The sequence below is a fragment of the Triturus cristatus genome, chromosome 9 (genome assembly GCF_964204655.1).
Source record: "Triturus cristatus chromosome 9, aTriCri1.1, whole genome shotgun sequence".
NCBI lineage: Eukaryota > Metazoa > Chordata > Amphibia > Caudata > Salamandridae > Triturus > Triturus cristatus.
The window spans coordinates 681,723,554-681,795,642 of NC_140592.1; positions in this window are offsets into that span (position 1 = coordinate 681,723,554).

Genomic DNA, 72,089 nt, shown 5'->3' on the forward strand with positions numbered 1-72,089 from the left:
AATGGTCAAGCCATTATACAGTGTTAACTCAAGAAGTGGGCATCAAAGCGCTCCGCACACAGAAGGAACCATATGTTATAAAACAAAGCGAAAGTGCTGTAGATAACATGTGTATAAGAAAACGCTATAAGTCGAACTCGAAACCTATGGTAAAGCATGGGACCTGTGGTAAAGCACGGCCTATACTTAAAAAATGTGCAAAAGAGTTGTTAGCCCCGAACAGGACAAAGGTCCATAGCTGTGTTGAAACTAAATAGCCAACAAACAGAAGGCATCAAGACAAAGGAGTAGCATCCATATATAGTTAGATACACAAATATGTACTATAGTGACACCCAGGGAATATCATCATTCAAACCGGACTGGTCAGTATCCAATTTGTAAACCCAATCAATCAATCAATCATTGACATTTATAAAGCGCGCTACATACCCGTAGGGTCTCAAGGCGCTGGGGGGGGGGGGGGGGGTGCCGCTACTGCTCGAACAGCCAGGTCTTCAGCTTCTTCCTGAAGGAGAGGTGGTCTTGGGTCAGGCGCAGGTCGGTCGGGAGGGAGTTCCAGGTCTTGGCGGCCAGGTAGGAGAAGGACCTTCCTCCTGTAGTCGCTCTTCGGATGCGGGGGACGGCGGCGAGGGCGTGGTTGGCTGATCGGAGGTGGCGTTTGGGAGCGTAGAAGTTGACTCGGCTGTTGAGGTAGCTCGGGCCTTGGTCGTGTAGGGCTTTGTGTGCGTGGGTGAGGAGGCGGAAGGTGATTCTTTTGTTGACGGGGAGCCAGTGAAGGTCTTTCAGATGTCCGGAGATGTGACTGGTTCGTGGGATGTCGAGGATGAGTCTGGCTGAGGCGTTCTGGATCCGCTGGAGTCTCTTCTGGAGCTTGGCGGTGGTACCGGCGTAGAGGGCGTTGCCGTAGTCCAGTCGGCTGGTGACGAGGGCCTGGGTGACGGTCTTCCTGGTCTCGGTGGGGATCCACCAGAAGATCTTCCGTAGCATGCGAAGGATGTTGAAGCACGCCGAGGAGACGTTGTTGACTTGCCTGGTCATGGAGAGGGAGGAGTCCAGGATGACACCCAGGTTTCGTGCATGGTCTGTCGGTTTGGGTGCGGTGCCCAGGGCGGGAGGCCACCAGGAGTCGTCCCAGGCGGAGGGTGAGGAGCCCAGGATGAGGACCTCCGTCTTGTCCGAGTTCAGTTTCAGGCGGCTGGTCGTCATCCACTCGGCTACCTCTTTCATCCCTTCGTGCAGGTTGGCTCTGGCGGCGGCGGGGTCGTTGGTCAGGGAGAGGATCAGCTGGGTGTCGTCGGCGTAGGAGATTATGCTGAGGTTGTGTTTGCGTACGATGGCCGCGAGGGGGCTCATGTAGACGTTGAAGAGGGTGGGGCTCAGAGATGATCCTTGGGGGACGCCGCAGATGACTTCGGAGGCCTCTGACTTGTACGGTGGTAGGCGGACTCTCTGTGTTCTTCCGTCGAGGAAGGAGATGATCCATTCCAGCGCCTTGTCCTGGATGCCGATGTTGCTGAGGCGCCGTACTAGGGTGCGGTGGCAGACCGTGTCGAATGCCGCGGAGAGGTCTAGGAGGATGAGGGCCGCTGTTTCTCCATTGTCCATCAGGGCTCGGATGTCATCGGTGGCGGCGATGAGGGCGGTCTCGGTGCTGTGGTTGGCTCGGAAGCCGGACTGTGAGGGGTCGAGGGATCCGTTCGTCTCGAGGAAGGCGGCCATCTGCTTGTTGACGGTCTTCTCGATGACTTTGGCTGGAAACGGGAGGAGCGAGATGGGGCGGTAATTCTTGAGTTCGGTGGGGTCCGCTGTGGGTTTCTTGAGAAGAGCGCTGAGTTCGGCGTGCTTCCAGCTCTCGGGGAAGGTGGCGGTGTCGAAGGATGTGTTGATGATGTCTCGCAGGTGGGGTGCGATGACAGCGTCGGCCTTGTTGAAGACGTGGTGAGGGCAGGGGTCGGTCGGTGATCCGGAGTGGATGGAGTTCATCGTGCGGATGGTGTCTTCGGTGCTGATCGGGGTCCAGGCGTGGAGGGTGGTGGTGGGGGGTGGTTGTTCGGTCATGGTGTGCGTTGGTTGGTTGTTGAAGCTGTTGTGTATGTCGGCGATCTTGTTGTGGAAGTATGAAGCGAGGGAGTTGCAGAGGTCTTGCGATGGGGTGATGTCGTTGTTTCCTGCGCTGGGGTTGGAAAGCTCTTTCACGATGTTGAAGAGTTCCTTGCAGTTGTGTGCGTTGTTGTCCAACCGGTCCTTGAAAGCTGTTTTCTTGGCGGCGCGGATCAGCTGGTGGTGTTTCCGGGTGGCAAGTTTGAAGGAGGTCCTGTTGTCCGGTGTCGGTTCCCTTCTCCAGACTTTCTCGAGGGCTCGGCAGTTCTTCTTGGAGCTCTTGAGTTCGTCGGTGAACCATGGGGCCTTCTTGCTGCCGGGTCTGCTGGGCGGGGTCCTCAGTGGGGCGAGTTCGTCCGCGCAGTTGTTGATCCACTTCGTGAGGTTGTCTGCGGCCTGGCTGGGGTTCGCTGAGCTGGCAGGAGGGTGCTGGCTCAGGGAGGTGGCGAGCTGGTCTGCTGTGATCTTGTTCCAGCTTCTGCGGGCGGCCTGTTTCTGGTGGTGGTGGGACGTCGTTCTCTTGAAGGTGAAGTGGACGCAGCTGTGGTCCGTCCATTGAAGCTCTGTGGCGTGGCTGAAGTTGATGTCTGTGCTGGAAGAGAAGACTGCGTCGAGTGTGTGTCCGGCGAGGTGGGTGGGGGTGGACACCAGTTGCTTGAGTCCCAGGTTGGCGAGGTTGTCGAGCAGGGTGCTGGTGTTGCGGTCGTTGTTGTTCTCCAGATGGAAGTTGAGGTCTCCCAGGAGGATGTAGTCGGCGGAGGGGAGGGCATGCGGGCTGACGAAGTCGGCGATGTCCTCGCTGAATTGCGTGCGTGGTCCAGGGGGTCGGTAGATCAGGGTGCCTCTGAGGGTGGTGTTCGGGTTGGTGTGGATCTGGAAATGCAGGTGTTCGGCGCTGGTCAGGGTGTTGTCGGTGCTGGTCGTGAGACGGATGGTGCTCCTGTGGACGATGGCGATGCCTCCTCCCATCTGGTTGGCGTTTCGGTCCCTCCGGACGATCTTGTAGCCCTCTGGGATAGCGATGGCGATGTCGGGAGCTGAAGAGGCGTTCATCCAGGTCTCCGTGAGGAAGGCAACGTCAGGGGCTGTGGCGTCTAGGAGGTTCCAGAGTTCGATGGCGTGTCTGTGGACGGAGCGGGTGTTGAGCAGGATGCACTTGAGGTGGGTGCTGCTGGTGTTCGTCTTGGCGGGTGCTGGTGTGAGGCTGGTCCGGATGCAGGAGAACTTGCAGGCGTGGCAGCTGAAAGGTCCGTGGGTACCTCGTGGAGCGGCTAGGTGGCATTCTGGGAGTCGGCCGGTGTTGAGTGCGGTGAGGGTGGCGGCGGAGTACGTCAGGCGGGTCGGTCGGGCTCTTCGGGGGCCAGGGGTCCTGGCACTGGGCGCGGTCCAGGCGCGGACGGGCGTAGACGGGCTTACCTTTGGCGCACCTTCGGCGCTCAGGCGGCGCGCCCGCTGCGCGACACCGCTGCGCGTTCGCACGGTCGCCATTTAAGGCGAAGTGCGCGGGTGGGCGGAGCAGCTGGGAGGCGGGAGCGGGGAGGGTACAGAAGAAAAAGGGGCGGGGCTAATGGCGGTGGCGGGAAGCGGGAGCGGGGAGGGAGAGCGGAGGGCGGCGAGGTAGGCGGGCAAGCAGGAAGGAGACAGGCACAATGGAGGTCAAAAACACGAAGAGGAAACGGCACAGAAAAAACAGGCAATAATACAGGTCAAAACGCGAAGAGAAAACGGCACATAAAAAACAGGCAACAATTCAGGTCAAAACGGGGGAAAAACAGTAGGAAAACGATCTTGGGCACAGAAAGAGAACAAGCACAAATTTCAGACAAAAACGGGCTAAAACCAAAAGGGGAGCGCTCAAGGCGGCAGCGAGGTCGGCGCTGAGGCAGAGGCAGGCACTGGGGGCACACGCAGCAGCTGGTGGCCGTGCGGCGCGGGGGTGTCCCACAAGTGGGTCACCTTTGTTCCTTCTTGAACAGGAAAGAAGAAATATCTGTCAAGTGTGTGGGAATGATAGGACGTTCTAACACAGTCCATTTCAAATCTTGGGGACTGTGACCAGCCGTCACAAAGTGTTGGGTCAGTTTTGTAGAAACTTTCTTACAGCGGATAGTGCTCTTGTGTTCCAGTATGCGTGTCTTCACTTTACGTGTCGTCATCCCAACATACCGGAGTGAGCAGGGACACGTAATGAGATAGATCAAATTGTTGCTGTTGCAGTTTGTGTGACCAGTCAAAATCCATGGTCTCAAGGTGCCAATGTCAATTTCGGTAGTATGTGCGGTATGTGCACACGCAGCACAACTTCTACAGGGGAAGTGACCACGTACTTTCGGTAAGTCCCACAATGTGTCTTGATGGTGTTTACTGCTCTCAAGTGGGCAAGTGTGTATGAGTCTGTCCTTGATGTTGGTGCTACATTTAAAGGCAAACAGGAGACGTGGTAGAGGTGTCGTCCCAATATTTAGTATCTTCCAGTTTGCTAAAATGCTTTTCTTGATCTGATTAGAAAAACTGCAAAACGTATTGACACAGGTAAGTCTGTTCGTAGCTTCCTTAGGACGATTCAGTTCGAGTAATGCAGCCCTATTATTATTCGCTGCGCGTTTCAGAGACTGTTTCACCAATTTTTTGGGATAATGTCTGGTCACAAGCTGATTTGACAGTACTGCAGCGTGTTCATAATATTTGTCCATCGTTGAGCAGTTCCTCCTGATTCGCAGAAACTGCCCAAAGGGCAAATTTTGGCGCAAAGCTTTAGGATGGAAACTGTCATACAGCAGCAGTGAGTTCCTTGCCATTGGTTTTTTGTACAGTTCGGTGCGAAGTCCGCCGTCAGCCGGAAAGATCAAGACATCAAGGAGAGGCAAACCCACTTTGTTGAACTCACAGGTGAACCTAAGGTAGGCATTACGGGTGTTCAACCAAGCCTTGATATCATTGATGGAAGACAATGACCCTGTCCATACGACAAAGACGTCATCAATATACCGTCTCCAACACCGTATATGATGTCTATATGGATTGGTAGGGCACAAAATGTGTTCCTGTTCAAAACTGTGGACATAGAGGTTCGCTAAACTTGGAGCGAACACACTGCCCATGGAAGTCCCGGACACTTGTAAAAACAGCTGTTCCTCAAACCTGAAGAAATTCTCCTTCATGGCAATACGGGCACAATTCATAATGAAGGACACCGGAGTAATGGAATCAGGGGCATCCTCCATTAGCAAAGCCTCAATTTTGGCTAGAGTCTCATCTTGACACATCTTGTGGGACTTACCGAAAGTACGTGGTCACTTCCCCTGTGGAAGTTGTGCTGCGTGTGCACATACCGCACATACTACCGAAATTGACATTGGCACCTTGAGACCATGGATTTTGACTGGTCACACAAACTGCAACAGCAACAATTTGATCTATCTCATTACGTGTCCCTGCTCACTCCGGTATGTTGGGATGACGACACGTAAAGTGAAGACGCGCATACTGGAACACAAGAGCACTATCCGCTGTAAGAAAGTTTCAACAAAACAGACCCAACACTTTGTGACGGCTGGTCACAGTCCCCAAGATTTGAAATGGACTGTGTTAGAACGTCCTTTCATTCCCACACACTTGACAGATATTTCTTCTTTCCTGTTCAAGAAGGAACAACGGTGGGTTTACAAATTGGATACTGACCAGTCCGGTTTGAATGATGATATTCCCTGGGTGTCACTATAGTACATATTTGTGTATCTAACTATATATGGATGCTACTCCTTTGTCGTGATGCCTTCTGTTTGTTGGCTATTTAGTTTCAACACAGCTATGGACCTTTGTCCTGTTCGGGGCTAACAACTCTTTTGCACATTTTTTAAGTATAGGCCGTGCTTTACCACAGGTCCCATGCTTTACCATAGGTTTCGAGTTTGACTTATAGCGTTTTCTTATACACATGTTATCTACAGCACTTTCGCTTTGTTTTATAACATATGGTTCCTTCTGTGTGCGGAGCGCTTTGATGCCCACTTCTTGAGTTAACACTGTATAATGGCTTGACCATTGAGTACATATATACATTCTTGGTGCTCATATTTCTGTTGCGTGTACGATTAATTTTATGTATAGCGCTTTTACTTCTACATGAGTGGACGAGTACGACACAATGGCTTCAACTAGTTGGGTCCGTATTCTCTTGTGCGCACACTAGGTGTTTGAACAGCGTCTTTTGACAGCGTCTTTTGACAATGTTCTCTACCCTGTAGACACCCGCAGGGTCGAGTCTGTATTACAGGCTTTATTTTTGATTTATTATTTTTGATTCACGGTTGACATCAATGAATGGCGGCTGTTATATATATATTTTTTAAATATATTTTTTAAACGTATTAGGTATATGCAAGTGCACACTAGTTATAGGGCGCCTAACGGGACGTATGCGCGATGCTAATACGTAGTGTTTGCGTTCCGCGCATGCGCATCATCTTCATTTTTTACTGGGCATGCGCTACTGAGTATCGTTACCGCCACCTGAGCTCGATTAAGGAATCATGGCAAGGGTTATTTAAGAGCGCGGTCCTGGACCAGCGCTCACCTCCGGCAGCAGGCTCTCCAGGTTTAGCAGTACCGACGGATAGGTGAGCGTTTGTGAGCATTCCCTGATGTCCCTCTGCTTCAGTTTTTAGAAACAACGCTGATTTTGGGATTTTTGCGCTATGTTATAGTCTGTGGAGGACTTTTGCTCCCTTTGTCTGTCATGCTTGACAGTGGGTTGAGTGATTAGTTATTTGGAGTCCCTACAGTAGACTTACAACAATTATAATGTGACCTTTATGGGTTAACCCCGCTTCTGTTCTTCTACAGCTCCTTATACTAGTGGTTATTTTCATATGATCGATATGACTAGCTTTTTGACTGATATACGATCGCTTTGAGATTTTGTTTACTCTTTCTGCACCCCAGAAATAATATAAAAAAAACTTCTTTGTAGAGCGGTGCTGCCTTCCTGAGCTGTTGCCAGGCAGAGGTGAGATCCTGTACCCAGCCTTTGCGGGTAAGGTATCTTTTTTCCTTTTGGGACTATTGTGCATGCAGATCCTTTTTAGTACACATTTTTTACTGCTAAAACATATATTAAACTTACCTGACATGTGTTACTTTCTTTTCATTTCAGGTACTTGCAGGTTCGGATAGAGGTCTATGACATTGAACTGGCCCTATATCCTTTTTTGATTTAGTTTTTCACTTGCTTCACTTGCAGTAGCGTTTCTTTGCAAGGTCCTGATGAAAGCCCGATCCACCTTGGGTCTTCCTGGGCTGAAACATGTTGACCACCTAAAACCCACACCATAGCGGTTTTAAATCCATACCGTAGGTGTACTGCTTTTTAATCCTGACAGTAGGCATCTTTTGATTAAAGTTGACTGCGGTGCCTCCTAGCCAGTTTTAACGATCACTTCTTTTCACATATTCACAATTTTCATTATTTGCGCTGCACCCTTGCTTATACATCTTTGCTCATCATATGTTGACTTAGTCAGTCCTAAATACTAGAAATAAAACATCCCTGAGCTCCTCCCTCTCAGAGAGGGGGTTGTAGCCCCCAAAGGAACTAGGTTTTTCCTTCGGGAGGAGAGTCCCTATGAAGAAGCATGTCACCATTGGTGAGTGAGGGATTACGTCCTTAAAGGGATCTGCCCTTAGGAACATTCTGCTCAATAGTGTTTTCCAGTTAGGTTCATCACTATCGCATAGGTTTAAGTAGTAAACTTAGAGGTATTTTTTAGACCCTAGGATTCTTGTGCCTGTATGAATCCACCTGTGTAGCCGGCTTTCCCGGTTTAGGTATAGAGATGATAAGGGCCTCGCGCATTGATCGGGGTAGAATACCCATTTCGCGTGCTTCCTCGAAGACGTGCTGCAAGACTGGGATAAGGAGGTGCCGGTATGTCTTGTAAAACTCGGCCGGTAGGCCGTCCGGCCCTGGGGCTTTACCGGACTGTAATTGCATAACGGCCGACACGATCTCTTCGTCCTCATGATGCGCTAATAGGTATTCCCTCTGGCCATCACCCAGCCATGCAATCGCAGTGTCCTCGAAGAAGGTTTCAAAATCAGTCGGGGACTGACGTTGCGTGGAGTATAATGCTTTGTAAAACCTCTTAAATACTCCAAGTATGTCTGAGGAATTTCAATGTGTGAGGCCGTCCTCATCGATAATTTCTGAGACGGAATTAGCGAAGCGCGGGGGGCGAATGGAGGACGCCAGTGCCCGGCCTGGGTGTTCCCCCTCTCCGTAACATCGGGCTTTGTGGTATTTAACTCTGAATTTGCATTCCCGCTCAGCTGTGTCATGATAGTCTGTGAGCAGTGTGCGCAATTGCACTTGAAGCGACGACGAATGCCCATTCTGAAGAGCCAGTTCTACATTTCGAATATCCGTTTCTAACCTTTGAAGTCTATTTCTAATGTCTTTTAAGATCCCCCCACTCTTTGCAATACATATACCGCGAACAGTCACCTTGAAGGCCTCCCAAAGTGTAGAGTATTGGGAGACCGAGCCGGTGTTACGGGTGAAGTAATCCGATATTTCCTGTTCAAGCTCAGTCCTGAACACGGGGTCCAGAAGCGACCTCGGATTCAGGCGCCACAAAAGAAACGGAGACTCCCGCGGCGGTGGGATCAGAGTTAGCAGCGCAGGAGCATGGTCGGAGTGCGTGCGGGGCAAGTACGAAACGCATGAGGCCCAAGTGTCCAGTCCTCGATCTACCAGCCAATAGTCGATGCGCGACCAAGAGGCATGGGCCGAGGAATAACAGGAGCCCTGACAAGATAACGGATTCTGGGTTCGCCATGGTTTGATAAGGGCATGCTCCTCAACTATATGTTTTAGGGCTAGCTGTGCGGTGGTGTAGTGGTGTGGTTGCGGGTGCGATCTATCTAAGGACGGATCAATGGTGACATTAAAGTCCCCCCCCCCCAGATCAGGTGTGTAGTGCTTACGTCCTGGATGTTTCCCCATAGCACCCGAAAAAACTCCGGGCTGTCCACGTTCGGGCCATAACATGAGACCATAGTGACAGACTGTCCGAATAATCGTCCCCACAACATGTGTATCGACCTTGCGAGTCAGCGTGAGACCCAATGGGGGTATATGGCAGAGTGCTTCTAACCAGGATAGTGGTGCCCCTAGCATATGACGAGTAGCATGAAAATCCACGATGGCGCGCCCAGCTCGCAGCAAACGAGGGAGTTGGGCTAGGGGGCAGATGTGTTTCTTGCAGCATAGCACAGTGTATGTTATGACGAGCCAAATATGCGAGAATGTGACGACACTTCCAGGGATTGTTTAACCCTCGCACGTTCCAGGTTAAAAAATTATACTTGAGTGGACCGGAGCTAGACTCCATTGCTAAGATATTGTCATGAACTGGGACAACAGCAGATATACAAGGCGGCGGGTGACCCTTACCCAATGTACTTCTGGCATGGCGTAGCGGCAACGAGCAACAAACCAAACACCTGTTGGACCCTCCCACAGCAGCCACCCCAACCAGCTGTGCCCCGTCCCTCCCACGTCCCACCCCATCCCACATCCCTTAATTCCAACAGGGGACAAATATTCATCCCTCTAACCAGTTCACACAAAGTACAGTAATAGGGTTCACCTGGTGGGCGGCAGCCAGAGGGCGACCAGGTGCTCCTCGCGGCAGCGAGGGTGTTCGGGTGCGATAGCATGAGTCCATCCTGTCACATCAAGTTGTGTGTCGTAGCGTCCAATCCCTGATGTAGGTACGAGGAAGTGGCAAGTCGCACCGGGCAGCGCCCAGGCAGAGCAGTGGCCCCAGAACGGCCCGACACCCCTCCAGCTGATGAGGTCCATTGCCTTCTCCATCCCCCGTCTGCGCCTACAGTTAGTGCCACCAAAAGACCCCGGCCAGGCGCAGCTGTCAACTGTTCAGGAGTGTAAATTGTGCGTTCTGACAGGCAGTGTGAGGATACGCAACCGTAGGCCCATACTGTAGAGATACACTGTGATCTACCTGCGGTGGCCATAGGTTCAGTGGCGTTACAGGGGGTTATAGCCGGCTAGAGTGCACATTCCAACAAGGAATCCATCCGTTGTAGGGGCTTTCTGATGGATACATCTGCCAGTGGATTCCTCACCTTGTGAATATCCCCTGCGCCAGCATTCCACGGAACTTTTCTTTCCCAGCACTCCACGTCGACGTGGGCGACATCACAATGCATCGGCTCCGCACGCGACTCCGTACGACGTCATCGGAGCCATAAGAAGCCCACGTCGGCGTGATGACGTCAGTTCCCTTTTTTCCGCGCCGTCGACGCGAAACGTTTTTTTTCCAGTGCTCTCTAGCTACTTTGTAGTTTAGCGGTGTTGCTGTGTTAAATTCAGTATGTCTTCGACGAGGAAGTCGGGCTTTAAGCCCTGTAGGGAATGCGGAGGCCTGATGTCCATGACGGATCCGCATCAGGACTGCTTATGGTGTCTTTCTTCTTATCATGACATGGAAGAATGCGGTTGCTGTAGGAGCATGAATCCTAAGGCGCTGAAGGAGAGGAAGACCAAGCTCGTCATGAAGAAAATCGGTGAGGAGAAGAGGGGGAGAAAAAAGGAGAAGTCCAGGCGGGAGTCATCGACTTCGAGGTCGTCGAAGTCGAAGAAACACCACAAGAAGAGGAAGCATTCTTCTCGGCGTCGGTCCTCGAAGTCTAGGAGGTCGAGGTCGGCTTCGCCCCGTCGACGTCGGAGCAAGGACTTGTCACCTTCTCCTTCTCCTGCTAAGTCTCCGAAATCTCCCTCGCCGAAGCGGGCTCCAGCTCGTTCCCCGACGCCGTCACCGGCTCCGTCCAAGGCTTCGACTCCGGGTCAAGTGGAGTCTGATGTGCCTTTGGATGAGCAAGAACAGGAAGAGGCTGTTCCAGTGACGGATGACTCTGCGGCTCCGATTGATGATTCTGCAGAGCCGATGCCGGTGACTCCACAAGGGGATACAGGGACGGTCCCTTATCCCCAATTCCCGGCTCCAGGTACGGATCCCTCAGGATTTCTGAATGCCATGTATGGTATTTTTGATAGGGCATCCTTCCCATCCGGAGCACCAACTGGTCCCGTGGGTCCGATGGCGTTTACGCTGGGGGTGCCGCAGCATTACACTCAGGCCCCTTTTCTGCCCTTTATGCCGATGGCGCCTTCTTGGCAGTTTCCGGCACCGGCTGGGGATCCGACTCGACCTCGGATGGACCGTCAGTCTTCGGAGCCTTCTTCGACGCCGAGGCCGACTCCATCGGCGCCGCGTCCGGTGCCGCCGACTCCACCTATGGCGCCTCCGACTCCGGTGCCTTTGGCTCCACCGACGCTGCGTACGACGTCGACGACGCCGGCTCCCCGGATCCGGTCGAGGCGGGAGGCCCAAAGGGTGTTGGAGGAAGGAAGATATCGGGCAGAGATGGAAGAAGGTGAGGTCGACTCTTCTTCGGATGAGTTTGAAGGAATAGAGGAAGCAAGTGGTTTGGATACCACCCCTGAGTGGGAGCATGCTTCTGCAAGGTCTTCTCCTCCACAGGAATTGGCACCCTACCATGTGGTGATTAAGAAGGCCGCAGAGTTGTTAGATCTGCAGCTGCCCTCTTTGGAGTACAAGTCAAACCTGCTTACGGAGGTTTTACACTCTCCGACGTCAGCTTCGGAGCCTTTGTTGCCTTTCAATGAGGTTATCTTGGACCACGAAGTCGAAGACTGTGCATGCTGTAGGAGGATGAATCCTAAAGCATTAAAGGAAAGAAAGGCCAAGCTGTTTATGGCGAAGATCGGTAAAGAGAAGAGAGGGAGAAAGAAAGAGAAATCGAGGGCGGCGTCGTCGACTTCGAGGTCGTCGAAGTCAAGGAGACATCATAAAAAAAGAAAACACTCTTCACGACGCCGGTCATCGAAGTGCAGGAAGTCGAGGTCGACTTCACCTCGGCGTCATCGGAGTAAGGACATTTCACCTTCTCCTTCTCCCTCTAAGACTCCGGGAGGTTCTCCATCTCCGAAGCAGGCTCCAGAGCGTTCACCGGCGCAGTCTCCGGCGCCGTCTCCAGCGTCGTCTCCGGATCGGGTGGAGTCGCATGTTTCGGATCAGGAACGGGAGGAAGAACCGACTCCGGCGCTTGAAGAATCTATGGCTCCAGTGGAGGACACTACGGCGCCGCAGCCAAATACTCGCAGAGGGATGCAGGTTCAGTGCCTTATCCTCAGTTTCCTGCTCCAGGTACTGATTCTGCTCAGTTCTTAAATGCCATATATGGTATTTTTAATAGGGCGGCCTTCCCATCCGGAGCACCAACTGGTCCCGTGGGTCCCATGGCTTATACGTTGGGGGTGCCGCAGCATTATGCTCAGGCCCCCTTCATGCCCTTTCTGCCGATGGCGCCTTCGTGGCAGTTTCTGGCGCCGTCTGGGGATCCGTCACGTCTTCGGATGGATCGACCTGCTTCAGAGCCTTCCTCGACGCCGCTGCCGACTCCATCGGCGCCGCGTCCGGCGCCGCCGACTCCGTCTATGGTGCCGCCGACTCCAACACCTCTGGCTCCACCGACACCGCGTACGACATCGTCGACGCCGGCTCCCCGGATTCGATCGAGAAGGGAGGCCCAAAGGGTATTGGAAGAAGGAAGGTACAGAGAAGAGGTAGAGGAAGGTGAGGTGGACACATCCTCTGATGATTTTGAGGGCATACAAGAGGCTAGTGGCCTAGACACCAACCCAGAATGGGAGCACACATCGGCAAGATCCTCTCCACCACGAGAACTGGCTCCCTACCATACTGTTATCAAAAAGGCTGCAGAGCTGTTAGATTTACAGTTGCCCTCAGCAGAGTATAAATCGAACTTGTTGACAGAGGTTCTGCACTCTCCTACTTCCACTTCAGAGCCTTTACTGCCCTTTAATGAGGCCATCTTGGAGCCTGTTTAGGAGGTATGGCGGAAACCACTTTCTTCTCTGGCGGTTTCCAGACAGGTGGCGAGAAGGTATAGGGTGGCGCCTGGGGATCCGGATTTTCTATCTATACACCCGTCTCCAGAGAGCCTAGTTGTGCAGGCATCCTGCTCGAAGCATGCTTCGGGGGCTTTCCCTCAGTCTCCCGCAGATAGGGAGTCTAAGAAGGTGGACCAGGCTGTTAAAAAGACTTACTCTTCGGGGAGTATGGCATTAAAGTCTTCCAATTCCACGTGCTTGCTGGGGCGTTACGTGCACGCATTGATGGACTCAATGAAGACTTTGGCCCCTAAGCTACCGGAGGGCGATAAGGCGTCCTTCTTGGAGGTGGTTACAGACACTCAGGCCGCTGCCAGACAGGTGATCCAGTCGGGATTGGATACGGCGGATTCGGTGGCAAGGATTATGGGCTCGTCCATAGCTGCAAGAAGGCAGGCATGGCTCCGTTCGTCGGGATTCTCCGCGGATGTTCAAGCCACATTAGTGGATTTGCCATTTGATGGGCAGAAGTTGTTCGGTGAAAAGGCAGTTTCTGATGGATACATCTGCCAGTGGATTCCTCACCTTGTGAATATCCCCTGCGCCAGCATTCCACGGAACTTTTCTTCCCCAGCATTCCACGTCGACGTGGGCGACGTCACAATACATTGGCTCCGCACGCGACTCCGTGCGACGTCATCGGAGCCATAAGAAGCCCACGTCGGCGTGATGACGTCAGTTCCCTTTTTTCCGCGCCGTCGACGCGCAACGGTTTTTTCCCAGTGCTCTCTAGATACTTTGTAGTCTAGTGGTGTATTCTTGTTAAAATCGGTATGTCTTCGACGAGGAAGTCGGGCTTTAAGCCCTGTAGGGAGTGCGGAGGCCTGATGTCCATGACGGATCCGCATCAGAATTGTTTATGGTGTCTCTCCTCTGATCATGATGTGGATGAGTGCGGGTGCTGTAGGAGCATGAATCCTAAAGCACTGAAGGAGAGGAAGACCAAACTCTTCATGAAGAAGATCGGTGAGGAGAAGAGAGGGAGGAAAAAGGAGAAGTCCAGGCGGGAGTCTTCGACTTCGAGGTCGTCGAAGTCGAAGAAGCACCATAAGAAGAGGAAGCATTCTTCTCGGCGTCGGTCCTCGAAGTCTAAGAGGTCGAGGTCGGCTTCGCCTCGTCGACGTCAGAGCAAGGTCTTGTCTCCTTCGCCTTCTCCGGATAAGTCTTCGAAGTCTCCCTCTCCGAAGCGGACTCTGGCTCGTTCCCCGACGCCGTCGCCGGCGCCGTCCAAGGCTTCGACTCCGGGTCGGGTGGAATCTGATGTGGAGCAGGAGCAGGAAGAGTCTGTCCCGGTGCCTGATGACTCCGCTGTTCCGGTGGAGGATTCGGAGGAGCCGACGCCGGTGGCTCCGCAGGAGGATACAGGGGCAGTTCCTTATCCCCAATTCCCGGCTCCAGGTACGGATCCTTCGGGATTTCTGAATGCCATGTATGGCATTTTTCAGAGAGCATCCTTCCCATCCGGAGCACCAGCAGGTCCCGTGGGTCCGATGGCATTTTCTCTGGGAGTGCCGCAGCAATACGCTCAGGCTCCTTTTCAGCCTTTTATGCCGATGGCGCCTTCTTGGCAGTTTCCGGCGCCGGTTGGGATTCCGGCTCGACCTCGGATGGATGGTCAATCTTCGGAGCCTTCTTTGACGCCGAGGCCGGCTCCATCGACGCCGCATCCGGCGCCGTCGACTCCACCTGTAGCGCCTCCGACGCCGATGCCTTTGGCTCCACCGACGCCGCGTACGACGTCGACGACGCCGGCTCCCCGGAATCGATCGAGGCGTGAGGCCCAAAGGGTTTTGGAGGAGGAAAGATTTCGTGCTGAGGTGGAAGAAGGTGAGGTCGACTCTTCTTCGGATGAGTTTGGAGGTATAGAGGTAGCAAGTGGTTTGGATACCACCCCGGAGTGGGAGCATGCTTCTTCAAGGTCTTCTCCACCACAGGAATTGGCGCCCTACCATGTTGTGATCAAGAAGGCCGCGGAGTTGTTAGATCTGCAGCTGCCCTCTGTGGAGTACAAGTCCAATCTGCTCACAGAGGTGTTGCACTCCCCGACGTCGGCTTCGGAGCCTTTGCTACCTTTCAATGAGGCTCTCTTGGAACCAGTGTTGGAGGTGTGGAAGAAGCCTCTATCAGCTCCAGCAGTTTGCAGGCAGGTGGCAAGGAGATACAGGGTTGCGCCAGGAGACCCGGATTTTTTATCCGCGCATCCTTCTCCGGAGAGCCTAGTGGTGCAGGCTTCATGTTCTAAACATGCTTCGGGTGCTTTCCCCCAATCTCCTGCTGATAGGGAGTCAAAGAAGGTTGATCAGGCGGCCAAAAAGTCTTTCTCCTCAGGAAGTATGGCGTTGAAGTCATCAAATGCTACGTGCTTGCTGGGGCGTTATGTTCATGCCCTGATGGACTCTATAAAAACTCTGGCCCCTAAGTTACCTGAGGGGGATAAGTCGTCCTTCATGGAGGTTGTGGCGGACACTCAGGCAGCTGCCAGGCAGGTGATCCAGTCTGGGCTGGATACGGCGGACTCTGTGGCGAGGATTATGGGGTCGTCCATTGCCGCAAGGAGACAAGCTTGGCTCCGTTCCTCAGGGTTTTCTGCAGATGTCCAGGCCACGCTGGTGGATCTGCCCTTTGATGGACAAAAGTTGTTTGGGGAGAAGGCAGATTCTGCTCTTCAACGTTTTAAGGACAGTAGGTTAACGGCGAAGTCCTTGGGTCTGCAGGTTCCTGTGAGAGGTTCAACTTTCCGTAAGGCTAGGGGATTCGGAAGGTCATCCTTTCGCTCCTTCCGACATCCACAACAACAGCAGCAACAACAGCAGCAAAATCCCCTCTATCGTTCCTATAGAGGGAAGCAAAGGGGTCGGAGAGGTTCTGGCCGTAACCCCTCTTCTTCCTCCTCCTCCTCTGCTCCAAATGAGGCTTCAGGGAAGCAGCCCTAGATCCCCCATCCCGGATCATGTAAGACCTGTGGGGGGTCGGGTGTCCTACTTTCTACGGGGTTGGAAATCTGTTACAACCGACATTTGGGTTTTGAACCTCGTAGAGACTGGGTACGCCCTTCCCTTTCGGGAGTTTCCTCCCCCTTACCCTCCTTGCCAAGGTTATTGCTCGGAGGACCACCTGCTTCTCCTGCAGAAAGAAGTTCAAGCTTTGTTTCAGAAGGGCGCAATAGAGGTGGTTCCGGAGCAGGAAAGGGGTCAGGGATGCTACTCCCGGTATTTCCTGATCCCCAAGAAGGACGGCAGATTGCGTCCGATTCTGGACCTCAGAATCTTGAATTTTTACCTGAAACAGGAGAAGTTCAAGATGCTGACCCTTGCGCAGGTTCTTCAAGCGTTGCAGCAAGGAGACTGGATGGTGTCGCTCGACTTGCAGGACGCGTACTTCCATGTCCCAATCCTGAAGTCGCACAGGAAGTATCTCCGTTTTACGGTTGGGTCGCAGCATTATCAGTTTGCGGTCCTCCCGTTTGGTCTTACTACTGCACCTCGAGTCTTCACAAAGGTGATGGCAGTGGTGGCTGCTCATCTCAGGAGGTCGGGGATTCCGGTTTTCCCCTACCTGGACGACTGGCTTCTGAAGGCAGAGTCCCCAGAGATGGTGCAGCGTCATCTGCAGGTGACAACTCAGCTGTTATTCGACTTGGGTTTTTCGATCAATGTGCCCAAGTCTCACCTGGTGCCCTCTCAACGCAACCTGTTTATAGGGGCAGTACTGGACACTACTGTGTGTCGAGCATTCCCTCCTCCTCAAAGGATTCTCGACATTCAGGAGATGGTCCCTTTATTCCACAGTGGAGCGGTTGTTCCAGTTCTGAAGGTCCTTCGCCTGCTCGGTCTATTCGCTTCCTGCATTCTGTTGGTCAACCATGCACGCTGGCACATGAGGGCGCTCCAGTGGTGCCTCCGCAAGCAGTGGTATCAGCACAACGGGGATCTCGGGGAGTCGATCAAGATCTCCGGAGAAGCTGCAGCGGATCTGTCTTGGTGGAGCGTGGAGGGCAATCTGTCCCAGGGAAAGCCTTTCCATCTACCTCCATCGGTGGCCACAGTGATAACGGATGCCTCCACCCTAGGGTGGGGGGCTCATCTGGGGGATCTGGAGATCAAGGGTCTTTGGTCTCCAGAGGAGAGGTTGTTTCATATCAACCTTCTGGAATTGCGGGCGATTCGTTTGGCACTCAAGGCCTTTCTCCCTTCCCTTCGCGGTCAGTCAGTTCAAGTCCTGACGGACAACACGACCGCGATGTGGTATATAAACAAACAGGGAGGGGTAGGGTCTCTTTGTCTCTGCAGAGAGGCCCTGCGGCTGTGGTCCTGGGCTCAGGACCATCGGATTTGTCTGATGGCAAATCATCTGGCCGGGGTGCTGAACGTGCGTGCGGACAGTCTCAGTCGGCAGTTCTCCGCCGACCACGAGTGGAGGCTCCATCCGGAGGTGGTTCGTCACGTCTTTCGGACGTGGGGGACTCCTTGGGTGGACCTGTTTGCCACCCGAGAAAACGCGCACTGCCCGTCATTCTGCAGTCTCCAGTATCCGATGCAGGGGGCGTTGGGGGACGCGTTTCAGTTGAGTTGGAGCTCACGACTCCTTTACGCGTTTCCTCCCATACCCTTGATTCCTCGGGTTCTGAGGAAGATTCGCCAAGACCGGGCCCAAGTCATATTGGTCGCCCCGGACTGGCCAAGAAGGGTGTGGTACACAGTTCTTCTCCACCTCTCCTCGTGCCTTCCGCTTCGTCTCCCTCTGAGGGCAGACCTCCTCTCGCAGTCGGAGGGGCAGGTTCTACACCCCCACCTCCAGAGCTTACACCTTCATGTCTGGAGATTGAACGGGGCAACCTGAGTTCCTTCTCTCTCCCACCTGATGTGGTGGACGTTATTTTATCGGCCAGGCGACACTCCACCAAGTCCATATACTCCTACAGGTGGTCTAAGTTTGTAAAGTGGTGTGGAGAGAGGTCCATTGACCCTTTAAAGGCTCATCTTTCTGATGTGCTTCAGTTTGCTCTTTCCTTGGCTCAGCAGGGCTGTGCGGTGGCCACGGTTAAGGGCTACCTTTCGGCCTTGTCGGCATTTCTGTGCCTTCCAGATCAACCTTCGTTATTTAAATCTCCGGTTGTTCTGAGGTTCATCAAGGGCCTTACAAACATGTTTCCTCCCACTCCATTTGTAATGCCTCAGTGGGACCTTAATCTTGTCTTAACCTTTTTAATGGGGTCCCCATTTGAGCCTCTTCATAATTGTCCTTTGAGGCTGTTGTCCTTTAAGGTGGTCTTTCTTGTAGCCATAACCTCGGCAAGGAGGGTAAGTGAGCTTCAAGCTCTTAGTTCCAAACCTCCTTTTCTTACCTTGCATGCTGAAAGGATGGTTCTCAGGACCAGGGCTGCTTTCCTGCCAAAGGTTGTTACTCCTTTCCATTTGGGGCAGTCTATTACCCTCTCTGTTTTTTATCCACCCCCTCATCCTTCCAAAGAAGAAGAAAGACTCCATCGCCTTGACCCGAAGAGGGCTATGAGTTTTTATTTGGACAGGACCAAGGACTTTCGTGTTGATGACCAGCTTTTTATTGGCTACGTTGGTCGTTCTAAAGGTAGAGCGGTGCACAAGCGCACGCTGTCAAGGTGGATTATACTGACCATCAAGATTTGCTACGCCTTGGCTGGTAAGACTCCTCCTGAGGGTATTCGTGCTCACTCTACTAGAGCTAAGTCTTCAACATCTGCTCTGGCCCGGGGTGTTCCTGTGGCAGATATTTGTAAGGCCGCGACTTGGGCCTCCCTCCATACTTTCGCAAAGCATTATTGCTTGGACTCTGAGATGAGGAGGGAGGGCCACTTCGCGCGCTCTGTCTTGCAAGACTTTCTGGTATAGGAAGGTGGACACCCTCCTCCGGGAGTGGGGACTGCTGTGGGAATCTATTCACAAGGTGAGGAATCCACTGGCAGATGTATCCATCAGAAGAACAAGTTACTTACCTTCGGTAACGCTTTTTCTGGTGGATACAGTATCTGCCTGTGGATTCCTCACCAACCCACCCGCCTCCCCGTTGTCCACCTTTTGTATACCATGAAATTGGTCTTGTTTGAAATGCTTATATTTTCTCTTGTACATTTGTAGGTAATGCTTGTTTGATTAGCATTCCTTTGTTTTGTATGCTATGTATATGTATTGGTTTTTCTATATACTGTGTATACTTGGGATTGTCGTTGGTTCACCTGTTCGCCTCGAAGGCACGGAAAAAATGGGTGGAACTGACGTCATCACGCCGACGTGGGCTTCTTATGGCTCCGATGACGTCGCACGGAGTCGCGTGCGGAGCCAATGTATTGTGACGTCGCCCACGTCGACGTGGAATGCTGGGGAAGAAAAGTTCCGTGGAATGCTGGCGCAGGGGATATTCACAAGGTGAGGAATCCACAGGCAGATACTGTATCCACCAGAAAAAGCGTTACCGAAGGTAAGTAACTTGTTCTTCTGCTCTACAAAGATTTAAAGACAGCAGATTAACAGCAAAGTCTTTGGGTCTGTAAGCTCCTGCAAAGGGTTCTGTTTTTAGGAAATTTAGGGGCTTTGGAAGGTCATCTTTTCGCTCCTACCGACAGCCTCAGCAGCAACAGCAGCAGTAGCAACAGCAGAATCCCCTCTATAAATCCTATAGAGGGAGACAAAGGGGTCGGAGAGGTTCTGGACGCAACCCCTCTTCTTCTTCCTCCTCCTCTGCTCCCAATGAGGCATCAGGGAAGCAGCCCTAGATCCCCCATCCCGGATCATGTAAGACCTGTGGGGGATCGGGTGTCCTACTTTCTACGGGGTTGGAAATCTTTTACGACAGACCTTTGGGTTTTGAACCTCGTAGAGACTGGGTACGCCCTTCCCTTTCGGGAGTTTCCTCCCCCTTACCCTCCTTGCCAAGGTTACTGCTCAGAGGACCATCTGCTTCTCCTTCAGAAAGAGGTTCTAGCCTTGCTTCAAAAGGGTGCAATAGAGGTGGTTCCGGAGCAGGAAAGGGGTCAGGGATGCTACTCCCGGTATTTCCTGATTCCCAAAAAGGACGGCAGATTGCGTCCAATCCTGGACCTTAGAATCTTGAACTTTTACCTGAAACAGGAGAAATTCAAGATGCTGACCCTTGCGCAGGTTCTTTAAGCGTTGCAGCAAGGAGACTGGATGGTGTCGCTCGACTTGCAGGACGCGTACTTCCATGTCCCAATCCTGAAGTCGCACAGGAAGTATCTCCGTTGTACGATTGGGTCGCAACATTACCAGTTTGCGGTCCTCCCGTTTGGTCTTACTACCGCACCTCGAGTCTTCACAAAGGTGATGGCAGTGGTGGCTGCTCATCTCAGGAGGTCGAGGATTCCAGTTTTCCCCTACCTGAACGACTGGCTTCTGATGGCAGAGTCCCCAGAGATGGTGCAGCATCATCTGCAGGTAACATCTCAGCTGTTATTCGACTTGGGTTTTTCGATCAATGTGCCCAAATCTCACCTGGTGCCCTCTCAACGTAACCTGTTTATAGGGGCGGTACTGGACACTACTGTGTGTTGAGCATTTCCTCCTCCACAAAGAATTCTCAACATTCAGGAGATGGTCCCTTTCTTCCACAATGGAGCGGTTGTTCCAGTTCTGAAGGTCCTTCGCCTGCTCGGTCTGTTCGCTTTCTGCATTCTGTTGGTCAACCATGCACGCTGTCACATGAGGGCGCTCCAGTGGTGCCTCCGCAAGCAGTGGTATCAGCACAACGGGGATCTCAGGGAGTCGATCAAGATCTCCAGAGAAGCTGCAGCGGATCTATCTTGGTGGAGCGTGGAGGGCAATCTGTCGCAAGTAAAGCCCTTCCATCTGCCTCCATCGGTGGCCACAGTGATAACGGATGCCTCCACTTTAGGGTGGGGTGATCATCTGGGGGATCTGGAGATCAAGGGTCTTTGGTCTCCAGAGGAAAGGTTGCTTCACATCAACCTTCTGGAGTTGCGGGCGATTCATTTGGCGCTCAAGGACTTCCTCCCTTCCCTTCGCGGCCAGTCGGTTCAAGTCCTGACAGACAACACTACCACGATGTGGTATGTCAACAAGCAGGGAGGAGTGGGGTCTCTTGGTCTATGCAGAGAGGCCTTACGTCAATGGTCCTGGGCACAGGACCATCAGATTTGTCTGATGGCAAATCCTCTGGCCGGGGTGTTGAACGTACGTGCGGACAGTCTCAGTTGGCAGTTCTCCGCCGACCACGAGTGGAGGCTCCATCCGGAGGTGGTTCGTCACGTCATTCGGACGTGGGGGACACCTCGGGTGGACCTGTTTGCCACCCGCGAGAACGCGCACTGCCCGTCATTTTGCAGTCTCCAGTATCCGATGCAGGGGGCGTTGGGGGACGCGTTTCAGTTGAGTTGGGGCTCACAACTCCTTTACGCGTTTCCTCCCATACCCTTGATTCCTCGGGTTCTGAGGAAGATTCGCCAAGACCGGGCCCAAGTCATATTGGTCGCCACGGATTGGCCAAGAAGGGTGTGGTATACAGATCTCCTCCACCTCTCCTCGTGCCCTCCGCTCCGTCTCCCTCTGAGGGCAGACCTCCTCTCGCATTCGGAGGGGCAGGTTCTACACCCCCACCTCCAGAGCTTACACCTTCATGCCTGGAGATTGAACGGGGCAATCTGAGTTCTTTCTCTCTCCCATCTGATGTGGTGAACGTTATTTTATCGGCCAGGCGACACTCCACCAAGTCCATTTACTCCTACAGGTGGTCTAAATTTGTAAAGTGGTGTGGAGAGAGGTCCATTGACCCTTTAAAAGCCCATCTTTCTAATGTGCTCCAGTTTGCTCTTTCCTTGGCTCAGCAGGGCTGTGCTGTGGCCACTGTCAAGGGCTATCTTTCGGCCTTATCGGCTTTTCTATGCCTTCCGGATCAGCCGTCACTGTTTAAATCTCCGGTTGTACTGAGGTTTATCAAGAGCCTTACAAACATGTTTCCTCCCTCTCCTTTTGTAATGCCCTAGTAGGACCTTAATCTTGTTTTAACCTTTCTGATGGGGTCCCCATTTGAGCCTCTAAATAGCTGTCCTTTGAGGCTGTTGTCTTTTAAGGTGGTTTTTCTTGTAGCCATAACCTCGGCAAGGAGGGTGAGTGAGCTCCAAGCTCTTAGTTCTAGACCCCCTTTTCTTACATTACATGCTGAAAGGATGGTTCTTAGGACCAGGGCTGCCTTCCTGCCAAAAGTTGTTACTCCGTTCCATTTGGGGCAGTCTATTACTCTCCCTGTTTATTATCCACCTCCTCATCCTTCCAAAGAAGAGGAAAGACTCCATCGCCTGGACCCGAAGAGGGCAGTGAGTTTTTATCTGGACAGGACTAAAGGCTTTCGTCTAGATGATCAACTCTTCATTGGCTACGTTCGTCATTCGAAGGGTAGAGGGGTGCACAAGCGCACACTATCGAGATGGATCATCCTTGCCATCAAGATCTGATACGCCCTGGCTGGTAAGACTCCTCCTGAGGGCATTAGAGCTCATTTGACTAGAGCAAATCTGCTTCGGCCCGGGGTGTTCCTGTGGCAGATATTTGTAAAGCTGCGACTTGGGCCTCCCTCCATACTTTCGCAAAGCATTATTGCTTGGACTCCGAGATGAGGAGGGAGGGCCACTTTGCGCGCTCTGTGTTGCAAGACTTTCTGGTATAGGAAGGTGGACACCCTCCTCCGGGAGTGGGGACTGCTGTGGGAATCTATTCACAAGGTGAGGAATCCAATGACAGATGTATCCATCAGAAGAACAAGTTACTTGACTTCGGTAACGCTTTTTCTGGTGGATAGAGTATCTGCCTGTGGATTCCTCACTGGCCCACCCGCCTCCCCGTTGTCCACCTTTGTATACCATGAAATAGGTCTTGTTTGAAATGCTTGTACATTTGTTGGAAATGCTTGTTTATTTAGCATCCTTTTCCTTTGTATACTGTGTATATGTGTTGGTATACTGTATACTGTGTATACTTTGAGTTTGTCGTTGGTTCACCTGTTCGCCTCGAAGGCACGGAAAAAATGGGTGGAACTGACGTCATCACGCCGACGTGGGCCTCTTATGGCTCCGGTGACGTCATACGGAGTCGCGAGCGGAGCCGATGTATTATGACGTCGCCCACGTCGACGTGGCGTGCTGGGGAAGAAAAATTCTGTGGAATGCTGGCGCAGGGGATATTCACAAGGCGAGGAATCCACAGGCAGATACTGTATCCACCAGAAAAAGCGTTACCGAAGGTAAGTAACCTGTTCGTTATGTTAGTAAAACTTATATAGCGCACGGTTACCCTAAGGTGTCCTGGCGCTTGCTACAGTCCTCCTAACAAACGGTTCCGGCAGGAGATTTTAAAACAGCCATGTTTGCTTGTATGCTTGTGAGGTCAGCATATTAGACCTACTCGATGAGTTGACCTCATTACTAGTCAAGCTTGCATGTTTTCCTGGTTGCCCTCTTGGATGACTGCTATCTTTTTCTGAACCTCTTGATTTGGCGATACAATCGCAGGCAAAGTTATCTGCTTTCCCACAATATATACCCAGATTTAATTTTCTGCATTGTTCCTTTTCATTACTAGATAATGACCCCTTGTTCTTCCAATTATCATGGGTTCTACTGAGTCCCTAACCTTATCATCAGTCTCCTTTCACTCAGATCGAACCAACAACAGTCTTTACTAATTTTTAGATTAATCGCTCTTATGCTCAGCAATTGATGATGAAGTCTAACTACTAGATCAATAAATTTCACCCACTCCTTAGGGAGGGTGAACTATGTGAGACAAAGAATCTTTCAATTCATGTTTCAGCCACTATAAAACAGGGATATGCTTTTTTCTTCAGGCCATTGCGTTTCAGTAACTAATTTGCAAAAGGTTGTATTATAAGTAAGTCCTTCCCCTGTCGTAGGTTTAAAAGCTCCTTTTCACCTACCTTAATAAAGGTATGCTTTGTAAATAAGTGTTGCAAAGGTTCTTAAAACCTAGCATATTCGTGCAACAGTCGATCGTTATTCTCAATGAGAGGTATTGCCCAGTTTGCAGCATTACCATCTAGGTGGGAGATGATAAATGCAATGTGGGCTGTGTCAGAGGGAAATGGCCTCAGTTTACGCAATAATTGCAGCTGACATTGGCTGCAGAATGCGTTAAAGTTAGTGCTATCTGTAGGAGAGTAGGGTCTGCTTTCTATGTTCACCCCCACTTTTTGCTTTTGCTTTACTGGTTTTCGACTTAGATGTGGCTGTGGGCCTGCTAATCAGCCCCACAGTCCTGCTGTTCTCTCTCTAAATTGATACTATGTACTTTAGGTGCATAACCCATTTGGATAGGATCACCTTATTGGCCCCTGTACAGTGTACCTTAGGTACCCAGGGCATTGGTGTACCCTAGGCCTACCAGGGGCTGCAGCATGTATTATGCCACCCCTGGCCTGGCCTTCCATTATGACACAACTGGCTGATCACTCAGCTGGGGCAAGGTTGTGTAATCACCCCTTGCTTAGGTGTAGTATTTCTATACCTATCTTACATATAGACACATGTGTACCTATCAGTCACTCCTATGGCAGGCCTTAACAATCCTGGAGGCAGAGTGCTTGGTAACATGTGAGATGGTGCTCTAGCATGAGCTGAGCCTGTCTGCAGCTTTCGGAACCATGTCCTTATAGCTGTTCTATGATATAGCCTACCATATACTCTTAAAGTGCCTTATAATCTTAAACGGTTATGGTAACTATGGTTTGGCTTTATCAAAACATGTCGTGTAAGGTGTCTAACACTTTGGAATAATACCCCCATTCCATTTCTGGGGATGAGGATATTATCCCTCCCTTCTAGAGGGAGAAGACATGTTGTAACCTACTTACCCGATTAAAGTTAACCAGAGCCCCAGCATCACAAAATGGATGCTGCTGCCACGACACAAGTCTGACCTCCTGCTGCTGGGAGTGATCCCGGCAAGGGAGGCTTGGACAATAGGTTTCCTGCCTTGGGAGGTGCGAGCACCACCCCAGACAGGCCTTAGTGTATTGGGGCAGGGAGGGATGAATGAAACGAGACACTGCCTGGGGCACACAAGGTGCTCCATGCATAGTCCAGTTCAAACCGGTGCTGGGCCACTCCAGCCCCAGTCCTGGTGCGAAACTGGACAAAGGGAAGGGGGTGTAACCACCCCCCTCCCAGGTCCCACCCATAAGGCGTGACCCAGCTGGCAACCCAGCCCCCCAGATTAGTATAAGAGTGGTAGCTGGGCCCCAGGAGATTAGATTATCCTGAACCTGCAACTTGAACAGAAACTCTGGACCTTCGACATTCGACGAAAGAAGAAGACTGAAGAATCTCCCTTGTGGCCAAGGAGTGGCTACCCTGTGCAAACAGGCACCATCAAGAGACTACCCTTTGCTTTGCTGAAGTTCTACGAGGGACCGACTGCAGAGCCCGACCAGAGCCTTGACTTCCAGACTTCTCCGACCCTGATCCACATCCACAGCCGAGCTGAGATCCGTGGAGGCGACGAGAGACGTGGGACCGGCTACCTGGGAAAAGTGGCGAGTATCTTCCATCGCAGCTTCTGAGGTACCCTCGAAGTTGTGCACCGGGGATTGAGAAGCCCCAACCCCAAGCACCATCTGCACCGAAGATCAGCCCCCCACACTCCACGAGTCCTGCGTGGGGCCCTTCTGCATTTTCCTGCTTGCCGCGTCTGTCCGGTTGCTTGCCCGTTGGCTAGCGGCCTCTGTGACGACACACCTTGAAATCTTCACTGCTGGTTTGGCTCCTCCAGACTGGCTCCCGCTTCTTTGCAAAAGAGAAGCACCCCAGACCTTCCTGGTTTGCACCAGAAGCAAGTCCTCCGTTCTTCGTGGGTTCCGCTTGCCAAGGCTTGGTGAGTCCTAGTTCGACTTCGACGCCGCCGACAGCAAGAGCCTTCGTGGGACAGCTCGCCTCCTGGTCCTGGTCATCCTCGACGTCTCCTGGTACCCGTGGCTGCAGCGACAAGCTTCACCCTTCACCTGCAATCTTCACGACATCGCCTGGTTCCTTCCTGGTTCCACGTGGTCACTGGCTAGTGACCTTGACTCTGTCCCTTCTGCTTGCAGGTACCCTTCCTTCTTGATCCCGGCCTTGGGATCCTCCGGACACTCTGCACTGACTGCCTGTCAGCAACTTTCCTTCAGGCATCCATAGAAGTCCACGACGAAACCCGACGCAAGTTCACACCTATGCACCCGCAGCCCGTGGGCTAGGTAACTTGGGTACTTCGGTGCTCACAAGGGTAGTGACTATCCTAGGGTCTAGTTTCCGAGTCTCAACTCTCTAGCTGCTTCAGAAGTGTCCTTAAACTGCTTATTTCAAAACTGTACTATTTCTATTGACTATACGCATTACGTGTGAGTGTTTCCACTCTGCACCTGAATCCCGTGGGCCTCCCACTTCCTAACTGTTGGTAGGGTAGTGTAGCCCCAGCGATTCCCTAGGCCTAGGCTTATCCTATTTCCGTGAAAGTGGTCCTTATACCACTTCTTTAGTATATGGTTTGCGTGGCCCCTAGGGCCTAACTGTATTACTTACCTGTGTGACTTAATGTATGCTTGAATAAGACTGTGTTGTACTTGCCTCTAATCTCATAAAGAGTGCTGAGGGTTTGACTAGAATAAATACACTTTATTTTATCTATATATCTGTTGTGGTGTCCTTTCATTTGGTATTCAAGGGATTATATATGGTATCACAGCTGGCTTCACATGCCATTCAGAGTTTAGCCTAAGACTGCTCTTGTCCATGCTACCACTAGGATAGCTGGTCTATAAGGTTGACTTTACAACCAATCACCATAAGGGTTGTTTGGACTGATATAAGGTGTACACTAGAACTAGTGACATCATACATCAGGCCAACTTCTCACACTATCCACAAAAAAGCACTCTAGTGGAGCCAGCGAAGCGGGAGTAAATATATGCACAGTGCCATTAGCACAGGTTATTCCCTCGTTTCATGACAGCTGTGTTGCCCTTGATTTAATTGTAAACGGCGTGGATTGAGTGACAAATTGTTTATCCTTGGAAATGAATCCTGAATCTAACTAGAACGAATTATGTGGGGGATATTGCACCAGTTCAACCCTGAGGGCTTGAGTTCCTTGGCGCAAGGCTTGAACCACACTCTACTTCTCTCCAAGGGCCCTAGTTAATTCTACCATAATGGGAATTTCCTCACTGGAAATCTTTGGTAATGTCTGAGCTAGGCATTCATCATATTCCCTGGGTCCATATCGCCTGGGCAAAAAGGATTTAAGTGGCTTGGCTTTCTGTTGGACAGCTGACCTGGAAAACTTGTCTGTAAAGACGATGCTGGACCAATCTCACTCCCAACACAGCACTCGACCAAAGAATGTATTACCTCAATCTAGACGCTGTCCCAGGAGTGAACGGGGTCTGGATAAAACAACAAAAGAGGCAATGACTGAATTGCTGAATGTTTTTCTGGCTCACTGCTGTGCACGGGACACCCAACAATCTCCCTTTTTGGGAATGCGCATTCTATGGTGCTAGAAAGAACAACTAGGTAGAAGTAACATAAATCACATTAGTCATTGTCCAAATCAAGATAATCAATTTCTTGTAAACATGCCAAGTAATGAAAACCACCTCCAAAATAATGAAAACAGTAAACACATTTCTGATGGATACATCTGCCAGTGGATTCCTCACCTTGTGAATATCCCCTGCGCCAGCAACATTTGGAAACTTTTGTTGCACTCCACGCCGATGAGGTCGAAGACGACGCCAAAGAGACACGGCTCCGCACGCGGCTCCGCAGACGTCACCGGATCCATAAGAAGACCTCGTCGGCGTGATGACGTCAGTTCCCTTTTTTCCGCGCCGTCGACGCTAACGGTTTTCGGGACTCTCTCTGTAGCTTTAGCTGGATACTTTGTTTTTCTGCTGGTATCTCTCTCTTTCTTCTTGTCTGCAGCTGAAGATGTCGACTAAGAAGTCCGGGTTTTAGCCTTGCAGGGAGTGCGGTAAGCACATGTTGATTACGGATGCGCATAAGGACTGTGTATGGTGCCTTTCAACGGATCACGATGTCGAAGGATGTTCTTGCTGCCGCAAGATGAGCACAAAGGCTCTGAAGGAGAGGGAGGCCAAGTTATTCATTGCCAGGATGAAAAAGGAGAAAAGAGGTCGGAGAAGATCGAGGTCGAGGTCGGCGTCGAAGTCGACTTCGGGGCATGCTTCCAAGTCCAAGAAACATAAGAAAAAGAAGAGCACGGATCTCGACATCGCTCGGACTGGGATGCGGCTCCGAGATCGACCTCACCTTCTTGACGTCGTAAGGACTTTGTATCTCCTGTCTCTGTTCCTGATTCTCCTGTTGGCCTGACATCGCCTGCTGCTTCACCGGAGCATTCTCCGGCTCCGGCTCCATCTCCGACGCCAGCTCCATCCCTGGCGCCGGCTCCATCTCCGGTTCCAGTTGAAGATCTTCCAGCTCCGGACGAGTTTTCGACTCTGCTGGTTCCACCGTCGGCGCCGATCTGTCCTTCGTTTCCTGGCCCAGGTCAAGATCCGACGCATTATTTGAATGCGATGTATGGGGTATTTTCCAGAGCCTTGTGCCCCTCTGGTGCGCCTTCGGGTCCCATGGGTCCTAGGGCTTTCGGCTTGGGAGTTCCTCAAGCTTACCCTCAAGCTCCCTTCATGCCATTTTTCCCGGCGACTCAGTCTTGGCATTTACCGGCGCCAAGGACATCGACGCCGCTTCCATCTTCACCGGCACCGGCTCGGCCTCGTTCGACACCGGCTGCTTTTGGATCCGGATTCTACCCCGGCTCCGTCGGATTCGGTTACGGTGCCGCCGACTCCTGCTGTGAGAATCAGATCCAGGAGGGAGGCTCAAAGGGTACTGGAGGAACAGAGGTACCAGATGGAAGAAGCGGAAGAAGGTGAGCTCATGGAATCAGACGATCTCTTTGAGGAGTTGAAAGAGGCTAGTGGCCTTGACTTGTCACCTGAATGGGAGATTACTCCTCCTGCTGATGGCTCCCTACCACTCAGTTATTAAAAAGGCGGCTGAGCTTCTGGATCTGCAGTTACCATCTGCAGAGTTTAAACCAAACATCCTCACAGTGGTTCTACATTCTCCTTCCTCTGTAACGGAGCCCTTGCTTCCATTTAATGATGCCATTATTGAACCGGTCATGGAAATATGGCGTAAGCCCTTCTCTGCTCCTGCAGTCTCTAAGGTTGTTGCAAGGAGATATAGGGCGGCTCCAGGGAACCCAGACTTTCTGACCTCCCATCCTTCTCCGGAGAGTCTGGTGGTTCAGGCTGCCTGTTCCTAAAGATATTCAGGTGCTTTTCCCCAAGTCCCTAGTGACAGGGATGCAAAGAAATTAGACCAGTCAGCCAAGAAGGTCTTCTCTTCTGCCAGTATGGCTTCACAATCGACAAATGCCACCTGTCTTTTGGGCCGATATATCCATGCTCTTATGGATTCAACGAAACAACCCGCCCCAAAACTATCAGAGGAAGATAGACTGAACTTTAATGGGGTACTGTCGGACACCCAGGCGGCTGCACGTCAAGTAATCCAGAGCGGCCTGGATACCGCTGATTCTGTCGCTAGGATTATGGGCACTTCTGTTGCCAAGGAGGAGTGCGTGGCTCAAGTCATCCGAGTTCTCCCCTGATGTGCAGGCAACGCTCCTGGACTTGCCTTTTGACGGCTCTGGTCTTTTTTCCAAGAAAGCTGATGCTGCACTGGAAAGATTTAAAGAGAGCAAAGCCACGGCTAAATCTCTGGGTCTGCAAACTCAGCCTAGGGGTTCGTTCAGGAGGTACAGGGGCTTTAGAAGATCATCCTTTCGTACTTACAGGCAGCCCCAGCAGCAGCAACAGTAGCAGAACACTCTGTATAAGAGCTACTGGGGCAGAATCAGAGGTCGTGCTCGAGGTTGGCAGCTCTCCTCCTCCTCCTCTTCCTCTTCCTCTTCCTCAGTCCCTCCCACCACCGCAAAGCAGCCCTAGATCCACCATTCTGGATCATGCTGGTCCTGTGGGGGGCCGGCTTACCCATTTTCTGCAAGATTGGGAATCGGTTGCTACGGACCTTTGGGTTCTAAATCTCGTAGAAAATGGGTACGCCCTTCCCTTTTGGGCAATTTCCTCCAAATTACCCTCCTTGCCAAGGTGCTTGCTCAAAGGACCATCTTCTTCTTCTCCAGGAGGAGGACCTAACGTTGCTAAAAAAAGGTGCGATAGAGGTGGTTCCGGAGCAGGAAAGGGGTCAGGGATGCTACTCCCGGTATTTCCTGATTCCAAAGAAGGATGGCAGGCTTCGTCCAATCCTGGACCTCAGGATCTTGAATCTTTTTCTAAAGCAAGAGAAGTTCAAGATGCTCACTCTTGCGCAGGTTCTTCAAGCGCTGCAACAGGAGGACTGGATGGTGTCGATCGACTTGCAGGATGCGTATTCCCACATCCCCATCCTAAAGTCGCACAGGGAGTATCTCCGGTTTACGGTAGGGTTGCAACATTATCAGTTTGCGGTCCTTCCGTTTAGTCTTACTACTGCACCTCGGGTCTTCACCAAAGTGATGGTAGTGCTGGCAGCCCATCTCAGAAGGTCGGGGAATCCAGTTTTTCCCTATCTGGACGACTGGCTGATCAAAGCAGAGTCGCCAGAGAAGGTGCTTGATCATCTGCAGGATACAACTCAGCTGTTGTACAAATTGGGTTTCTCGATAAACGTACCCAAATCTCACCTGGTGCCCTCTCAGCGCAACCAGTTCATAGGGGCGGTACTGGACGCTACTGTGTGTCAAGCATTCCCACCTCCACAAAGGATTCTCGACATACAGGAAATGATTCCCTTGTTTTACAATGGAGCGGTCGTTCCAGTCCTGAAGGTCCTTCGTCTGCTCGGTCTGTTTGCTTCCTGCATTCTGTTGGTCAACCATGCATGCTGGCACATGAGGGCCCTCCTGTGGTGCCTCCGCAGGCAGTGATATCAGCACAAGGGATGCCTACTGTCAGGATTAAAAAGCAGTACACCTACGGTATGGATTTAAAACCGCTATGGTGTGGGTTTTAGGTGGTCAACATGTTTCAGCCCAGGAAGACCCAAGGTGGATCGGGCTTTTATCAGGACCTTACAAAGAAACGCTACTGCAAGTGAAGCAAGTGAAAAACTAAATCAAAAAAGGATATAGGGCCAGTGCAATGTCATAGGCCTCTATCCGAACCTGCAAGTACCTGAAATGAAAAGAAAGTAACACATGTCAGGTAAGTTTAATATATGTTTTAGCAGTAAAAAATGTGTACTAAAAAGGATCTGCATGTACAATAGTCCCAAAAGGAAAAAAGATACCTTACCCGCAAAGGCTGGCTACAGGATCTCACCTCTGCCTGGCAACCGCTCAGGAAGGCAGCACCGCTCTACAAAGAAGTTTTTTTATATTATTTGTGGGGTGCAGAAAGAGTAAACAAAATCTCAAAGCGATCGCCTATCAGTCAAAAAGCTAGTCATATCGATCATATGAAAATAACCACTAGTATAAGGAGCTGTAGAAGAACAGAAGCGGGGTTAACCCATAAAGGTCACAAAGTCTACTGTAGGGACTCCAAATAACTAATCACTCAACTCACTGTCAAGCATGACAGACAAAGGGAGCAAAAGTCCTCCACAGACTATAACATAGCGCAAAAATCCCAAAATCAGCGTGGTTTCTAAAAACTGAAGCAGAGGGACATCAGGGAATGCTCACAAACGCTCACCTATCCGTCGGTACCGCTAAACCTGGAGAGCCTGCTGCCGGAGGTGAGCGCTGGTCCAGGACCGCGCTCTTAAATAGCCCTTGCCATGATTCCTTAATCGAGCTCAGGTGGCGGTAACGATACTCAGTAGCGCATGCCCAGTGAAAAATGAAGATGATGCGCATGCGCGGAACGCAAACACTACGTATTAGCATCGCGCATGCGTCCCGTTAGGCGCACTATAACTAGTGTGCACTTGCATATACCTAATACGTTTAAAAAATATATTTAAAAAATATATATATAACAGCCGCCATTCATTGATGTCAACCCTGAATCAAAAATAATAAATCAAAAATAAAGCCTGTAATACAGACTCGACCCTGCGGGTGTCTACGGGGTAGAGAACATTGTCAAAAGACGCTGTCAAAAGACGCTGTTCAAACACCTAGTGTGCGCACAAGAGAATACGGACCCAACTAGTTGAAGCCATTGTGTCGTACTCGTCCACTCATGCAGAAGTAAAAGCGCTATACATAAAATTAATCGTACATGCAACAGAAATATGAGCACCAAGAATGTATATATGTACTCAATGGTCAAGCCATTATACAGTGTTAACTCAAGAAGTGGGCATCAAAGCGCTCCGCACACAGAAGGAACCATATGTTATAAAACAAAGCGAAAGTGCTGTAGATAACATGTGTATAAGAAAACGCTATAAGTCGAACTCGAAACCTATGGTAAAGCATGGGACCTGTGGTAAAGCACGGCCTATACTTAAAAAATGTGCAAAAGAGTTGTTAGCCCCGAACAGGACAAAGGTCCATAGCTGTGTTGAAACTAAATAGCCAACAAACAGAAGGCATCAAGACAAAGGAGTAGCATCCATATATAGTTAGATACACAAATATGTACTATAGTGACACCCAGGGAATATCATCATTCAAACCGGACTGGTCAGTATCCAATTTGTAAACCCACCGTTGTTCCTTCTTGAACAGGAAAGAAGAAATATCTGTCAAGTGTGTGGGAATGATAGGACGTTCTAACACAGTCCATTTCAAATCTTGGGGACTGTGACCAGCCGTCACAAAGTGTTGGGTCAGTTTTGTAGAAACTTTCTTACAGCGGATAGTGCTCTTGTGTTCCAGTATGCGTGTCTTCACTTTACGTGTCGTCATCCCAACATACCGGAGTGAGCGGGACACGTAATGAGATAGATCAAATTGTTGCTGTTGCAGTTTGTGTGACCAGTCAAAATCCATGGTCTCAAGGTGCCAATGTCAATTTCGGTAGTATGTGCGGTATGTGCACACGCAGCACAACTTCTACAGGGGAAGTGACCACGTACTTTCGGTAAGTCCCACAATGTGTCTTGATGGTGTTTACTGCTCTCAAGTGGGCAAGTGTGTATGAGTCTGTCCTTGATGTTGGTGCTACATTTAAAGGCAAACAGGGGACGTGGTAGAGGTGTCGTCCCAATATTTAGTATCTTCCAGTTTGCCAAAATGCTTTTCTTGATCTGATTAGAAAAACTGCAAAACGTATTGACACAGGTAAGTCTGTTCGTAGCTTCCTTAGGACGATTCAGTTCGAGTAATGCAGCCCTATTATTATTCGCTGCGCGTTTCAGAGACTGTTTCATCAATTTTTTGGGATAATGTCTGGTCACAAGCTGATTTGACAGTACTGCAGCGTGTTCATAATATTTGTCCATCGTTGAGCAGTTCCTCCTGATTCGCAGAAACTGCCCAAAGGGCAAATTTTGGCGCAAAGCTTTAGGATGGAAACTGTCATACAGCAGCAGTGAGTTCCTTGCCATTGGTTTTTTGTACAGTTCGGTGCGAAGTCCGCCGTCAGCCGGAAAGATCAAGACATCAAGGAGAGGCAAACCCACTTTGTTGAACTCACAGGTGAACCTAAGGTAGGCATTACGGGTGTTCAACCAAGCCTTGATATCATTGATGGAAGACAATGACCCTGTCCATACGACAAAGACGTCATCAATATACCGTCTCCAACACCGTATATGATGTCTATATGGATTGGTAGGGCACAAAATGTGTTCCTGTTCAAAACTGTGGACATAGAGGTTCGCTAAACTTGGAGCGAACACACTGTCCATGGAAGTCCCGGACACTTGTAAAAACAGCTGTTCCTCAAACCTGAATAAATTCTCCTTCATGGCAATACGGGCACAATTCATAATGAAGGACACCGGAGTAATGGAATCAGGGGCATCCTCCATTAGCAAAGCCTCAATTTTGGCTAGAGTCTCATCTTGACACATCTTGTGGGACTTACCGAAAGTACGTGGTCACTTCCCCTGTGGAAGTTGTGCTGCGTGTGCACATACCGCACATACTACCGAAATTGACATTGGCACCTTGAGACCATGGATTTTGACTGGTCACACAAACTGCAACAGCAACAATTTGATCTATCTCATTACGTGTCCCTGCTCACTCCGGTATGTTGGGATGACGACACGTAAAGTGAAGACGCGCATACTGGAACACAAGAGCACTATCCGCTGTAAAAAAGTTTCAACAAAACAGACCCAACACTTTGTGACGGCTGGTCACCGTCCACAAGATTTGAAATGGACTGTGTTAGAACGTCCTTTCATTCCCACACACTTGACAGATATTTCTTCTTTCCTGTTCAAGAAGGAACAACGGTGGGTTTACAAATTGGATACTGACCAGTCCGGTTTGAATGATGATATTCCCTGGGTGTCACTATAGTACATATTTGTGTATCTAACTATATATGGATGCTACTCCTTTGTCGTGATGCCTTCTGTTTGTTGGCTATTTAGTTTCAACACAGCTATGGACCTTTGTCCTGTTCGGGGCTAACAACTCTTTTGCACATTTTTTAAGTATATGCCGTGCTTTACCACAGGTCCCACGCTTTACCATAGCTTTCGAGTTTGACTTATAGCGTTTTCTTATACACATGTTATCTACAGCACTTTCGCTTTGTTTTATAACATATGGTTCCTTCTGTGTGCGGAGCGCTTTGATGCCCACTTCTTGAGTTAACACTGTATAATGGCTTGACCATTGAGTACATATATACATTCTTGGTGCTCATATTTCTGTTGCGTGTACGATTAATTTTATGTATAGCGCTTTTACTTCTACATGAGTGGACGAGTACGACACAATGGCTTCAACTAGTTGGGTCCGTATTCTCTTGTGCGCACACTAGGTGTTTGAACAGCGTCTTTTGACAGCGTCTTTTGACAATGTTCTCTACCCTGTAGACACCCGCAGGGTCGAGTCTGTATTACAGGCTTTATTTTTGATTTATTATTTTTGATTCACGGTTGACATCAATGAATGGCGGCTGTTATATATATATTTTTTAAATATATTTTTTAAACGTATTAGGTATATGCAAGTGCACACTAGTTATAGGGCGCCTAACGGGACGTATGCGCGATGCTAATACGTAGTGTTTGCGTTCCGCGCATGCGCATCATCTTCATTTTTTACTGGGCATGCGCTACTGAGTATCGTTACCGCCACCTGAGCTCGATTAAGGAATCATGGCAAGGGTTATTTAAGAGCGCGGTCCTGGACCAGCGCTCACCTCCGGCAGCAGGCTCTCCAGGTTTAGCAGTACCGACGGATAGGTGAGCGTTTGTGAGCATTCCCTGATGTCCCTCTGCTTCAGTTTTTAGAAACAACGCTGATTTTGGGATTTTTGCGCTATGTTATAGTCTGTGGAGGACTTTTGCTCCCTTTGTCTGTCATGCTTGACAGTGGGTTGAGTGATTAGTTATTTGGAGTCCCTACAGTAGACTTACAACAATTATAATGTGACCTTTATGGGTTAACCCCGCTTCTGTTCTTCTACAGCTCCTTATACTAGTGGTTATTTTCATATGATCGATATGACTAGCTTTTTGACTGATATACGATCGCTTTGAGATTTTGTTTACTCTTTCTGCACCCCAGAAATAATATAAAAAAAACTTCTTTGTAGAGCGGTGCTGCCTTCCTGAGCTGTTGCCAGGCAGAGGTGAGATCCTGTACCCAGCCTTTGCGGGTAAATTATCTTTTTTCCTTTTGGGACTATTGTACATGCAGATCCTTTTTAGTACACATTTTTTACTGCTAAAACATATATTAAACTTACCTGACATGTGTTACTTTCTTTTCATTTCAGGTACTTGCAGGTTCGGATAGAGGCCTATGACATTGCACTGGCCCTATATCCTTTTTTGATTTAGTTTTTCACTTGCTTCACTTGCAGTAGCGTTTCTTTGTAAGGTCCTGATGAAAGCCCGATCCACCTTGGGTCTTCCTGGGCTGAAACATGTTGACCACCTAAAACCCACACCATAGCGGTTTTAAATCCATACCGTAGGTGTACTGCTTTTTAATCCTGACAGTAGGCATCTTTTGATTAAAGTTGACTGCGGTGCCTCCTAGCCAGTTTTAACGATCACTTCTTTTCAAACATTCACAATTTTCATTATTTGCGCTGCACCCTTGCTCATACATCTTTGCTCATCATATGTTGACTTAGTCAGTCCTAAATACTAGAAATAAAACATCCCTGAGCTCCTCCCTCTCAGAGAGGGGGTTGTAGCCCCCAAAGGAACTAGGTTTTTCCTTCGGGAGGAGAGTCCCTATGAAGAAGCATGTCACCATTGGTGAGTGAGGGATTACGTCCTTAAAGGGATCTGCCCTTAGGAACATTCTGCTCAATAGTGTTTTCCAGTTAGGTTCATCACTATCGCATAGGTTTAAGTAGTAAACTTAGAGGTATTTTTTAGACCCTAGGATTCTTGTGCCTGTATGAATCCACCTGTGTAGCCGGCTTTCCCGGTTTAGGTATAGAGATGATAAGGGCCTCGCGCATTGATCGGTGTAGAATACCCATTTCGCGGGCTTCCTCGAAGACGTGCTGCAAGACTGGGATAAGGAGGTGCCGGTATGTCTTGTAAAACTCGGCCGGTAGGCCTTCTGGCCCTGGGGCTTTACCGGACTGTAATTGCATAACGGCCGACACGATCTCTTCGTCCTCATGATGCGCTAAAAGGTATTCCCTCTGGCCATCACCCAGCCATGCAATCGCAGTGTCCTCGAAGAAGGTTTCAAAATCAGTCGGGGTCTGACGTTGCGTAGAGTATAATGCTTTGTAAAACCTCTTAAATACTCCAAGTATGTCTGAGGAATTTCTATGTGTGAGGCCGTCCTCATCGATAATTTCTGAGACGGAATTAGCGAAGCGCGGGGGGCGAATGGAGGACGCCAGTGCCCGGCCTGGGTGTTCCCCCTCTCCGTAACATCGGGCTTTGTGGTATTTACCTCTGAATTTGCATTCCCGCTCAGCTGTGTCATGATAGTCTGTGAGCAGTGTGCGCAATTGCACTTGAAGCGACGACGAATGCCCATTCTGAAGAGCCAGTTCTACATTTCGAATATCCGTTTCTAACCTTTGAACTCTTTGCAATACATATACCGCGAACAGTCACCTTGAAGGCCTCCCAAAGTGTAGAGTATTGGGAGACCGAGCCGGTGTTACGGGTGAAGTAATCCGATATTTCCTGTTCAAGCTCAGTCCTGAACACGGGGTCCAGAAGCGACCTCGGATTCAGGCGCCACAAAAGAAACGGAGACTCCCGCGGCGGTGGGATCAGAGTTAGCAGCGCAGGAGCATGGTCGGAGTGCGTGCGGGGCAAGTATGAAACGCATGAGGCCAAAGTGTCCAGTCCTCGATCTACCAGCCAATAGTCGATGCGCGACCAAGAGGCATGGGCCGAGGAATAACAGGAGCCCTGACAAGATAACGGATTCTGGGTTCGCCATGGTTTGATAAGGGCATGCTCCTCAACTATATGTTTTAGGGCTAGCTGTGCGGTGGTGTAGTGGTGTGGTTGCGGGTGCGATCTATCTAAGGACGGATCAATGGTGACATTAAAGTCCCCCCCCCCCCAGATCAGGTGTGTAGTGCCTACGTCCTGGATTTTTCCCCATAGCACCCGAAAAAACTCCGGGCTGTCCACGTTCGGGCCATAACATGAGACCATAGTGACAGACTGTCCGAATAATCGTCCCCACAACATGTGTATCGACCTTGCGAGGCAGCGTGAGACCCAATGGGGGTATATGGCAGAGTTCTTCTAACCAGGATAGTGGTGCCCCTAGCATATGACGAGTAGCATGAAAATCCACGATGGCGCGCCCAGCTCGCAGCAAACGAGGGAGTTGGGCTAGGGGGCAGATGTGTTTCTTGCAGCATAGCACAGTGTATGTTATGACGAGCCAAATATGCGAGAATGTGACGACACTTCCAGGGATTGTTTAACCCTCGCACGTTCCAGGTTAAAAAATTATACTTGAGTGGACCGGAGCTAGACTCCATTGCTAAGATATTGTCATGAACTGGGACAACAGCAGATATACAAGGCGGCGGGCGACCCTTACCCAATGTACTTCTGGCATGGCGTAGCGGCAACGAGCAACAAACCAAACACCTGTTGGACCCTCCCACAGCAGCCACCCCAACCAGCTGTGCCCCGTCCCTCCCACGTCCCACCCCATCCCACATCCCTTAATTCCAACAGGGGACAAATATTCATCCCTCTAACCAGTTCACACAAAGTACAGTAATAGGGTTCACCTGGTGGGCGGCAGCCAGAGGGCAACCAGGTGCTCCTCGCGGCAGCGAGGGTGTTCGGGTGCGATAGCATGAGTCCATCCTGTCACATCAAGTTGTGTGTCGTAGCGTCCAATCCCTGATGTAGGTACGAGGAAGTGGCAAGTCGCACCGGGCAGCGCCCAGGCAGAGCAGTGGCCCCAGAACGGCCCGACACCCCTCCAGCTGATGAGGTCCATTGCCTTCTCCATCCCCCGTCTGCGCCTACAGTTAGTGCCACCAAAAGACCCCGGGCCAGGCGCAGCTGTCAACTGTTCAGGAGTGTAAATTGTGCGTTCTGACAGGCAGTGTGAGGATACGCAACCGTAGGCCCATACTGTAGAGATACACTGTGATCTACCTGCGGTGGCCATAGGTTCAGTGGCGTTACAGGGGGTTATAGCAGGCTAGAGTGCACATTCCAACAAGGAATCCATCCGTTGTAGGGGCTTTCTGATGGATACATCTGCCAGTGGATTCCTCACCTTGTGAATATCCCCTGCGCCAGCATTCCACGGAACTTTTCTTTCCCAGCACTCCACGTCGACGTGGGCGACATCACAATGCATCGGCTCCGCACGCGACTCCGTACGACGTCATCGGAGCCATAAGAAGCCCACGTCGGCGTGATGACGTCAGTTCCCTTTTTTCCACGCCGTCGACGCGAAACGTTTTTTTTTCCAGTGCTCTCTAGCTACTTTGTAGTTTAGCGGTGTTGCTGTGTTAAATTCAGTATGTCTTCGACGAGGAAGTCGGGCTTTAAGCCCTGTAGGGAATGCGGAGGCCTGATGTCCATGACGGATCCGCATCAGGACTGCTTATGGTGTCTTTCTTCTTATCATGACATGGAAGAATGCGGTTGCTGTAGGAGCATGAATCCTAAGGCGCTGAAGGAGAGGAAGACCAAGCTCGTCATGAAGAAAATCGGTGAGGAGAAGAGGGGGAGAAAAAAGGAGAAGTCCAGGCGGGAGTCATCGACTTCGAGGTCATCGAAGTCGAAGAAACACCACAAGAAGAGGAAGCATTCTTCTCGGCGTCTGTCCTCGAAGTCTAGGAGGTCGAGGTCGGCTTCGCCCCGTCGACGTCGGAGCAAGGACTTGTCACCTTCTCCTTCTCCTGCTAAGTCTCCGAAATCTCCCTCGCCGAAGCGGGCTCCAGCTCGTTCCCCGACGCCGTCACCGGCTCCGTCCAAGGCTTCGACTCCGGGTCAAGTGGAGTCTGATGTGCCTTTGGATGAGCAAGAACAGGAGGAGGCTGTTCCAGTGCCGGATGACTCTGCGGCTCCGATTGATGATTCTGCGGAGCCGACGCCGGTGACTCCACAAGGGGATACAGGGACGGTCCCTTATCCCCAATTCCCGGCTCCAGGTACGGATCCCTCAGGATTTCTGAATGCCATGTATGTTATTTTTAATAGGGCATCCTTCCCATCCGGAGCACCAACTGGTCCCGTGGGTCCGATGGCGTTTACGCTGGGGGTGCCGCAGCATTACACTCAGGCCCCTTTTCTGCCCTTTATGCCGATGGCGCCTTCTTGGCAGTTTCCGGCGCCGGCTGGGGATCCGACTCGACCTCGGATGGACCGTCAGTCTTCGGAGCCTTCTTCGACGCCGAGGCCGACTCCATCGGCGCCGCGTCCGGTGCCGCCGACTCCACCTATGGCGCCTCCGACTCCGGTGCCTTTGGCTCCACCGACGCTGCGTACGACGTCGACGACGCCGGCTCCCCGGATCCGGTCGAGGCGGGAGGCCCAAAGGGTGTTGGAGGAAGGAAGATATCGGGCAGAGATGGAAGAAGGTGAGGTTGACTCTTCTTCGGATGAGTTTGAAGGAATAGAGGAAGCAAGTGGTTTGGATACCACCCCTGAGTGGGAGCATGCTTCTGCAAGGTCTTCTCCTCCACAGGAATTGGCACCCTACCATGTGGTGATTAAGAAGGCCGCAGAGTTGTTAGATCTGCAGCTGCCCTCTTTGGAGTACAAGTCAAACCTGCTTACGGAGGTTTTACACTCTCCGACGTCAGCTTCGGAGCCTTTGTTGCCTTTCAATGAGGTTATCTTGGACCACGAAGTCGAAGACTGTGCATGCTGTAGGAGGATGAATCCTAAAGCATTAAAGGAAAGAAAGGCCAAGCTGTTTATGGCGAAGATCGGTAAAGAGAAGAGAGGGAGAAAGAAAGAGAAATCGAGGGCGGCGTCGTCGACTTCGAGGTCGTCGAAGTCAAGGAGACATCATAAAAAAAGAAAACACTCTTCACGATGCCGGTCCTCGAAGTGCAGGAAGTCGAGGTCGACTTCACCTCGGCGTCATCGGAGTAAGGACATTTCACCTTCTCCTTCTCCCTCTAAGACTCCGGGAGGTTCTCCATCTCCGAAGCGGGCTCCAGAGCGTTCACCGGCGCAGTCTCCGGCGCCGTCTCCAGCGTCGTCTCCGGATCGGGTGGAGTCGCATGTTTCGGATCAGGAACGGGAGGAAGAACCGACTCCGGCGCTTGAAGAATCTATGGCTCCAGTGGAGGACACTACGGCGCCGCAGCCAAATACTCGCAGAGGGATGCAGGTTCAGTGCCTTATCCTCAGTTTCCTGCTCCAGGTACTGATTCTGCTCAGTTCTTAAATGCCATATATGGTATTTTTAATAGGGCGGCCTTCCCATCCGGAGCACCAACTGGTCCCGTGAGTCCCATGGCTTATACGTTGGGGGTGCCGCAGCATTATGCTCAGGCCCCCTTCATGCCCTTTCTGCCGATGGCGCCTTCGTGGCAGTTTCTGGCGCCGTCTGGGGATCCGTCACGTCTTCGGATGGATCGACCTGCTTCAGAGCCTTCCTCGACGCCGCTGCCGACTCCATCGGCGCCGCGTCCGGCGCCGCCGACTCCGTCTATGGTGCCGCCGACTCCAACACCTCTGGCTCCACCGACACCGCGTACGACATCGTCGACGCCGGCTCCCCGGATTCGATCGAGAAGGGAGGCCCAAAGGGTATTGGAAGAAGGAAGGTACAGAGAAGAGGTAGAGGAAGGTGAGGTGGACACATCCTCTGATGATTTTGAGGGCATACAAGAGGCTAGTGGCCTAGACACCAACCCAGAATGGGAGCACACATCGGCAAGATCCTCTCCACCACGAGAACTGGCTCCCTACCATACTGTTATCAAAAAGGCTGCAGAGCTGTTAGATTTACAGTTGCCCTCAGCAGAGTATAAATCGAACTTGTTGACAGAGGTTCTGCACTCTCCTACTTCCACTTCAGAGCCTTTACTGCCCTTTAATGAGGCCATCTTGGAGCCTGTTTAGGAGGTATGGCGGAAACCACTTTCTTCTCCGGCGGTTTCCAGACAGGTGGCGAAAAGGTATAGGGTGGCGCCTGGGGATCCGGATTTTCTATCTATACACCCGTCTCCAGAGAGCCTAGTTGTGCAGGCATCCTGCTCGAAGCATGCTTCGGGGGCTTTCCCTCAGTCTCCCGCAGATAGGGAGTCTAAGAAGGTGGACCAGGCTGTTAAAAAGACTTACTCTTCGGGGAGTATGGCATTAAAGTCTTCCAATTCCACGTGCTTGCTGGGGCGTTACGTGCACGCATTGATGGACTCAATGAAGACTTTGGCCCCTAAGCTACCGGAGGGCGATAAGGCGTCCTTCTTGGAGGTGGTTACAGACACTCAGGCCGCTGCCAGACAGGTGATCCAGTCGGGATTGGATACGGCGGATTCGGTGGCAAGGATTATGGGCTCGTCCATAGCTGCAAGAAGGCAGGCATGGCTCCGTTCGTCGGGATTCTCCGCGGATGTTCAAGCCACATTAGTGGATTTGCCATTTGATGGGCAGAAGTTGTTCGGTGAAAAGGCAGTTTCTGCTCTACAAAGATTTAAAGACAGCAGATTAACAGCAAAGTCTTTGGGTCTGTAAGCTCCTGCAAAGGGTTCTGTTTTTAGGAAATTTAGGGGCTTTGGAAGGTCATCTTTTCGCTCCTACCGACAGCCTCAGCAGCAACAGCAGCAGCAGCAACAGCAGAATCCCCTCTATAAATCCTATAGAGGGAGACAAAGGGGTCGGAGAGGTTCTGGACGCAACCCCTCTTCTTCTTCCTCCTCCTCTGCTCCCAATGAGGCATCAGGGAAGCAGCCCTAGATCCCCCATCCCGGATCATGTAAGACCTGTGGGGGATCGGGTGTCCTACTTTCTACGGGGTTGGAAATCTTTTACGACAGACCTTTGAGTTTTGAACCTCGTAGAGACTGGGTACGCCCTTCCCTTTCGGGAGTTTCCTCCCCCTTACCCTCCTTGCCAAGGTTACTGCTCAGAGGACCATCTGCTTCTCCTTCAGAAAGAGGTTCTAGCCTTGCTTCAAAAGGGTGCAATAGAGGTGGTTCCAGAGCAGGAAAGGGGTCAGGGATGCTACTCCCGGTATTTCCTGATTCCCAAAAAGGACGGCAGATTGCGTCCAATCCTGGACCTTAGAATCTTGAACTTTTACCTGAAACAGGAGAAATTCAAGATGCTGACCCTTGCGCAGGTTCTTTAAGCGTTGCAGCAAGGAGACTGGATGGTGTCGCTCGACTTGCAGGACGCGTACTTCCATGTCCCAATCCTGAAGTCGCACAGGAAGTATCTCCGTTGTACGATTGGGTCGCAACATTACCAGTTTGCGGTCCTCCCGTTTGGTCTTACTACCGCACCTCGAGTCTTCACAAAGGTGATGGCAGCGGTGGCTGCTCATCTCAGGAGGTCGAGGATTCCAGTTTTCCCCTACCTGAACGACTGGCTTCTGATGGCAGAGTCCCCAGAGATGGTGCAGCATCATCTGCAGGTAACATCTCAGCTGTTATTCGACTTGGGTTTTTCGATCAATGTGCCCAAATCTCACCTGGTGCCCTCTCAACGTAACCTGTTTATAGGGGCGGTACTGGACACTACTGTGTGTTGAGCATTTCCTCCTCCACAAAGAATTCTCAACATTCAGGAGATGGTCCCTTTCTTCCACAATGGAGCGGTTGTTCCAGTTCTGAAGGTCCTTCGCCTGCTCGGTCTGTTCGCTTTCTGCATTCTGTTGGTCAACCATGCACGCTGTCACATGAGGGCGCTCCAGTGGTGCCTCCGCAAGCAGTGGTATCAGCACAACGGGGATCTCAGGGAGTCGATCAAGATCTCCAGAGAAGCTGCAGCGGATCTATCTTGGTGGAGCGTGGAGGGCAATCTGTCGCAAGTAAAGCCCTTCCATCTGCCTCCATCGGTGGCCACAGTGATAACGGATGCCTCCACTTTAGGGTGGGGTGCTCATCTGGGGGATCTGGAGATCAAGGGTCTTTGGTCTCCAGAGGAAAGGTTGCTTCACATCAACCTTCTGGAGTTGCGGGCGATTCATTTGGCGCTCAAGGCCTTCCTCCCTTCCCTTCGCGGCCAGTCGGTTCAAGTCCTGACAGACAACACTACCACGATGTGGTATGTCAACAAGCAGGGAGGAGTGGGGTCTCTTGGTCTATGCAGAGAGGCCTTACGTCAATGGTCCTGGGCACAGGACCATCAGATTTGTCTGATGGCAAATCCTCTGGCCGGGGTGTTGAACGTACGTGCGGACAGTCTCAGTTGGCAGTTCTCCGCCGACCACGAGTGGAGGCTCCATCCGGAGGTGGTTCGTCACGTCATTCGGACGTGGGGGACACCTCGGGTGGACCTGTTTGCCACCCGCGAGTACGCGCACTGCCCGTCATTTTGCAGTCTCCAGTATCCGATGCAGGGGGCGTTGGGGGACGCGTTTCAGTTGAGTTGGGGCTCACAACTCCTTTACGCGTTTCCTCCCATACCCTTGATTCCTCGGGTTCTGAGGAAGATTCGCCAAGACCGGGCCCAAGTCATATTGGTCGCCACGGATTGGCCAAGAAGGGTGTGGTATACAGATCTCCTCCACCTCTCCTCGTGCCCTCCGCTCCGTCTCCCTCTGAGGGCAGACCTCCTCTCGCATTCGGAGGGGCAGGTTCTACACCCCCACCTCCAGAGCTTACACCTTCATGCCTGGAGATTGAACGGGGCAACCTGAGTTCTTTCTCTCTCCCATCTGATGTGGTGAACGTTATTTTATCGGCCAGGCGACACTCCACCAAGTCCATATACTCCTACAGGTGGTCTAAATTTGTAAAGTGGTGTGGAGAGAGGTCCATTGACCCTTTAAAAGCCCATCTTTCTAATGTGCTCCAGTTTGCTCTTTCTTTGGCTCAGCAGGGCTGTGCTGTGGCCACTGTCAAGGGCTATCTTTCGGCCTTATCGGCTTTTCTATGCCTTCCGGATCAGCCGTCACTGTTTAAATCTCCGGTTGTACTGAGGTTTATCAAGGGCCTTACAAACATGTTTCCTCCCTCTCCTTTTGTAATGCCATAGTAGGACCTTAATCTTGTTTTAACCTTTCTGATGGGGTCCCCATTTGAGCCTCTAAATAGCTGTCCTTTGAGGCTGTTGTCTTTTAAGGTGGTTTTTCTTGTAGCCATAACCTCGGCAAGGAGGGTGAGTGAGCTCCAAGCTCTTAGTTCTAGACCCCCTTTTCTTACATTACATGCTGAAAGGATGGTTCTTAGGACCAGGGCTGCCTTCCTGCCAAAAGTTGTTACTCCGTTCCATTTGGGGCAGTCTATTACTCTCCCTGTTTATTATCCACCTCCTCATCCTTCCAAAGAGGAGGAAAGACTCCATCGCCTGGACCCGAAGAGGGCTGTGAGTTTTTATCTGGACAGGACTAAAGGCTTTCGTCTAGATGATCAACTCTTCATTGGCTACGTTCGTCATTCGAAGGGTAGAGGGGTGCACAAGCGCACACTATCGAGATGGATCATCCTTGCCATCAAGATCTGATACGCCCTGGCTGGTAAGACTCCTCCTGAGGGCATTAGAGCTCATTCGACTAGAGCAAATCTGCTTCGACTCCGAGATGAGGAGGGAGGGCCACTTTGCGCGCTCTGTGTTGCAAGACTTTCTGGTATAGGAAGGTGGACACCCTCCTCCGGGAGTGGGGACTGCTGTGGGAATCTATTCACAAGGTGAGGAATCCAATGACAGATGTATCCATCAGAAGAACAAGTTACTTGACTTCGGTAACGCTTTTTCTGGTGGATAGAGTATCTGCCTGTGGATTCCTCACTGGCCCACCCGCCTCCCCGTTGTCCACCTTTGTATACCATGAAATAGGTCTTGTTTGAAATGCTTGTACATTTGTTGGAAATGCTTGTTTATTTAGCATCCTTTTCCTTTGTATACTGTGTATATGTGTTGGTATACTGTATACTGTGTATACTTTGAGTTTGTCGTTGGTTCACCTGTTCGCCTCGAAGGCACGGAAAAAATGGGTGGAACTGACGTCATCACGCCGACGTGGGCCTCTTATGGCTCCGGTGACGTCATACGGAGTCGCGAGCGGAGCCGATGTATTATGACGTCGCCCACGTCGACGTGGCGTGCTGGGGAACAAAAATTCAGTGGAATGCTGGCGCAGGGGATATTCACAAGGCGAGGAATCCACAGGCAGATACTGTATCCACCAGAAAAAGCGTTACCGAAGGTAAGTAACCTGTTCGTTATGTTAGTAAAACTTATATAGCGCACGGTTACCCTAAGGTGTCCTGGCGCTTGCTACAGTCCTCCTAACAAACGGTTCCGGCAGGAGATTTTAAAACAGCCATGTTTGCTTGTATGCTTGTGAGGTCAGCATATTAGACCTACTCGATGAGTTGACCTCAGTACTAGTCAAGCTTGCACGTTTTCCTGGTTGCCCTCTTGGATGACTGCTATCTTTTTCTGAACCTCTTGATTTGGCGATACAATCGCAGGCAAAGTTATCTGCTTTCCCACAATATATACCCAGATTTAATTTTCTGCATTGTTCCTTTTCATTACTAGATAATGACCCCTTGTTCTTCCAATTATCATGGGTTCTACTGAGTCCCTAACCTTATCATCAGTCTCCTTTCACTCAGATCGAACCAACAACAGTCTTTACTAATTTTTAGATTAATCGCTCTTATGCTCAGCAATTGATGATGAAGTCTAACTACTAGATCAATAAATTTCACCCACTCCTTAGGGAGGGTGAACTATGTGAGACAAAGAATCTTTCAATTCATGTTTCAGCCACTATAAAACAGGGATATGCTTTTTTCTTCAGGCCATTGCGTTTCAGTAACTAATTTGCAAAAGGTTGTATTATAAGTAAGTCCTTCCCCTGTCGTAGGTTTAAAAGCTCCTTTTCACCTACCTTAATAAAGGTATGCTTTGTAAATAAGTGTTGCAAAGGTTCTTAAAACCTAGCATATTCGTGCAACAGTCGATCGTTATTCTCAATGAGAGGTATTGCCCAGTTTGCAGCATTACCATCTAGGTGGGAGATGATAAATGCAATGTGGGCTGTGTCAGAGGGAAATGGCCTCAGTTTACGCAATAATTGCAGCTGACATTGGCTGCAGAATGCGTTAAAGTTAGTGCTATCTGTAGGAGAGTAGGGTCTGCTTTCTATGTTCACCCCCACTTTTTGCTTTTGCTTTACTGGTTTTCGACTTAGATGTGGCTGTGGGCCTGCTAATCAGCCCCACAGTCCTGCTGTTCTCTCTCTAAATTGATACTATGTACTTTAGGTGCATAACCCATTTGGATAGGATCACCTTATTGGCCCCTGTACAGTGTACCTTAGGTACCCAGGGCATTGGTGTACCCTAGGCCTACCAGGGGCTGCAGCATGTATTATGCCACCCCTGGCCTGGCCTTCCATTATGACACAACTGGCTGATCACTCAGCTGGGGCAAGGTCGTGTAATCACCCCTTGCTTAGGTGTAGTATTTCTATACCTATCTTACATATAGACACATGTGTACCTATCAGTCACTCCTATGGCAGGCCTTAACAATCCTGGAGGCAGAGTGCTTGGTAACATGTGAGATGGTGCTCTAGCATGAGCTGAGCCTGTCTGCAGCTTTCGGAACCATGTCCTTATAGCTGTTCTATGATATAGCCTACCATATACTCTTAAAGTGCCTTATAATCTTAAACGGTTATGGTAACTATGGTTTGGCTTTATCAAAACATGTCGTGTAAGGTGTCTAACACTTTGGAATAATACCCCCATTCCATTTCTGGGGATGAGGATATTATCCCTCCCTTCTAGAGGGAGAAGACATGTTGTAACCTACTTACCCGATTAAAGTTAACCAGAGCCCCAGCATCACAAAATGGATGCTGCTGCCACGACACTAGTCTGACCTCCTGCTGCTGGGAGTGATCCCGGCAAGGGAGGCTTGGACAATAGGTTTCCTGCCTTGGGAGGTGCGAGCACCACCCCAGACAGGCCTTAGTGTATTGGGGCAGGGAGGGATGAATGAAACGAGACACTGCCTGGGGCACACAAGGTGCTCCATGCATAGTCCAGTTCAAACCGGTGCTGGGGCACTCCAGCCCCAGTCCTGGTGCGAAACTGGACAAAGGGAAGGGGGTGTAACCACCCCCCTCCCAGGTCCCACCCATAAGGCGTGACCCAGCTGGCAACCCAGCCCCCCAGATTAGTATAAGAGTGGTAGCTGGGCCCCAGGAGATTAGATTATCCTGAACCTGCAACTTGAACAGAAACTCTGGACCTTCGACATTCGACGAAAGAAGAAGACTGAAGAATCTCCCTTGTGGCCAAGGAGTGGCTACCCTGTGCAAACAGGCACCATCAAGAGACTACCCTTTGCTTTGCTGAAGTTCTACGAGGGACCGACTGCAGAGCCCGACCAGAGCCTTGACTTCCAGACTTCTCCGACCCTGATCCACATCCACAGCCGAGCTGAGATCCGTGGAGGCGACGAGAGACGTGGGACCGGCTACCTGGGAAAAGTGGCGAGTATCTTCCATCGCAGCTTCTGAGGTACCCTCGAAGTTGTGCACCGGGGATTGAGAAGCCCCAACCCCAAGCACCATCTGCACCGAAGATCAGCCCCCCACACTCCACGAGTCCTGCGTGGGGCCCTTCTGCATTTTCCTGCTTGCCGCGTCTGTCCGGTTGCTTGCCCGTTGGCTAGCGGCCTCTGTGACGACACACCTTGAAATCTTCACTGCTGGTTTGGCTCCTCCAGACTGGCTCCCGCTTCTTTGCAAAAGAGAAGCACCCCAGACCTTCCTGGTTTGCACCAGAAGCAAGTCCTCCGTTCTTCGTGGGTTCCGCTTGCCAAGGCTTGGTGAGTCCTAGTTCGACTTCGACGCCGCCGACAGCAAGAGCCTTCGTGGGACAGCTCGCCTCCTGGTCCTGGTCATCCTCGACGTCTCCTGGTACCCGTGGCTGCAGCGACAAGCTTCACCCTTCACCTGCAATCTTCACGACATTGCCTGGTTCCTTCCTGGTTCCACGTGGTCACTGGCTAGTGACCTTGACTCTGTCCCTTCTGCTTGCAGGTACCCTTCCTTCTTGATCCCGGCCTTGGGATCCTCCGGACACTCTGCACTGACTGCCTGTCAGCAACTTTCCTTCAGGCATCCATAGAAGTCCACGACGAAACCCGACGCAAGTTCACACCTATGCACCCGCAGCCCGTGGGCTAGGTAACTTGGGTACTTCGGTGCTCACAAGGGTAGTGACTATCCTAGGGTCTAGTTTCCGAGTCTCAACTCTCTAGCTGCTTCAGAAGTGTCCTTAAACTGCTTATTTCAAAACTGTACTATTTCTATTGACTATACGCATTACGTGTGAGTGTTTCCACTCTGCACCTGAATCCCGTGGGCCTCCCACTTCCTAACTGTTGGTAGGGTAGTGTAGCCCCAGCGATTCCCTAGGCCTAGGCTTATCCTATTTCCGTGAAAGTGGTCCTTATACCACTTCTTTAGTATATGGTTTGCGTGGCCCCTAGGGCCTAACTGTATTACTTACCTGTGTGACTTAATGTATGCTTGAATAAGACTGTGTTGTACTTGCCTCTAATCTCATAAAGAGTGCTGAGGGTTTGACTAGAATAAATACACTTTATTTTATATATATATCTGTTGTGGTGTCCTTTCATTTGGTATTCAAGGGATTATATATGGTATCACAGCTGGCTTCACATGCCATTCAGAGTTTAGCCTAAGACTGCTCTTGTCCATGCTACCACTAGGATAGCTGGTCTATAAGGTTGACTTTACAACCAATCACCATAAGGGTTGTTTGGACTGATATAAGGTGTACACTAGAACTAGTGACATCATACATCAGGCCAACTTCTCACACTATCCACAAAAAAGCACTCTAGTGGAGCCAGCGAAGCGGGAGTAAATATATGCACAGTGCCATTAGCACAGGTTATTCCCTCGTTTCATGACAGCTGTGTTGCCCTTGATTTAATTGTAAACGGCGTGGATTGAGTGACAAATTGTTTATCCTTGGAAATGAATCCTGAATCTAACTAGAATGAATTATGTGGGGGATATTGCACCAGTTCAACCCTGAGGGCTTGAGTTCCTTGGCGCAAGGCTTGAACCACACTCTACTTCTCTCCAAGGGCCCTAGTTAATGTGAGAAGTTGGCCTGATGTATGATGTCACTAGTTATAGTGTACACCTTATATCAGTCCAAATACCCTTATGGTGATTGGTTGTAAAGTCAACCTTATAGACCAGCTATCCTAGTGGTAGCATGGACAAGAGCAGTCTTAGGCTAAACTCTGAATGGCATGTGAAGCCAGCTGTGATACCATATATAATCCCTTGAATACCAAATGAAAGGACACCACAACAGATATATATATAAAATAAAGTGTATTTATTCTAAGCAAACCCTCAGCACTCTTTATGAGTTTAGAGGTAAGTACAACACAGTCTTATTAATGCATACAGTAAGTCACACAGGTAAGTAATACAGTTAGGCCCTAGGGGGCCACGCAAACCATATACTAAATAAGTGGTATAAGAACCACTGTCACGGAAATAGAATAGGCCTAGGCCTAGGGAATCGCTGGGGCTACACTACACTAGCGTTAGTTAGGAAGTGGGAGGCCCACGGGATTCGTGTGCAGAGTGGAAACACTCACGCGTAATGCGTAAAAGTCAATAGCAATGTTACAGTTTAGAAATAGATAGATTTAGGACACTTCCGGAGTAGCTAGGAAGTTGAGACTTGAAAACTAGACACTAGGATAGTCACTATCCTGATGAGCACCGGAGTACCCAAGTTACCTAGCCCACAGGCTGCGGGTGCATAGGGGTGAAGATGCGTCGTTTTCGTCGTCGACTCCTATGGATGCCTGAAGAAAGATGCTGACAGGCAGTCAGGGGAGAGTGTCCGGTGGATCCCAAGGCTGGGATCAAGAAGAGAAGAAACCTGCAAGCAGAGGGGACAGAGTCAAGGTCACTAGCCAGTGACCACGTGGAACCAGGAAGGAACCAGGCGATGTCGTGAAGAGTTGCAGGTGAAGGTGAAGCTTGTCGCTGCAGCCAGGAGGACCAGGAAGCGTCGAGGACGACCAGGGCCAGGAGGCGAGCTGTCCCACGAAGGCTCTTTGCTGTCGGCGGCGTCGAAGTTGGACTAGGACTCACCAAGCCTTGGCAAGCGGAACCCACGAAGAACAAGGGACTTGCTTCTGGTGCAGACCAGGAAGGTCTGGGGTGCTTCTTCTTTGCAGAGAAGCGGGAGCCAGTCTGGAGGAGCCAAACCAGCGCACAAGATTTCAGGGGGCGTCGTCACAAAGGCCACTAGCCAGCGGGCAAGCAACCAGACAGACGCGGCAAGCAGGAAAATGCTGAAGGGCCCCACGCAGGACTCGTGGAGTGTGGGGGGCTGGTCTTCGGTGCAGATGGTGCTTGGGGTTGGGGCTTCTCAATCCCCGGTGCACAACTTCGAGGGTGCCTCAGAAGCTGCGCTTTAAGTTACTAGCCACTTTTTCCAGGTAGCCGGTCCCACGTCGCTCGTCGCCTCCACGGATCTCAGCTTTGCTGTGGATGTGGATCAGGGTCAGAGAAGTCTGGAAATCAAGGCTCTGGTCGGGCTCTGCAGTCGGTTCCTCGTCGAACGTGTCACAAAGCAAAGGGTAGTCTCTTGATGGTGCCTGTTTGCACAGGGTAGCCACTCCTTGGCTACAAGGGAGATTCTTCAGTCTTCTTCTTTGGTCGAATGTCGAAGGTCCAGAGTTTCTGTTCAGTTTTGCAGGTTCAGGATAATCTAATCTCTTGAGGCCCAACTCCCACTCTTATACTAATCTGGGGGGCTGGGATACCTGCTAGGTCACGCCTTATGGGTGGGACCTGGGAGGGGGTGGTTACACCCACTTCCCTTTGTCCAGTTTCGCGCCAGAGCTGGGGCTGGAGTGCCCCAGCGCCGGTTTGAACTGGACTATGCAAGGAACACCTTGTGTGCCCCAGGCATGTCTCATTCCTTTCAGCCCACCCTGCCCCAATACACTAAAGGCTGTCTGGGGAGGTGCTAGCACCTCCCCAAGCAGGAAACCTATTGTCCAGGCCTCCCTGGCTGGGATCACTCCCAGCTGCAGGAGGTCAGACTTGTGTCGTGGCAGCAGCATCCATTTTGTGATGCTGAGGCTTTGGTCAGAGGCTAACAGTTGAAGTATGATTTTAACATGTCTTTCCCTCTAGAAGGGGGGAATAATATTCTCATGTCCAGAAATGGCATGGGGGTATTATTCCCGAGTGTTAGACACCTTACACGACATGTTTTGATAAAGCCAAACCATAGTTACCATAACCGTCTAAGATTATAAGGCACTTTAAGAGTATATGGTAGGCTATATCATAGAACAGCTATAAGGACAAGGTTCCGAAAGCTGCAGACAGGCTCAGCTCATGCTAGAGCACCATCTCACATGTTACCAAGCACTCTGCCTCCAGGATTGTCAAGGCCTGCCATAGGAGTGACTGATAGGTACACATGTATCTATATGTAAGTTAGGTATAGGAATACTACACCTAAGCAAGGGGTGATTACACGACCTTGCCCCAGCTGAGTGATCAGCCAGTTGTGTCAAAATGGAAGGCCAGGCCAGGGGTGGCACAATACATGCTGCAGCCCCTGGTAGGCCTAGGGTACACCTATGCCCTGGGCACCTAGGGTACACTGTACAGGGGCCAATAAGGTGATCCTATCCAAATGGGTTATGCACCTAAAGTACATAGTATTAATTTAGAGAGAGAACAGCAGGGCTGTGGGTCTGATTAGCAGGCCCACAGCCACATCTAAGTCGAAAACCAGTAAAGCAAAAGCAAAAAGTGGGGGTGAACATAGAAAGCAGACCCTACTCTCCTACACAACCCCCCCCCCAAACTTAGGGACATTAAACTAACCTTGACCAGTTGAGTCTTCATGTTCTAAGTGGAAATATCTGGAGAGTCCATCTGCATTGGCATGGTCAGTCCCAGGTCTATGTTCCACTGTGAAGTCCATCCCCTGTAGGGAAATGGACCACCTAAGAAGTTTGGGATTTTCACCCTTCATCTGATTTAGCCACAAGAGGGGCTTATGGTCTGTCTGAATCTTGAAGTGAGTGCCAAACAAGTATGGCCTCAGCTTCTTCAGGGCCCAAACCACAGCAAAGGCCTCCCTCTCAATAGCTGACCAACGTTTCTCTCTAGGGGTCAGCCTTCTACTTATAAAAGCAATGGGCTGGTCTTGACCATCTACATTCAGTTGTGAAAGAACAGCTCCCACACCTAACTCAGAAGCATCTGTCTGGACAATGAACTCTTTGGAGTAGTCTGGACTTTTCAGAATAGGTGCACTGCACATGGCCTGCTTCAGGTCATCAAATGCTTTTTGACAGCTTACTGTCCACTGAACTTTCTTTGGCATCTTCTTGGAGGTCAAGTCATTAAGTGGTGTCACTATGGATCCATAGTTCTTAACAAACTTTCTGTAGTACCCAGACAGGCCCAAGAAAGCTCTGACCTGAGTCTGGGTAGTTGGAGGAGCCCAGTCCTTTATGGTCTGGATCTTACTCTCCAGTGGTTGAACCTGACCCCCACCAACCAGGTGGCCCAGGTATACAACCTTGCTCTGCCCTATCTGGCACTTAGTGGCCTTGATAGTGAGGCCTGCCTTTTGCAGGGCCTCTAAAACATTCCTCAGGTGGACCAGGTGATCCTCCCAGGTGGAGCTAAAGACAGCAATATCATCAAGATAAGCTGCACAATAATCATCCAACCCAGTAAGGACTTGATTCACCAGCCTTTGGAAAGTGGCAGGTGCATTCTTCAAACCAAAGGGCATTACCACAAATTGATAATGTCCTCCTGGGGTCGAGAAAGCAGTTTTGGCCTTTGCACTCTTAGCTAGTCTGATTTGCCAGTAGCCTGCTGTTAGGTCAAATGTGCTCAAAAACTTAGCAGCTGCCAGTCTGTCAATGAGCTCATCTGCCCTAGGTATTGGGTGGGCATCTGTCCTAGTGACAGCATTGAGACCTCTGTAATCCACGCAAAACCTCATCTCTCTCTTACCATCTTGGGTGTGAGGTTTTGGCACAAGGACTACAGGACTAGCCCAAGGGCTCTCTGAAGGTTCAATGACTCCCAGCTCCAACATCTTTTGTACCTCAACTTTTATGCAGTCCCTGACATGGTCAGGTTGCCTGTAGATCTTACTCTTCACAGGCAGACTGTCACCAGTGTCCACCTCATGGGTGCACCAGTTTGTCTGACTTGGGGTCAGAGAGAACATATGTCTGTAGGCCTGCAGAACTTGTCTGCAGTCCTGTTGCTGATGGACAGTGAGGCTGTCAGAAAAGACCACACCATCAACTGAGCCATCATCAGGGTTCTGAGTCAACAGGTCTGGGAGAGGGTCACTCTCTTCCTCCTGCCCCTCATCTGTAGCCATGAGTAGCCCCATGTCTGCCCTGTCAACATATGCCTTCAATCTGTTGACATGAAGCACCCTGTGGGGGCTTCTGGGAGTCCCAAGGTCCACCAAGTAGGTGACTTCTCCCTTTTTCTCAACAATAGTGTGGGGTCCAGACCATTTGTCTTGGAGTGCTGCTGGGGCCACTGGCTCCAACACCCACACTTTCTGTCCTGGCTGGTAAACAGTCAGTACAGCCTTTTGGTCATGCCAAGCTTTTTGGAGTTCTTGGCTTGCCTCAAGGTTTTTAGAAGCCTTCTTCATATACTCTGCCATCCTGGAGCGGAGACCAAGTACATAATCCACTATGTCTAGTTTGGGTTGTCTGAGAGGTCTCTCCCATCCTTCCTTCACCAAACACAGGGGTCCTCTTACAGGATGCCCAAACAAAAGCTCAAAAGGGCTGTAGCCAACCCCCTTTTGTGGGACCTCTCTGTAAGCAAACAGAAGGCAGGGTAAAAGGATGTCCCATCTTCGCCTAAGCTTGTCTGGTAATCCTTTTATCATTCCCTTTAGGGTCTTGTTGAATCTCTCAACAAGCCCATTGCACTGTGGGTGATAGGGTGTGGTGAACTTATAGTTAACACCACACTCCTTCCACATTGCAGTCAAGTATCCTGACATAAAGTTGGCACCTCTGTCAGAAATGACCTCCTTTGGAAAGCCCACTCTGGAGAATACTCCAAGCAGGGCCCTTGCCACAACAGGAGCTGTTGTGGTCCTCAGGGGAATTGCTTCTGGGTACCTGGTGGCATGGTCCACTATCACCAGTATGAATCTGTGCCCAGATGCTGTTTGTGGGTCCATTGGTCCTACAATATCTATGCCCACTCTTTCAAAGGGGACCCCCACCACAGGTAGTGGTATGAGGGGGGCCTTTGTGGTGCCACCTGATTTGCCACTGGCTTGGCAGGTGACACAGGAGCGACAAAACTCCTTAGTATCTTCTGACATATGGGGCCAGTGAAAGTGAGGGACAAGCCTGTCCCAAGTCTTGTTCTGGCCTAAATGTCCTGCAAGGGGAATATCATGGGCCAAGGTTAGAAGGAAGCCCCTGAACTTCAGTGGTATGACCAACCTCCTGGATGCACCAGGCTTGGGGTCTCTAGCCTCTGAGTACAGTAGCCCTTCATCCCAATACACTCTATGGGTACCTTGAGCATTCCCTGCAGCCTCAGCAGCAGCCAGCTGTCTGAGGGGTTCAAGAGAGGGGCAGTCTAATTGAGCCTGCCTCAGATCTGCCCTGGAAGGTCCCCCTGTCCCAAGAAACTCAACCTGATCAGGTTCAAGTTCTTCTAGGACAGTTCCTTCAGGGCTCTCAGAATCATCCTCCTGGGAGGGCTGATCCACCACCTGAGGCAGGGGGGAAGGCACAGCCTTAACCCTACTGCTCTTTCTCTTGGATTGTGACTGGTCCATAGTTTCAGGATCCAGCACTTGTTCAGTGTTGCACTTTTTGGCCTGTGACCTGGTCACAGCAAGGACATGTGCATCTATCCCCAGCATTTCTGCATGGGTCCTATACTCCACTTCAGACCAAACTGAAGTTTCAAGATCATTGCCCAGTAAACACTCTACAGGAAGGTCTGAACTAACAACAACTTTCTTGAGGCCAGTTACCCCTCCCCAGGAGAAGTTAACAATAGCCACACTATGGGAGGTAGTGGCATTGCTAGCGTTGGTCACTAGGTAATTCTCACCTAGTATGATCTGTCCAGGGTCCACAAAAGCAGGTGTCACCATTGTGACACTAGCTCCAGTGTCCCTGTAGGCCTGAGCCATTCTTTGGTTGATAAAAGGTGTCTGCCTGTACTTGCCCAGGTTACTGGGGCCTACAGTAGAGGACAAAGCTAAGTCCCCATCACAGATCAGAACAGCCTGAGTAGGTACTCTGACTAGGCCAGAATCCTCCTCAGTTCCCAGGGTTAACCCTACTACACCCTTTTGCTGGGAACCACCACTTACAGCTGAACTAGGGGGTACAGTTGCCTTAGGGGCAATGGTGGCTGGGGGCTTATCCTTTTTGGTGCACTCACTAAACCAATGTGAGGTAGACTTACAATAGTTGCACCATGGTTTCTTTTGACCTTCTTTCTTCTTATCCTTTTTGGAACCACCCTCCCCCTGAGCCTTTTGGGGGCCTGGTGAAGACTTCTGGTCTTTTTGTTTCTGCTCATTACCCTTCTGGTCTGCCTTTTTCTGATCACCGCCCTGGTTCTGGTTTTTCTGCTTAACTCTAGTCCTGACCCATCTATCTGCCTTCTTTCCCAATTCTTGGGGAGAAGTCAGATCAGAATCAATCAGGTGTTGATGCAATAGCTGGTTTTGACAGTTGTTAAGTATTTGTTCTCTCATGATCAAATTATACAATCCTGTATAGTCCTTAACCTTACTTCCCATTAGCCAGCCTTCCAGAGCCTTAGTGGCACAATCTACAAAGTCAGTCCAGTCCTGAGTCTGTGTCTTCTGGGTATCCCTGAACAACAACCTGTATTGTTCAGTGGTTAGGCCAAACCCATCAATCAGAGCACTCTTCAGGACAGTGTAATTATCTGCATCCTCATCACTAACTGTGAGGAGCTTGTCTCTTCCTTTCTCAGAGAAGGAGAGCCACAAGATAGCTGCCCACTGACTTTGGGGTACCTGCTGTACTTTGCAAGCTCTCTCCAAAGCAGTTATCCATTTGTGGATGTCATCCCCACACTTGTAGGGAGGGACAATCTTGCTCAGGTTTCTATTATCATAGTGCCTGTCTCTATCTCTAGGAATGTTGCTGCCACCAGTGGGTTCTAACCCACTTAACTTTTGTTCTCTAGCCAGAGCAAGCTTCTCTTTGGCAAGGGCAAGTTCTTCCCTCTGAATCCTCAGATTAGCCTCCCTCATTCTGGCTGCATGCTCCTTTCTCTCAGGTGAAGTCATTCCCCTGTGAGAGGAAGCATTAGAGATGTTAGAGACATGGGAGTGGATGGATTCCCTTGAAGGGGATCTGTCTCTCCTGCTTCTCTGTGAATGTCTACTTGTGGGTCTGTATGGGGGGATCCCATGCAAACTCCCATGTAAACTTAAGTTAGCCTGGCTAAGTCTCCTTACTTGGCTCTGGCTGTCTACCTCCCCATCTGAAGCCCCATCTGACTCCTCTGTGGTGGGTAGACCCTCCTCTGTGCCTAGGGCACCTTCCTGAGATGCCCTCTGAGCATCATACTCCTCTAGGAGTTGTCTTAACTGAAGGAGGGTAGGGTTTGCACCCTGTTTTATTCCTCTGGAGGTACACAATTGTCTCATCTCCTGGAATGTTAAGGTATCATACCTAGAGGGGGTCTTCTGCAGACCTGCCCCTCCTGAGAGAGCATCTACTTGATCTCCTCCCAGAGGCATGATCTAGTGAGGGTGTGGTGTGTGCACCTACCTACACTAGTTGTTTCTACTAAACCTCTCTAGTAGTTGTAGTCAGGGTGTGTTACTCCCTTCAACCTACAACCACTAAGTCCAGTAGGACTTAAGTATTATAAACTATGTTATATGTACCTAGACAATATCTGTGTGATCTTTCAATTTAGTATCTCAAGATTACAATGGTATTACAACAGCAAGCTCAGATCCCAACCGCTGCTCACCAATGTGAGAAGTTGGCCTGATGTATGATGTCACTAGTTATAGTGTACACCTTATATCAGTCCAAATACCCTTATGGTGATTGGTTGTAAAGTCAACCTTATAGACCAGCTATCCTAGTGTTAGCATGGACAAGAGCAGTCTTAGGCTAAACTCTGAATGGCATGTGAAGCCAGCTGTGATACCATATATAATCCCTTGAATACCAAATGAAAGGACACCACAACAGATATATATATAAAATAAAGTGTATTTATTCTAAGCAAACCCTCAGCACTCTTTATGAGTTTAGAGGTAAGTACAACACAGTCTTATTAATGCATACAGTAAGTCACACAGGTAAGTAATACAGTTAGGCCCTAGGGGCCACGCAAACCATATACTAAATAAGTGGTATAAGAACCACTGTCACGGAAATAGAATAGGCCTAGGCCTAGGGAATCGCTGGGGCTACACTACACTAGCGTTAGTTAGGAAGTGGGAGGCCCACGGGATTCGTGTGCAGAGTGGAAACACTCACGCGTAATGCGTAAAAGTAAATAGCAATGTTACAGTTTAGAAATAGATAGATTTAGGACACTTCCGGAGTAGCTAGGAAGTTGAGACTTGAAAACTAGACACTAGGATAGTCACTATCCTGATGAGCACCGGACGACCCAAGTTACCTAGCCCACAGGCTGCGGGTGCATAGGGGTGAAGATGCGTCGTTTTCGTCGTCGACTCCTATGGATGCCTGAAGAAAGATGCTGACAGGCAGTCAGGGGAGAGTGTCCGGTGGATCCCAAGGCTGGGATCAAGAAGAGAAGAAACCTGCAAGCAGAGGGGACAGAGTCAAGGTCACTAGCCAGTGACCACGTGGAACCAGGAAGGAACCAGGCGATGTCGTGAAGAGTTGCAGGTGAAGGTGAAGCTTGTCGCTGCAGCCAGGAGGACCAGGAAGCGTCGAGGACGACCAGGGCCAGGAGGCGAGCTGTCCCACGAAGGCTCTTTGCTGTCGGCGGCGTCGAAGTTGGACTAGGACTCACCAAGCCTTGGCAAGCGGAACCCACGAAGAACAAGGGACTTGCTTCTGGTGCAGACCAGGAAGGTCTGGGGTGCTTCTTCTTTGCAGAGAAGCGGGAGCCAGTCTGGAGGAGCCAAACCAGCGCAGAAGATTTCAGGGGGCGTCGTCACAAAGGCCACTAGCCAGCGGGCAAGCAACCGGACAGACGCGGCAAGCAGGAAAATGCTGAAGGGCCCCACGCAGGACTCGTGGAGTGTGGGGGGCTGGTCTTCGGTGCAGATGGTGCTTGGGGTTGGGGCTTCTCAATCCCCGGTGCACAACTTCGAGGGTGCCTCAGAAGCTGCGCTTTAAGTTACTAGCCACTTTTTCCAGGTAGCCGGTCCCACGTCGCTCGTCGCCTCCACGGATCTCAGCTTTGCTGTGGATGTGGATCAGGGTCAGAGAAGTCTGGAAATCAAGGCTCTGGTCGGGCTCTGCAGTCGGTTCCTCGTCGAACGTGTCACAAAGCAAAGGGTAGTCTCTTGATGGTGCCTGTTTGCACAGGGTAGCCACTCCTTGGCTACAAGGGAGATTCTTCAGTCTTCTTCTTTGGTCGAATGTCGAAGGTCCAGAGTTTCTGTTCAGTTTTGCAGGTTCAGGATAATCTAATCTCTTGAGGCCCAACTCCCACTCTTATACTAATCTGGGGGGCTGGGATACCTGCTAGGTCACGCCTTATGGGTGGGACCTGGGAGGGGGTGGTTACACCCACTTCCCTTTGTCCAGTTTCGCGCCAGAGCTGGGGCTGGAGTGCCCCAGCGCCGGTTTGAACTGGACTATGCAAGGAACACCTTGTGTGCCCCAGGCATGTCTCATTCCTTTCAGCCCACCCTGCCCCAATACACTAAAGGCTGTCTGGGGAGATGCTAGCACCTCCCCAAGCAGGAAACCTATTGTCCAGGCCTCCCTGGCTGGGATCACTCCCAGCTGCAGGAGGTCAGACTTGTGTCGTGGCAGCAGCATCCATTTTGTGATGCTGAGGCTTTGGTCAGAGGCTAACAGTTGAAGTATGATTTTAACATGTCTTTCCCTCTAGAAGGGGGGAATAATATTCTCATGTCCAGAAATGGCATGGGGGTATTATTCCCGAGTGTTAGACACCTTACACGACATGTTTTGATAAAGCCAAACCATAGTTACCATAACCGTCTAAGATTATAAGGCACTTTAAGAGTATATGGTAGGCTATATCATAGAACAGCTATAAGGACAAGGTTCTGAAAGCTGCAGACAGGCTCAGCTCATGCTAGAGCACCATCTCACATGTTACCAAGCACTCTGCCTCCAGGATTGTCAAGGCCTGCCATAGGAGTGACTGATAGGTACACATGTGTCTACATGTAAGTTAGGTATAGGAATACTACACCTAAGCAAGGGGTGATTACACGACCTTGCCCCAGCTGAGTGATCAGCCAGTTGTGTCAAAATGGAAGGCCAGGCCAGGGGTGGCACAATACATGCTGCAGCCCCTGGTAGGCCTAGGGTACACCTATGCCCTGGGCACCTAGGGTACACTGTACAGGGGCCAATAAGGTGATCCTATCCAAATGGGTTATGCACCTAAAGTACATAGTATTAATTTAGAGAGAGAACAGCAGGGCTGTGGGTCTGATTAGCAGGCCCACAGCCACATCTAAGTCGAAAACCAGTAAAGCAAAAGCAAAAAGTGGGGGTGAACATAGAAAGCAGACCCTACTCTCCTACAGTTAATTCTACCATAATGGGAATTTCCTCACTGGAAATCTTTGGTAATGTCTGAGCTAGGCATTCATCATATTCCCTGGGTCCATATCGCCTGGGCAAAAAGGATTTAAGTGGCTTGGCTTTCTGTTGGACAGCTGACCTGGAAAACTTGTCTGTAAAGACGATGCTGGACCAATCTCACTCCCAACACAGCACTCGACCAAAGAATGTATTACCTCAATCTAGACGCTGTCCCAGGAGTGAACGGGGTCTGGATAAAACAACAAAAGAGGCAATGACTGAACTGCTGAATGTTTTTCTGGCTCACTGCTGTGCACGGGACACCCAACAATCTCCCTTTTTGGGAATGCGCATTCTATGGTGCTAGAAAGAACAACTAGGTAGAAGTTACATAAATCACATTAGTCATTGTGCAAATCAAGATAATCAATTTCTTGTAAACGCGCCAAGTAATGAAAACCACCTCCAAAATAATGAAAACAGTAAACACATTTCTGATGGATACATCTGCCAGTGGATTCCTCACCTTGTGAATATCCCCTGCGCCAGCAACATTTGGAAACTTTTGTAGCACTCCACGCCGATGAGGTCGAAGACGACGCCAAAGAGACACGGCTCCGCACGCGGCTCCGCAGACGTCACCGGATCCATAAGAAGACCTCGTCGGCGTGATGGCGTCAGTTCCCTTTTTTCCGCGCCGTCGACGCTAACGGTTTTCGGGACTCTCTCTGTAGCTTTAGCTGGATACTTTGTTTTTCTGCTGGTATCTCTCTCTTTCTTCTTGTCTGCAGCTGAAGATGTCGACTAAGAAGTCCGGGTTTTAGCCTTGCAGGGAGTGCGGTAAGCACATGTTGATTACGGATGCGCATAAGGACTGTGTATGGTGCCTTTCAACGGATCACGATGTCGAAGGATGTTCTTGCTGCCGCAAGATGAGCACAAAGGCTCTGAAGGAGAGGGAGGCCAAGTTATTCATTGCCAGGATGAAAAAGGAGAAAAGAGGTCGGAGAAGATCGAGGTCGAGGTCGGCGTCGAAGTCGACTTCGGGGCATGCTTCCAAGTCCAAGAAACATAAGAAAAAGAAGAGGCACGGATCTCGACATCGCTCGGACTGGGATGCGGCTCCGAGATCGACCTCACCTTCTTGACGTCGTAAGGACTTTGTATCTCCTGTCTCTGTTCCTGATTCTCCTGTTGGCCTGACATCGCCTGCTGCTTCACCGGAGCATTCTCCGGCTCCGGCTCCATCTCCGACGCCAGCTCCATCCCTGGCGCCGGCTCCATCTCCGGTTCCAGTTGAAGATCTTCCAGCTCCGGACGAGTTTTCGACTCTGCTGGTTCCACCGTCGGCGCCGATCTGTCCTTCGTTTCCTGGCCCAGGTCAAGATCCGACGCATTATTTGAATGCGATGTATGGGGTATTTTCCAGAGCCTTGTGCCCCTCTGGTGCGCCTTCGGGTCCCATGGGTCCTAGGGCTTTCGGCTTGGGAGTTTCTCAAGCTTACCCTCAAGCTCCCTTCATGCCATTTTTCCCGGCGACTCCGTCTTGGCATTTACCGGCGCCAAGGATATCGACGCCGCTTCCATCTTCACCGGCACCGGCTCGGCCTCGTTCGACACCGGCTGCTCCTTTGGATCCGGATTCTATCCCGGCTCCGGCGCCGTCGGATTCGGTTACGGTGCCGCCGACTCCTGCTGTGAGAATCAGATCCAGGAGGGAGGCTCAAAGGGTACTGGAGGAACAGAGGTACCAGATGGAAGAAGCGGAAGAAGGTGAGCTCATGGAATCAGATGATCTCTTTGAGGAGTTGAAAGAGGCTAGTGGCCTTGACTTGTCACCTGAATGGGAGATTACTCCTCCTGCTGATGGCTCCCTACCACTCAGTTATTAAAAAGGCGGCTGAGCTTCTGGATCTGCAGTTACCATCTGCAGAGTTTAAACCAAACATCCTCACAGTGGTTCTACATTCTCCTTCCTCTGTAATGGAGCCCTTGCTTCCATTTAATGATGCCATTATTGAACCGGTCATGGAAATATGGCGTAAGCCCTTCTCTGCTCCTGCAGTCTCTAAGGTTGTTGCAAGGAGATATAGGGCGGCTCCAGGGAACCCAGACTTTCTGACCTCCCATCCTTCTCCGGAGAGTCTGGTGGTTCAGGCTGCCTGTTCCTAAAGATATTCAGGTGCTTTTCCCCAAGTCCCTAGTGACAGGGATGCAAAGAAATTAGACCAGTCAGCCAAGAAGGTCTTCTCTTCTGCCAGTATGGCTTCACAATCGACAAATGCCACCTGTCTTTTGGGCCGATATATCCATGCTCTTATGGATTCAACGAAACAACCCGCCCCAAAACTATCAGATGAAGGTAGACTGAACTTTAATGGGGTACTATCGGACACCCAGGCGGCTGCACGTCAAGTAATCCAGAGCGGCCTGGATACCGCTGATTCTGTCGCTAGGATTATGGGCACTTCTGTTGCCAAGGAGGAGTGCGTGGCTCAAGTCATCCGAGTTCTCCCCTGATGTGCAGGCAACGCTCCTGGACTTGCCTTTTGACGGCTCTGGTCTTTTTTCCAAGAAAGCTGATGCTGCACTGGAAAGATTTAAAGAGAGCAAAGCCACGGCTAAATCTCTGGGTCTGCAAACTCAGCCTAGGGGTTCGTTCAGGAGGTACAGGGGCTTTAGAAGATCATCCTTTCGTACTTACAGGCAGCCCCAGCAGCAGCAACAGCAGCAGAACACTCTGTATAAGAGCTACTGGGGCAGAATCAGAGGTCGTGTTCGAGGTTGGCAGCTCTCCTCCTCCTCCTCTTCCTCTTCCTCAGTCCCTCCCACCACCGCAAAGCAGCCCTAGATCCACCATTCTGGATCATGCTGGTCCTGTGGGGGGCCGGCTTACCCATTTTCTGCAAGATTGGGAATCGGTTGCTACGGACCTTTGGGTTCTAAATCTCGTAGAAAATGGGTACGCCCTTTCCTTTTGGGCAATTTCCTCCAAATTACCCTCCTTGCCAAGGTGCTTGCTCAAAGGACCATCTTCTTCTCCAGGAGGAGGTCCTAACGTTGCTAAAAAAAGGTGCGATAGAGGTGGTTCCGGAGCAGGAAAGGGATCAGGGATGCTACTCCCGGTATTTCCTGATTCCAAAGAAGGATGGCAGGCTTCGTCCAATCCTGGACCTCAGGATCTTGAATCTTTTTCTAAAGCAAGAGAAGTTCAAGATGCTCACTCTTGCGCAGGTTCTTCAAGCGCTGCAACAGGAGGACTGGATGGTGTCGATCGACTTGCAGGATGCGTATTCCCACATCCCCATCCTAAAGTCGCACAGGGAGTATCTCCGGTTTACGGTAGGGTTGCAACATTATCAGTTTGCGGTCCTTCCGTTTAGTCTTACTACTGCACCTCGGGTCTTCACCAAAGTGATGGTAGTGCCGGCAGCCCATCTCAGAAGGTCGGGGATTCCAGTTTTTCCCTATCTGGACGACTGGCTGATCAAAGCAGAGTCGCCAGAGAAGGTGCTTGATCATCTGCAGGATACAACTCAGCTGTTGTACAAATTGGGTTTCTCGATAAACGTACCCAAATCTCACCTGGTGCCCTCTCAGCGCAACCAGTTCATAGGGGCGGTACTGGACGCTACTGTGTGTCAAGCATTCCCACCTCCACAAAGGATTCTCGACATACAGGAAATGATTCCCTTGTTTTACAATGGAGCGGTCGTTCCAGTCCTGAAGGTCCTTCGTCTGCTCGGTCTGTTTGCTTCCTGCATTCTGTTGGTCAACCATGCATGCTGGCACATGAGGGCCCTCCTGTGGTGCCTCCGCAGGCAGTGATATCAGCACAAGGGAGATCTCAGGGAGTCTGTGAGGATCTCCAGAGAAGCTGCAGCGGATCTGTCTTGCCGGAGTGTGGAGGGCAATCTGTCTCAATGAAAGCCCTTTCATCTACCTCCATCGGTGGCCACCGTGATAACGGATGCATCCACTTTAGGGTGGGGTGCGCATCTGGGGGATCTGGCGATCAAGGGTCTTTGGTCTCCAGAGGAAAGGTTGCTTCACATCAACCTTTTGGAATTGCGGGCGATACGTTTGGCACTCAAGGCCTTCCTCCCTTCCCTTCGCGGTCAGTCGGTTCAAGTCCTGACGGACAACACTATCGCGATGTGGTATGTCAACAAGCAGGTAGGAGTGGGGTCGCATTGTCTCTGCAGAGAGGCTCTGTGTCTCTGGTCCTGGGTTCAGGATCATCAGATTTGTTTGATGGCAAATCATCTGGCCGGAGTTCTGAACGTGCGTGCAGACAGTCTCAGTCGGCAGTTCTCCACCGACCACGAGTGGAGGCTTCATCCGGAGGTGGTTCGTCACATCTTTTGGGCGTGGGGAACTCCTAGGGTGGACCTGTTTGCCACTCATGAGAATGCTCACTGCCCGTCATTCTGCAGTCTCCAGTATCCGATGCAGGGAGCTTTGGGGGACGCGTTTCAGTTGAGTTGGGGCACACAACTCCTTTACATATTTCCTCCCATACCCTTGATTCCTCGGGTTCTGAGGAAGATTCGCTGAGACCGGGCCCAAGTCATATTGATCGCCCCGGATTGGCCAAGAAGGGTGTGGTATACAGATCTTCTGATGGATACATCTGCCAGTGGATTCTTCACCTTGTGAATATCCCCTGCGCCAGCAACATTCGGAAACTTTTGTAGCAGTCCACGCCGATGGGGTCGACGACGACGTCACAAAGACACGGCTCCGCTCGCGACTCCGCTGACGTCACCGGCTCCATAAGAAGACCTCGCCGGCGTGATGACGTCAGTTCCCTTTTTTCCGCGCCGTCAAAGCCAACGGATTTCGGGAATCGCTGTTGTTAGCGTCGTTGATACTTTGTGTATTTTCGTTGTTTTTCCTGTCTTCTTTGAAGATGTCGACAAAGAAGTCTCGGTTTAAGCCTTGCCGGGAGTGTGGCAAGCATATGTCCATCACTGACCCACATGAGGACTGTGTGTGGTGTTTATCCTCGGACCACGACGTGGATGGCTGTACCAGCTGCCGAAAGACGAGCACGAAGGCTCTGAAGGAACGGGAGGCAAAGCTCTTTATTGCCAGAATGAAGAAGGACAAGAGAGGGAGAAGGAGATCGAGATCGAGGTCTCGATCGAAGTCTAGGTCGGCGTCGAAGTCGACTTCGGGGCATGCTTTTCGAGCTAAGAAGCACAAGAAAAAGAGAAGACACTCCTCTCGGCACCATTCAGATAAGAGCACGGCGCCGAAGCCGAAGTCACCTGCTCGGCGTCGAAGGGACTCTGTTTCTCCTTCTCCTGTGCCGGGTTCACCTGCTGGTCCTTCATCTCCGGTGGTCTCTTTGTCTCCGGCTTCGCCAGTTCCAGCCCGGACTCCGACGCCGGTTCCATCTCCGGCTCCGGTTCCGTCTCCGGCTCCATCTCCGGCCCCGGAAGATCTTCAAGCCCCGGGTGAGCCTGTGACGCCGTTGATTCCACCGTCGGCGCCGGTTGGCCCGAGTCCGGTGGGGCCTGGCCAGTATCCTGCTTTCCCTGGGCCAGGTCAGGTCCCCTCGCATTACTTAAATGCGATGTATGGGGTATTTGCTCGTGCCATGTATGTCCCTGGTGCACCTGCGGGTCCGACGGGTCCTTTGGCATTTAACTTAGGGGTGCCGCAAGTGTATCCTCAGGCCCCTTTCTATCCATTTTATCCAGCGACGCCGTCTTGGAATCCTCCGGCTCCGAGAACGTTGACGTCGCTTCCATCCTCGCCGGCTCCGGCTTGACCTCGTTCGACGCCGATGGCTCCGCCGGATCCACGGTCGACGCCGGCGCCGTCGGAGTCGATTACGGCGCCGCCGCCGCTGCCGAGGATTCGAATTCGCTCCAGAAGGGAGACTCAAAGGATTGTTGAGGAGCAGAGATACCTTCAGGAGGAAGCGGAAGATGGAGAATTGGTGGAGTCGGATGAGGTTTTTGACGAGCTTAAGGAGGCTAGTGGCTTGGACCTGTCTCCTGAGTTGGAGATTACTCCACCATCAGATGAGCCATCCAAGGACGTTGCACCCTACCATGCAGTCATAAGGAGAGCTGCGGAGTTGCTTGATCTCCAACTTCCAACAACGGAGTTTAAGTCGAACATCTTGACTGAAGTCTTGCATTCTCCCACAGCGGTATCAGAGCCTTTGCTTCCATTTAATGAGGCCATTGTAGAACCTGTGTTGGAGGTGTGGCGCAAACCTTTTTCTGCTCCTGCGGTGTCTAAGACTATCGCTAGGAGATACAGAGCGGCCCCAGGGGATCCAGAATTTTTGTCGTCTCATCCATCGCCTGAGAGCTTGGTAATTCAGGCGGCTTGTTCTCGGAAGTCTAAAGGAGCTTTTCCACAGGTCCCTGGGGACAGAGAGGCAAAAAGGCTGGACCAGTCGGCAAAGAATGTGTTTTCATCAGCCAGCATGGCTTTGAAATCGACTAACGCCACATGTCTTTTGGGACGCTATGTACATGCGCTGATGGATTCGGCTAAGAAACTGGTGCCGAAGCTACCTGATGAGGATAGATCTGGTTTTAACGACATCTTGGCTGATGCTCAGGCGGCTGCGCGGCAAGTGATCCAAAGTGGGCTGGACACTGCAGATTCTGTTGCAAGGATCATGGGGTCGTCTGTTGCAACTAGAAGAAGTGCTTGGTTGAGAACTTCGGAGTTCTCTCAAGATGTGCAAGCAACCCTATTGGATCTACCGTTTGATGGGTCTGGCCTGTTTGGAAAAAAGGCAGATGCTGCTCTGGAAAGATTCAAAGAGAGCAAGGCAACTGCTAAATCTTTGGGACTCCAGTATCAGTCGAGAGGGTCTTTTAAGAGGTACAGAGGTTTTGGAAGGACATCTTTTCGAACCTATAGGCAGACTCAGCAGCAGCAACAGCAGCAGCAGCAAGGTTCCTCGTCAAGAGGTTTCAGAGGAAGATTGGGAATCTGTAACTACAGATCTCTGGGTTCTAGATCTTGTGGAAAATGGGTATGCCCTTCACTTTCGTGAATTCCCTCCAAATTACCCTCCTTGCCAAGGGGCTTGCTCGGAGGACCACCGTCTTCTCCTGCAGGAGGAAGTCCTGAAGTTGTTTCAGAAAGGTGCGATAGAGGTGGTTCCAGAGCAGGAGAGGGTTAAGGGATGCTACTCCCGGTATTTCCTGATTCCGAAAAAGGACGGCAGATTGCGTCCGATATTGGACCTCAGGATCTTGAATCTTTATCTAAAACAAGAGAAGTTCAAGATGCTCACCCTTGCTCAGGTTCTTCAAGCGCTGAATCAGGAGGACTGGATGGTGTCCATCGACTTGCAGGATGCGTATTTTCACATCCCAATCCTGAAGTCGCACAGAAAGTATCTCCGTTTCATGGTAGGGTCGCAACATTATCAGTTTGCGGTCCTCCCGTTTGGTCTTACTTCTGCACCTCGGGTCTTCACGAAGGTGATGGCAGTGGTGGCAGCCCATCTCAGAAGGTCAGGGGTCTCGGTTTTCCCCTATCTGGACGACTGGCTGATCAAGGTGGAGTCTCCAGAGAAGGTGCTGCATCATCTGCGGGATACAACTCAACTGTTGTACAGCTTGGGTTTTTCGATAAATGTGCCCAAATCTCACCTGGTGCCCTCTCAGCGCAACCTGTTCATAGGTGCGGTAATGAACACTACTGGACACTACTGTGAGAAGTTGGCCTGATGTATGATGTCACTAGTTCTAGTGTACACCTTATATCAGTCCAAACAACCCTTATGGTGATTGGTTGTAAAGTCAACCTTATAGACCAGCTGTCCGAGTGGTAGCATGGACAAGAGCAGACTTAGGCCAAACTCTGAATGGCATGTGAAGCCAGCTGTGATACCATATATAATCCCTTGAATACCAAATGAAAGGACACCACAACAGATATATATATAAAATAAAGTGTATTTATTCTAGTCAAACCCTCAGCACTCTTTATGAGATTCGAGGTAAGTACAACACAGTCTTATTTAAGCACACATTAAGTCACACAGGTAAGTAATACAGTTAGGCCCTAGGGGCCACGCAAACCATATACTAAAGACGTGGTATAAGGACCACTGTCACGGAAATAGGATAGGCCTAGGCCTAGGGAATCGCTAGGGCTACACTACACTACCAACAGTTAGGAAGTGGGAGGCCCACAGGATTCAGGTGCAGAGTGAAAACACTCACGCGTAATGCGTATAGTCGATAGAAACAGTACAGTTTTGAAATAAGCAGTTTAAGGACACTTCTGAAGCAGCTAGAGAGTCGAGACTCGGAAACTAGACCCTAGGATAGTCAATACCCTTGTGAGCACTGAAGTACCCAAGTTACCTAGCCCACGGGCTGCGGGTGCATAGGTGTGAACTTGCGTCGGGTTTCGTCGTGGACTTCTATGGATGCCTGAAGGAAAGTTGCTGACAGGCAGTCAGTGCAGAGTGTCCGGTGGATCCCAAGGCCGGGATCAAGAAGGAAGGGTACCTGCAAGCAGAAGGGACAGAGTCAAGGTCACTAGCCAGTGACCACGTGGAACCAGGAAGGAACCAGGCGATGTCGTGAAGATTGCAGGTGAAGGGCGAAGCTTGTTGCTGCAGCCACAGGTACCAGGAGACGTCGAGGACGACCAGGACCAGGAGGCGAGCTGTCCCACGAAGGCTCTTGCTGTCGGCGGCATCGAAGTCGAACTAGGACTCACCAAGCCTTGGCAAGCGGAACCCACGAAGATCGGAGGACTTGCTTCTGGTGCAGACCAGGAAGGTCTGGGGTGCTTCTCTTTTGCAAGGAAGCGGGAGCCAGTCTGGAGGAGCCAAACCAGCGGTGAAGATTTCAAGGTGTGTCGTCACAAAGGCCGCTAGCCAACGGGCAAGCAACCGGACAGACGCGGCAAGCAGGAAAATGCAGCAGGGCCCCACGCAGGACTCGTGGAGTGTGGGGGGCTGATCTTCGGTGCAGATGGTGCTTGGGGTTGGGGCTTCTCAATCCCCGGTGCACAACTTCGAGGGTACCTCAGAAGCTGCGCTGGAAGATACTTGCCACTTTTCCCAGGTAGCCGGTCCCACGTCTCTCGTCGCCTCCACGGATCTCAGCTCGGCTGTGGATGTGGATCAGGGTCGGAGAAGTCTGGGAGTCAAGGCTCTAGTCGGGCTCTGCAGTCGGTCCCTCGTAGAACTTCAGCAAAGCAAAGGGTAGTCTCTTGATGGTGCCTGTTTGCACAGGGTAGCCACTCCTTGGCCACAAGGGAGATTCTTCAGTCTTCTTCTTTCGTCGAATGTCGAAGGTCCAGACTTTCTGTTCAAGTTGCAGGTTCAGGATAATCTAATCTCCTGGGGCCCAGCTACCACTCTTATACTAATCTGGGGGGCTGGGTTGCCTGCTAGGTCACGCCTTATGGGTGGGACCTGGGAGGGGGGTGGTTACACCCCCTTCCCTTTGTCCAGTTTCGCGCCAGGACTGGGGCTGGTGTGCCCCAGCACCGGTTTGAACTGGACTATGCATGGGACACCTTGTGTGCCCCAGGCAGTGTCTCGTTTCATTCATCCCTCCCTGCCCCAATACACTAAGGCCTGTCTGGGGTGGTGCTCGCACCTCCCAAGGCAGGAAACCTATTGTCCAAGCCTCCCTTGCCGGGATCACTCCCAGCAGCAGGAGGTCAGACTTGTGTCGTGGCAGCAGCATCCATTTTGTGATGCTGGGGCTCTGGATAACTTTAACCGGGTAAGTAGGTTACAACATGTCTTCTCCCTCTAGAAGGGGGGGATAATATCCTCATCCCCAGAAATGGGATGGGGGTATTATTCCAAAGTGTTGGACACCTTACACAACATGTTTTGATAAAGCCATACCATAGTTACCATAACCGTTTAAGATTATAAGGCACTTTAAGAGTATATGGTAGGCTATATCATGGAACAGCTATAAGGACATGGTTCCGAAAGCTGCAGACAGGCTCAGCTCATGCTAGAGCACCATCTCACATGTTACCAAGCACTCTGCCTCCAGGATTGTTAAGGCCTGCCATAGGAGTGGCTGATAGGTACACATGTGTCTATATATAAGATAGGTATAGGAATACTACACCTAAGCAAGGAGTGATTACACGACCTTGCCCCAGCTGAGTGATCAGCCAGTTGTGTCATAATGGAAGGCCAGGCCAGGGGTGGCATAATACATGCTGCAGCCCCTGGTAGGCCTAGGGTACACCTATGCCCTGGGTACCTACGGTACACTGTACAGGGGCCAAAAAGGTGATCCTATCCAAATGGGTTATGCACCTAAAGTACATAGTATTAATTTAGAGAGAGAACAGCAGGGCTGTGGGTCTGATTAGCAGGCCCACAGCCACATCTAAGTCGAAAACCAGTAAAGCAAAAACAAAAAGTGGGGGTGAACATAGAAAGCAGACCCTACTCTCCTACACAACCCCCCCAAACTTAGGGACATTAAACTAACCTTGACCAGTTGAGTCTTCATGTTCTAAGTGGAAATATCTGGAGAGTCCATCTGCATTGGCATGGTCAGTCCCAGGTCTATGTTCCACTGTGAAGTCCATCCCCTGTAGGGAAATGGACCACCTAAGAAGTTTGGGATTTTCACCCTTCATCTGATTTAGCCACAAGAGGGGCTTATGGTCTGTCTGAATCTTGAAGTGAGTGCCAAACAAGTATGGCCTCAGCGTCTTCAGGGCCCAAACCACAGCAAAGGCCTCCCTCTCAATAGCTGACCAACGTTTCTCTCTAGGGGTCAGCCTTCTACTTATAAAAGCAATGGGCTGGTCTTGACCATCTATATTAAGTTGTGAAAGAACAGCTCCCACACCCAACTCAGAAGCATCTGTCTGGACAATGAACTCTTTGGAGTAGTCTGGACTTTTCAGAATAGGTGCACTGCACATGGCCTGCTTCAGGTCATCAAATGCTTTTTGACAGCTTACTGTCCACTGAACTTTCTTTGGCATTTTCTTGGAGGTCAAGTCATTAAGTGGTGTCACAATCGACCCATAGTTCTTAACAAACTTTCTGTAGTACCCAGTCAGGCCCAAGAAAGCTCTGAACTGCGTCTGGGTAGTTGGAGGAGTCCAGTCCTTTATGGTCTGGATCTTGCTCTCCAGTGGTTGAACCTGACCCCCACCAACTAGGTGGCCCAGGTATACAACTTTGCTCTGCCCTATCTGGCACTTAGTGGCCTTGATAGTGAGGCCTGCCTTTTGCAGGGCCTCTAAAACATTCCTCAGGTGGACCAGGTGATCCTCCCAGGTGGAGCTAAAGACAGCAATATCATCAAGATAAGCTGCACAATAATCATCCAACCCAGTAAGGACTTGATTCACCAACCTTTGGAAAGT